Source organism: Haliotis cracherodii, unplaced genomic scaffold, assembly GCF_022045235.1.
Source record: "Haliotis cracherodii isolate W230 unplaced genomic scaffold, xgHalCrac1.p SCAF_10, whole genome shotgun sequence".
Lineage (NCBI taxonomy): Eukaryota > Metazoa > Mollusca > Gastropoda > Lepetellida > Haliotidae > Haliotis > Haliotis cracherodii.
This window is the reverse complement of record NW_027266265.1, coordinates 6,346,146-6,418,234: the sequence shown is the minus strand read 5'-3', so window position 1 is coordinate 6,418,234 and position 72,089 is coordinate 6,346,146. Positions and strand designations below refer to the sequence as shown.

At 43.7% G+C, this 72,089-nt stretch overlaps 1 pseudogene; it reads right to left on the bottom strand.

Moving 5' to 3' along the window:
• Window positions 1–11,971: 11,971 nt before the first annotated feature.
• Window positions 11,972–63,364, bottom strand: LOC139454000 (uncharacterized; annotated as a pseudogene).
• Between the last annotated feature and the right edge of the window lie 8,725 nt (window positions 63,365–72,089).

The following is a 72,089-nucleotide window of genomic DNA, read 5'->3' as shown; positions in this document are numbered from 1 at the left end:
GTTATATCACGGGGTGTCAGCTTAATGTGGGAGGAAAGCCCGAAGTGATGCAGGTCTCAGACGTTTACCACTTCGGTGAAACCCACGAGCACGGGTATGGTGCTGACAAACCTAGAAACATAATCGGGGCGAACCCACAATCATAGGTTTCTGTCGTGCCCAAGGGACACAACTCTGCACAGCGAATCGCGGCGCCTTAGACGACTGGGCCACCCGTGCCCCCTCCTATGAAAGGAAATATTTTATGTTATATTAATGATCCATATGTTAATCATACATTGCTACAAATATTGCATAAGTTAACATGGTTTGCATTTATTTATTTTTATTCTTTTTATCTGTGAGAAGTTCACAGAGATCGAGAATACCCAATATCTAATAGTATATGCAATGTAGGTAAAGAATATCCACGCCCCTCTTTTGATATTAATAAAAAACATTGTATATAATGTTATGTATTAAGTAATCTCCTTTCCCATGCATGGGAAATATATGCTGCATTTGCTCAGTTCACATTGCACAGCAGATCTGTCACTCAGTTGTTGTATTTGAATTCTTCGTCAAAATATAATACAAAACACACAGAGTATGTCTCAAATAAATTAGAAAACTAAGTTCATGCTAGAAATTAATCCTCTTCTGGACACCACAGAAATGAAATTCCAATGCGTTTATATATACATATAATTATACAACAACGTACGATAACGACGTTAATCCTCCCCCACACCCATACTTTAATGACAATTGTACGATAAACCCTGTACCAACCCTGACAAGGATAGGTTCTAGTCATTTAACGCCTTTGACACTAAACTTATAAGGTTATTATAATTTACGTAAAAAGTTATTAAATTTTACCGCAAGTTGAGATTATTACAATCTACGTCAATTTTGATTACAATTTGCGTATTGCAATTTACGTCAAATTTTCAATGTCACCTATTGCCTAACGCCATAATCGCTTTACCCACCCTGAATGTATAACGCCGACGCGTTCAAAGAACGAACGAATGAATATTGTGCATCAGCAATTTTCCAGCTATTCACGGCGACGTTCAAATAAAAGGTCATCCATACGAATATTTCATTGTTATTAAGTGTGATCAACTGCCCCCCCCCCCCCTCCCCGCGCCCCCGTTTCCCCCACCACCCCCCCTCTCCATACAGAGACACCCTCGTGGCAAACCATGCTCAACGGAAGTGCATGGTCAGGCTGGCTAACTTGGTTGATTCGTGTCATCGTGTCCCAATTTCGCAGATCAATACTCATCATGTCAACCATTGGATTGGCTGTTTCTCTAAACCAGCAGCAACAACCAACAAGGATTGGTTCAAACAATGGACACAAGTGGGAATCGAACCCGGGTCAACGGCATGGTGAGTGAACACCTCAACCACTAGGCTGCCTGCCCCTGTGAACATCTGACGTGGTCTGCATGCGGTAATAATCTAAATACAACCAAGTCAGTCATAAGACAAGTGATTCACAATATGCCCCGATCAATAAAACACGACATCGACCGAGAACTAAGTTTTAAAAATAAACATTATTTTCCAATCCGATTACCTTTCTTCAGTGATCCCGTTATGCGTTAAACATGAACTCTCTGTGTGAGTGTACCGGTTATATAATTGTTGTTGACAAAGCAACACAACGCGTTGTTAGGCGTCTGTCTTGGAATACAATCACCCCATAGACTGGTCTGATGGTCACATGCCACCAGGGCGATTGTTTCTCGAGGACAGCATAGTGCACCGCATGCAAGAGTGCACCAACACCCTCCTCCCTGTATCTCCCGCAATGAAAACAGAATCGACTGCTTGAAAGACAATGCAACTATTAAACTACCGATAGTACCGTTTGTGAATGCAGATTCACGCAAATTGTGCTCACTGCTTTTCACGTTTAGAACTCCATAACGCAAAAGACACTTTGGAGTCAATTCTTATAGTTAAATAAATAAATAAAAATATAGTAACTTTAAAGACTACTTATTTTATCATTACGACATCAAAATTAATAAAACACATCGTTGAGCCCAATAATACAACCCAAGTTCCACACGCCCTATTACCAGTCGACCAGGAAACACTAGTCCGTTAATGCGCGTTGGACCGCCTCCGTGGTCTAGTGGTAGAGCGTCTGCCCGGAGAGCGGAAGGTCCGTGGTTCGATCCCCGACCGCTTCATACCAAAAGACGTTAAAAGATGGTACGTGTTGTTACCCTGTCTGGCGCTCGGCATTAAGGGGCTAAAACAAGGACTGGTCGGCTGAGTCAGTATACTGTGTCTGAGTGGGGTATTCATGTTAAACTGCGGCATGGTATCTCAGTGAGCTAGCACTATAAGCACTATTCAAGCAATATCAAGGCGGGGGACACCAGAAATGGGCTTCACACATTGTACCTGTGTGGAATCGAACCCGGGTCTTCGGCGTGACGAGCGAACGCTTTAACCACTAGGCTACCCTAAGAATATTACATGTTATATAGTGGTGTAATACGTTTATTTGTAATATGTAATATGCCCGATCACCTCCAACGCCTTGTTTAAGTATATTCTATTCCCATGGTAAGGATTGGGCACAAGCTATCACAACTTCGAAAGCCCTCTCCCACAGATATGTCTATTCACAATTAATACGGTAAATAACAGAAAGGAAGAAAGCGAGACAGAGAATCATGTGTACATTAACATTGCTCACTCGAACCTTATTGTATTCTTCACATGTGTATGCACATTCCTAATGATGTTTTTGTTGACATGATAAGGTAAAGCTGCATTGCCAACTCGCATCAAGTCAATATTTGCATCACAATTGTCTTCCACAATTAATAGTAGTGACTGCATCAATTCGTGTAAAGCTAATTTAAAAAAAAACACACATTCAATGAAAACATTATATGAATTTCCACACGGGTTACAACCCATGCTTGTCATAAAAAGCGGCTATGCTTGGCGTATGAGGCGACTAACGGGATCGGGTGGTCAGGTTTGCTGACTTGGTTGATGCATGTCCTCGTATCATAATTGCGTGGGTCGATGCTCATGATGTCAATTACTGAATTGTCTGGTCCAGACTCGACTATTTACATATCGCCGTCATATAGCCGAACTATGTTTGCGTGATGCGTTAAACAGCACACAAATAAACAATTAAACTTGGGTTGCAGCATCGACATTTTGGATCCTCGTTTTACCCTTTTCTAAATAAACCTTTAACGGTTCCTAATGTGTGAATGAAGTGTTTCAATAAAGGAGAGGATAAATCACAGGATTGTCTGGTCCAGACATGATTATCTACAGGCCAAAACACTGCAAAATGGGTCGTTAAAACAGCGCACGCACGCACTCACCGACACTCACACAGGCTCAAACAACGCACGCACTCATGCACGCACGCACGCACAGACACTCACACAGCCTCAAACAACGCATGCATGCACGCACGCACTGACACTCATACAGCCTGTCTAAAAAAAGTATCCATAGTTCCCTTTAAGTCTTTTATTAATAATTTTGTCTCTTTTTAGGGACTGGTAATTTGCTAATGAAAAAGTTAAAAATGTTTATGAAATATTATCCCATAAATGTAACTATTACACTCTGTCAAATTCATTTCAGCGCCACGAAGATAAAGATATAATTATATGAGCATTATATGAGCAACCTTAATGCATTAACAATCTAGATTACGGGAGAGTTTACAAGAGTTTGTGTTTTAACAAAGGAAAATATTATCATAGATGAATATGATCATATCTACTTATCCTTGAATCACAAGCATATTCAAACATTTCTTCAGGACCTTCCTTGTGCCGACATCAAAGGCTCGTGTAGAGTCGAGGTGGCGGTAGACGGCCATGACACTAGAGTGACCCGGCAACTCTGCACTGAGACAGAACACGATCGCGGCAGTATGAACTAAATGAACTGGGGCTGAATAGGCGCGGTCGTAAGGCTTAAACTGACTAGAATATGTGGAATGCTGTTTAATGTACAACGCCCATTTTTATAACCCAAACCCCACCCACCCCCCTTCCCGTACTATACTAAGAGCTGCATTATATGTCGTCACATACGTGGTAAACCTCTTACCGTGGGGAATTCAGTGGTATATTTTCAACAATAGAATTAATTTATTTACCAATTATTACCATACATTCCTGCCTTTAAAACGTGTTTTGTCAGGTTTGGAAGTCGTTACTATGAACGTAATGCTGGAAGGTGGTGGTTGGTTGAAGGACATAGCAACTTTGATTAACTACCCCCGGGCTTAATCATAAAACAAAAGGCAGTATTATTTACGAGTTGTTCAATCCGGCGAAAGAAGCACCTGGATATAGCTCGTGGGAAAACATGTATAAAATACAATCTAAATGGCGGACTTCAAGGGAGGTCGGTCATGCAAAATTCATTTCACTGTGTTTTGAAGTCGGGATGTAAGTGAGTGAGTATGGTTTTACGCCACTTTTAGCAATATTCCAGCAATATCACGACAGGGGACACCCGAAATGGGCTTCACACATTGTATTGAAGATGGCTGCTCATGATATCAAGCATTGGTTTGTCTTGTCGTAACAGGTCTAACGCGTATTTACAAGCAGCCGCCCCGTGACGATCCGTGAGAATAGGTCTTCAGCAACCCATGCTTGCCGTAAAAGGCGACTATGCTTGTCGTAAGTGGCAACTAACGGGATCGGGTGGTCAGGCTCGCTGACTTGGTTGAAGCATGTCATCGATCCCAATTGTGTGGATCGATGCTAATGATATCAATCAATGGATTGTCTGGTCCAGACTCGATTATTCACAGACTGCCGTCATATAGCTGGAATATTTCTGAGCGCGGCGTAAAACAACAAACCAAAAATACAGGCTGCCGCGAAATATACTGAGTCAAATTAAAAACTTCACATTTTTAAAAGTAATCCCATATTTGATATACAACGGACAAATGTATCAGAGAAGGTAATTTTTAATCATTGATGTCCAAAGAAGGATTTTAATTAATGGTGGTAACCATAATTTGTTCCAAGCACCTACGGTATTCGGTAATAACATCAACAGATTAAATCATAAGTCCCAAGCACGAGAATCTGATGGCACACAAGTTCAGTAGCGTGTATGGCCACAATGTACGTTGACAACTGCCACACAACGCCTCCGCATGGACCCTGTGATGCTTGTGAACACATTGTTGTTGCAAAATGGTGCCAATACTAGAAGACCAACCTGTAGGTCCCGTGACCAAATCATGGAAACAAAGGTTTGAAAGTGTTTTTGAGTTTCCTGATGTATACTGAACAATTTTGACTTGGGATGCCCGGTTGAAAATCCCGGGCATTTTGGGGAAGGGTCAACAAAGGTCAAACAGGGGTCAAAATTCAAAATTGTGTCGATATGCATATCAAATTACTCGTCAGTTTGTTATACTTCCGACCTTAAATGGGGGAGCTATGGCCAAAAACGTTGAAAGGTCAACGCACTTTTGGCAGTCGGTGAAATTCACAAACACAGTTAACATTGTCCGATAGTCATGATTTTAGTGTCTAATAATATGTTTTCTGACATGACAAATTCAACCAAGCAGCTCGTCTGCATGTGACGTCACACGTGGTCGACGTGGCCGAGAGCGATCAGCGGTGGTACCTGTTTGCTGTAGACGCGTCTGTAAATCATAAACAGTCCGCCGTCTACAACCCATCGTCCTTGCGACTTCAGCTACGGACGTTCCCGTCTGCAACATGCCGATGACACGTTCACGTTGCACATTTCAAAGGCGTGGCATGCCAAATGGCCGTAAAGACTTTTGTTTTCTTGTGTTTTTCTTTTTTTGTTAATGACTGCTAACAAGTATGTCTGAAAACACGTGCGGTATTATGGCCACGCGACCAGTTGCACGTGAAAAAAACACTTTTGCCACTATACTGCTGTGCACATGATTTGGATCGATTCACCTGCACAAAAAACGGGTGTTATCTGAAGACAATACGTGGCCATTACTGTTTAAATACGCAATAGGGGCCCACAATGATAACTGGTCAAAATGTTAAAATTTTAGGATTGTGAAGTTTTTACTTTGGTTCAGTATAAAACACAGACTCCATCACTCATACACACACCACGTACATGTCGGTTACACTTACGACTCTAAATCTATGTTTCTAATGATCAGCTACATACACTCGCTATTCCGGAATCCCCTACTACAGGCAAAGGTACGTCCAACTCACTAACACACTAATGGTGATGATGAGAAGTTCATCAATTCCCCAAACCTTGTCATTATTCCCACTTGTCTTCAAACAATCACTTGTGAAAATGTGAAGATTTTAAAGACGCTTCAATCACTTCGTTGACCTAAGCTGTACTTTGTGAGGTGCGGTGAGGTGAAATGGGGTTTAACGTCTCGTTCAAAGATCGTTGGACTTATATAGAGATGCGCCCGCCCTAGTCCGAAATAATGCCGGTTTTATAAGACTTTCCCACTGAGCTACCATGCCGCAGTTTAACATGGATACCCCACTCACACACAGTATACCGACCGCGGCCCGATAAGTTCTTGTTTTAGCCCCTTTAATGACGAGCGCCAGGCAGGGTAACAACAAGTCCCATCTTTTCACGCCTTTTGGTATGACGAGGCCGGGGATCGAAACACTGACCCTCCTTTCTCCGGACAGACGCTCTATCCACAAGACCACGGAGGGGATCTCCGGGAAGACGCTCTATCCACAAGACCACGGAGGCGGTCTCCGGGAAGACGCTCCATCCACAAGACCACGGAGGGGGTCTCCGGGAAGACGCTCTATCCACAAGACCACGGAGGCGGTCTCCGGGAAGACGCTCCTTCCACAAGACCACGGAGGGGGTCTCCCGGAAGACGCTCTATCCACAAGACCACGGAGGCGGTCTCCGGGAAGACTCTCTATCCACAAGACCACGGAGGCGGTCTCCGGGAAGACGCTCCATCCACAAGACCACGGAGGCAATAGGAAGAATGAAGTATATTATCGATGTTCAGCTGTATCTGAGTATATTCCGGGTTCGATTCCAACATATGTACATATGTACACCATGTATGAATAAATACTTATTACCTTATACTGATGACTTTAAAAGTGTCAAAGGGACGTGTTTGTCATAAAAACGTTCACTCAACATACAACAACACAGTTTCTTTGTAGACCATTTATTTGTAAATATGTCATGTAAAATGACAAAATATTACTTGTGAAATATTTTGATTCTTTACAACACCTAGTCGTCACAACCACATGTAATCAGATAGCGCTACAACACCTCTCAGACACAGCCCCTGTCGGGTCTCACCTTTCAAACAATACCCCTTTGGGGTATCACATCAAACATCAAACATTCACCACAGAAGTCAGATACAAGGTCGAACAAAAGAGAGCTTGATGACACAGTGACTAATCACGGCTACAATTCAGAGACATATTTTCGGAAGACACCGAACTGTGAAAATCTGATATGAACCTCGGTTCATAATAATTTAAAATGCTCTAACAAGTTGCTTTTAAGGTTGCGACCAATGACACCAAATCTCTGGCACAAGAAGGCCTGAAGGGTTAACGTATTGTGCTGTGGGCGTCGTGACACTTTCAATTACTGAGTTAGGCAGGGAATATGTTACAGTATCAATTGTGTTATTGCATCCCCTTTTTCTGAAAACAACCACCAAGCAATAAAAAGAATGCTGTTGTAACCTTTAACAAAGGGAGCAAACTCGTCTAGGTAGAACCCAAAGGACCCAGTATCGCTGAGCCGTGAAGCATGTCATCGATCCCAATTGTGTGGATCGATGCTAATGATATCAATCAATGGATTGTCTGGTCCAGACTCGATTATTCACAGACTGCCGTCATATAGCTGGAATATTTCTGAGCGCGGCGTAAAACAACAAACCAAAAATACAGGCTGCCGCGAAATATACTGAGTCAAATTAAAAACTTCACATTTTTAAAAGTAATCCCATATTTGATATACAACGGACAAATGTATCAGAGAAGGTAATTTTTAATCATTGATGTCCAAAGAAGGATTTTAATTAATGGTGGTAACCATAATTTGTTCCAAGCACCTACGGTATTCGGTAATAACATCAACAGATTAAATCATAAGTCCCAAGCACGAGAATCTGATGGCACACAAGTTCAGTAGCGTGTATGGCCACAATGTACGTTGACAACTGCCACACAACGCCTCCGCATGGACCCTGTGATGCTTGTGAACACATTGTTGTTGCAAAATGGTGCCAATACTAGAAGACCTACCTGTAGGTCCCGTGACCAAATCATGGAAACAAAGGTTTGAAAGTGTTTTTGAGTTTCCTGATGTATACTGAACAATTTTGACTTGGGATGCCCGGTTGAAAATCCCGGGCATTTTGGGGAAGGGTCAACAAAGGTCAAACAGGGGTCAAAATTCAAAATTGTGTCGATATGCATATCAAATTACTCGTCAGTTTGTTATACTTCCGACCTTAAATGGGGGAGCTATGGCCAAAAACGTTGAAAGGTCAACGCACTTTTGGCAGTCGGTGAAATTCACAAACACAGTTAACATTGTCCGATAGTCATGATTTTAGTGTCTAATAATATGTTTTCTGACATGACAAATTCAACCAAGCAGCTCGTCTGCATGTGACGTCACACGTGGTCGACGTGGCCGAGAGCGATCAGCGGTGGTACCTGTTTGCTGTAGACGCGTCTGTAAATCATAAACAGTCCGCCGTCTACAACCCATCGTCCTTGCGACTTCAGCTACGGACGTTCCCGTCTGCAACATGCCGATGACACGTTCACGTTGCACATTTCAAAGGCGTGGCATGCCAAATGGCCGTAAAGACTTTTGTTTTCTTGTGTTTTTCTTTTTTTGTTAATGACTGCTAACAAGTATGTCTGAAAACACGTGCGGTATTATGGCCACGCGACCAGTTGCACGTGAAAAAAACACTTTTGCCACTATACTGCTGTGCACATGATTTGGATCGATTCACCTGCACAAAAAACGGGTGTTATCTGAAGACAATACGTGGCCATTACTGTTTAAATACGCAATAGGGGCCCACAATGATAACTGGTCAAAATGTTAAAATTTTAGGATTGTGAAGTTTTTACTTTGGTTCAGTATAAAACACAGACTCCATCACTCATACACACACCACGTACATGTCGGTTACACTTACGACTCTAAATCTATGTTTCTAATGATCAGCTACATACACTCGCTATTCCGGAATCCCCTACTACAGGCAAAGGTACGTCCAACTCACTAACACACTAATGGTGATGATGAGAAGTTCATCAATTCCCCAAACCTTGTCATTATTCCCACTTGTCTTCAAACAATCACTTGTGAAAATGTGAAGATTTTAAAGACGCTTCAATCACTTCGTTGACCTAAGCTGTACTTTGTGAGGTGCGGTGAGGTGAAATGGGGTTTAACGTCTCGTTCAAAGATCGTTGGACTTATATAGAGATGCGCCCGCCCTAGTCCGAAATAATGCCGGTTTTATAAGACTTTCCCACTGAGCTACCATGCCGCAGTTTAACATGGATACCCCACTCACACACAGTATACCGACCGCGGCCCGATAAGTTCTTGTTTTAGCCCCTTTAATGACGAGCGCCAGGCAGGGTAACAACAAGTCCCATCTTTTCACGCCTTTTGGTATGACGAGGCCGGGGATCGAAACACTGACCCTCCTTTCTCCGGACAGACGCTCTATCCACAAGACCACGGAGGGGATCTCCGGGAAGACGCTCTATCCACAAGACCACGGAGGCGGTCTCCGGGAAGACGCTCCATCCACAAGACCACGGAGGGGGTCTCCGGGAAGACGCTCTATCCACAAGACCACGGAGGCGGTCTCCGGGAAGACGCTCCTTCCACAAGACCACGGAGGGGGTCTCCCGGAAGACGCTCTATCCACAAGACCACGGAGGCGGTCTCCGGGAAGACTCTCTATCCACAAGACCACGGAGGCGGTCTCCGGGAAGACGCTCCATCCACAAGACCACGGAGGCAATAGGAAGAATGAAGTATATTATCGATGTTCAGCTGTATCTGAGTATATTCCGGGTTCGATTCCAACATATGTACATATGTACACCATGTATGAATAAATACTTATTACCTTATACTGATGACTTTAAAAGTGTCAAAGGGACGTGTTTGTCATAAAAACGTTCACTCAACATACAACAACACAGTTTCTTTGTAGACCATTTATTTGTAAATATGTCATGTAAAATGACAAAATATTACTTGTGAAATATTTTGATTCTTTACAACACCTAGTCGTCACAACCACATGTAATCAGATAGCGCTACAACACCTCTCAGACACAGCCCCTGTCGGGTCTCACCTTTCAAACAATACCCCTTTGGGGTATCACATCAAACATCAAACATTCACCACAGAAGTCAGATACAAGGTCGAACAAAAGAGAGCTTGATGACACAGTGACTAATCACGGCTACAATTCAGAGACATATTTTCGGAAGACACCGAACTGTGAAAATCTGATATGAACCTCGGTTCATAATAATTTAAAATGCTCTAACAAGTTGCTTTTAAGGTTGCGACCAATGACACCAAATCTCTGGCACAAGAAGGCCTGAAGGGTTAACGTATTGTGCTGTGGGCGTCGTGACACTTTCAATTACTGAGTTAGGCAGGGAATATGTTACAGTATCAATTGTGTTATTGCATCCCCTTTTTCTGAAAACAACCACCAAGCAATAAAAAGAATGCTGTTGTAACCTTTAACAAAGGGAGCAAACTCGTCTAGGTAGAACCCAAAGGACCCAGTATCGCTGAGCCGTGATTATTTAGGGATCGGTTAAGTTTCACCACTATATTGCCTTTCACACTCAATGGAATCTGTTTCGACAGACAATGAAGACTGATTGTTCTCTGGCGTTGACGTTTTCTGTTATAGGATAGCAGCCGAATAGTGCATTTACACTTGTATACATTTTTGTATTACGATAAGTTTAATCCTTCAACCAAAATGAAACCTGGTGTCAAGTCAACTTGAAGACGATGTTATTTCAGAGTTGTGAACAACCAACTAGTGATATGTGACAACCAACTAGTGAGATGTGACAACCAACTAGTGAGACGTGACAACCAACTAGTGAGATGTGACCAACCACGTGTGTTTAAATTAACGTCTTAACAGTGTGTTCTCCATTACATTCTTCCAGCGTCATGTTCGAAATCTATTCATGGTAAATATACCACGCGAAAGTTAATAAATAACCATAAAACTGAAAGAAAATAAACCGTTAAGATTATTCATTGGATGATGGTAAAATCATACTTAAAAAAGACATGGGATTCATTTAATGTCCCTCCTCGTTAAACCTTACAAATGAGCACGTGCGTTAGAATGTTGACATGACAAGTTTCTGTTGTCATGACAACATATCAAATATAAACAGCCTCACGAACAATGCGTTGCTTTGAGACAATAACATGGAATATCTTCACATATCTAACGTACCCTTGAAATGATCAACAACAATGAAATAAACACATCAACAATAATACAATAAATGTTTCGTTCACCCGAATCGCAGTTGGGCCAATCCACGGATTTGCAATTATAACATAAATTATCATAAATTAAACCTAATGCAAACAGAGTTTTAAGTACTGTGTGTGGAACATAAGAATGACATAAGAATTCACCTCACTAGAGAGGTCAGCCGGAAGTAATTCCAGGTCAAGGTCAGTGTTTATACGCTCAAAGCGTCGTCAGAACAGTCAGACAGGATTTGTTCACAAATGAGTCAGAATTATGTCGGTTGTTCTTGGAATTCTCATCACAGAAATACACAGATTTTCAAGAAACATCCACATTCTGAAGCGGGTCCTTGGTTGTTCGATAATATTTTTCATAAATACAACGATCACTATATGGTTCGACACCTCTCTCACCGACACATACACGTCTGATGATAACCGACCTTTACCTCTAGGTCAATTTACACACTTGTCTGATGGATTCTGACCTTCATGGTAGGTCGTGAATATATACGGCTGATGATCGTTGACCTTCACCTGACTGTCAGGTCACACAGATACACTTATGATGATTTCCCACCTTCAGCTTACTGTCAGGTAACTCACGTACACTTTCGATGGTCTTTGACCTTCACCTTACTGTCTGGTCACACATACACTTTTGATGGTCTTTGACCTTCATCTTGCTGTCAGGTCACACATACACTTTTGATGGTCTTTGACCTTCACCTTGCTGTCAGGTCACACATACACTCGTGATGGTCCTTGACCTTCACCTCAATGTTAAGTGACGTACTGTTTGTAACATATCTTCAAATCAATTGCAGCACTGAGTTCATTCATATGCATCCATGCTTCACAAGTGTCTTTTGTCACTTATTAAATATCAGTTTTGATGACAGATGTGATAATGAATATATTTCATCCAAGGAATCATATTTCCATGAACGAAACAGCACCTTGATGCAACATCGTGGGCTTCACAACAGCCATTGCACCTGGGGAGTTGTGTCTGCCGTAGCCAGGCGAATTGGTTTTGCCGTATCGGTCGAACACAGAACTGTTTTTGGCCACCTTCCTGAGCTGGTCGGTGTAAGCCTCGTTGCGTTCTCCCGGCGCGTGGTGTGGCGTGTGGGCAGGTTTGGGAGGGGGCTCAGACGCCGGGGTGTGGTAGGTGGAGTATTGAGACACAGGAGTTGAGTGGTAGTGTGCGTTGTTGTGGGTGTGGTAGGGGGTGACTGAAGCCTGGGCGGGAGAAGGGTGATCGCTGTACCTCCCCCCCCCGGTCAGGGCGACTGGGGGTCGGGGCCTGGGGGTCCTCATACAGACCTAGATTCTTCCTCCGCGAGACAGGAGTTGACATGGACACCGGCTTGCCTTGAAGCTCCGTGGACCGACCCATGGTTGTCTGCCAGGCGTTGTCCTGCAACTGATGAGACAAACCTCCCTCGTCGCCAGGCTTCTTCTCAAACCTTTCGATGAGCGATGTGATGGACGGTGCATGAGCGGGGCCTCTTTGGTCACGTGGGTCAAGACGTTTGTCTGATGAAGGATAAGTAGGGTGGGGCGGGTCAGCTTGCTGGTGGGCGTGGTCGTGATGTTGCCTCTCGGGGAGGTTTCCAGCACTGACACTCCTCCTTGAGTCCTTGTGAGATCGGCTGGGTCGGGGAGGATCCGGGGTCATCTGTTTCTGCATGTTCTGGGTGGTGCCGTATCCCGGGGACACGTACATCTCACTCTTCCTCTGTAGGATGTGGCGGTAGTCGTCAGATGTCGTCGACTCCTGGTGATGGTGAGACAGGACAACCGGCTCAGCTTGACCTCGGACCCCCGGGCCGTCAAATCGTGGGTCAAGTTTCGTCTGATTCTCGTAATTAGGAATCAGCTTGGCCTTATACACGGGCACAGCCGTAGCTTTCACCCACTTGGAATCGACGTTGCTCAAATGTCCCACAGACGCATCAGTGGCGTCCGGAGGACCCGGAGGAGCGAGATCGTCGTGAGCCCGGGTATACGCATCGGAAATACTGATGTTGCTCCCTAGAGCGATGGGTGCTCTGTCCCTGGTTCTGTAGGAGGAGCCGCTCTGGGGGGACACCTTGGCAGTGTTCTTGTTATTGTTCTCGTCACTAGCACCGGGGTGGCCAGAGAAGGCGGACACGGGTTGCACGTGCCTCTGCCCTGACCCATGTCTGTCTCGGGCTGCACGTGCGACCTCATACTTGGACGGAGACTGGTCCCTGCTGCGAATACTGCTGAGAGTTGATGGTACCGACTGGTTTCCGGAGTGTGTGGAAGTCCTCGACACTGGGGACTCGTAGTTGAGGTTCTGATAGTCTCTGGACAGCTTGTCCTGGAAAACCTGTATGGGATCGGCAGGCGCATGGCCGGAGTGACCTCCATGAACTCCATGACCTCTTAGTTCTTTGTCCCTCTTCTCCGCCTCGTGTCTCTTCTTCTCCTCATCCCTCCGCGACCTCCTCCCATCCCTGTGCTTCCTCTCCGTGGATTCCTGATCCGACTGGGCCCACCTGTCGCGAGACACTTCCCGCTCCCTCCTACCACCCTCGTTCTCGGGGGATTTCTTAGCACTATTACTGTTAGAAAATTTCTGCACGACAGTATTACGTAGCTTTCCAAAAGGATTTCCTGAAGTGGTTGGTTTAGGCTGTTGAGCTGGAGTACTGTTCTGAACCGAACTTTGTATCTGTTCGTCATCACTGCGCTGATCTCTTTTCAACCACGATTTGAGAGAAAACGGCCCATTTTTCTTATGTTCCTGGGCGTGTGTACCAGGCGTAGCGGCAGTACTGGGAACACTTCTAACATTGTTCATCCTAGCCTTATTCAGAGATTCATAAGCCTGTTCCTGATTCTCATAATTAGCAACATAACGAGGCTGGTTCTCATAGTTAGCAGTTCGTTCTGCAGGAACAGGCTTGACAACCGGCTCCACTGTTTCAGGGCTAGTCTTGTTGATGGCAAGCGGCTTGTGGACGTTAGGAGGGGTGGAGGTCATGGGCTTGGGGGAAGGGGAGTGACTCCTCTGCTGCTGGGACGTGTACCTGGCCACCTCCTTATTGTCCTCACCCTCACGTGGCAGAGGGGGGCGCTCGGGCTTCATCTCCTGGGTGTACTTCCCCACGGACTCGATCCAGTTGTTGATGTGCTTCAGATGCTGTGCTCGGTTAGCCTTCATGTCCTTGTCATCGTTCAGCACAGAGAGATGCTTCAGCATCTTGGACTTGACGCTGCTGAATCCCTGGCCTGAGGATGACGACTGCAACAAACAACGGGAAATAATGAGTTTGTGAATGTTGTTAAACGCCAAAGAAAGCATTTTTCATCGATATATGTCGGCCTGTAATTATGTCTGGACTAGCCAAACCAGTGTTAGCATTGATCCACGCTGTCGGGGAATGATTACGAAAACAGAAACATTATAAAAGTCTTCTTTTTTTTAAAAACATCACCGTTGCTTCCCCGTTGACCTGTCAAGGGCACTTAGTCTTGTATCCTAGATGAATCCTAGATGAATCCTATGAATTATGTTTATGCTGTGTATCAGGTGTTAACTAGTTATAGGTCCCATGGTTTCCATGTCACGCCCAGTAAGCAGAGATGTGCCACTCACCAGCTGACTCTTGGACCTAAACTCCAGTTCAAACTTGTTCCTGGCCAGGTTCCGATGCGCCAGCTTCCAGTAGTACTTGCAGTCATGCAGGAACGTCGCCCAGATCTGGAAGAACTCGTGCGGCGTGCACTGAAACACCAACAGCATGTTGTAGCCAAAATATCCATCGTCAATTTGTCATTCAGTAGTTCTAAAGAGCAAGTATATGGTATATCTTTTACAGCTCGAAACACCAGGTGTGAATCTTCTCTTACCTTCCGGTTGTCATGGAGGAAGTAGGAGGTTGTCTTCAGAAACCTGTTCCTGCTGTCCTCCAGCACTCGCTCCTGCTCGAACACCACCTCCAGGGCTGAAACAAGGGAGGGAACTAGTGAAGATTGGGGAACTCCAAGATAGAACTCGGCACAAACTGACCTTCTGACCTGAGTCTTTCCCTATTCATCGACAAAATGTTACATGTTTCATCCTATGGAGTATTTTTTTTTTAAAATAGTCCAGAGACCGCCTCCGTGGTCTAGTGGTAGAGCGTCCGTCCGGAGAGCGGAAGGTCCGGGATTTGATTCCGGCCGCGTCATACCAAAAGACGGTAAAAGATGGTACTTGTTGTTACCCTGTCTGGCTCTCGGCATTAAGGGGCTCAAACATGGACCGGTTGGCTCGGAGTCATGTACTGTGTCTGAGTGGGGAATTCATGTTAAACTGCGGCATGGTATCTCAGTGAGCTAGCGCTATATATCGGCATCAGTCCGGACTAGTACAAGCAGCCACACAAACACAAACACGTACATGCACGACGCTATAAAAGTGCAATAATCTTGGACGCGACGTTAAACCCCATTTCACCTCACCTCAAATAGTCCAGTAGTTTAAAGCACATGTTTAAGAACCATGTCATCACATACTTGACTTTACATACTGTATTACACAACACCTACCACAGGTGGCGAAGTTGTCGCTGTTGACTCGAAGCGTCTGGGTGAGGTTACTGCTCTCCCTCTTCGACAACGACTCGATCTGAGAAGAAAGGAAGATTTTATCAACGTCGTATGCATGGTGTATAAACTTGTCCTTAAAGGAAGATGGCAGGGAGCCAGTAGTATTAGATCCTGCAGTTGGAGTTGTGTCTCTTGATCGCGCCACAAACGTCGCCCTGGTGGGGTTCCAAGGTATAGCAGCACCAGACAGTTTACATGCACGGCTTACTTACCCTCTCTCTGATGGCGTTCACCTCCCCTCTCAGGTCGCCCAGCACCCGGTGTATGTCATCAAACGACACCTGCAACACCAGCATTAACATACAACATCTTATACGGTGGCAGTTGTGACCGTGAAATATATTTTATTTTATGGTCTCTGATCACAGTTGAGATTTGTACAGTAAACTACGGTTATAACGAACTCAATGGGACTACTAATTTTAGTTCGTTACAACCGTAATTCGTTATAATCATATATACAGCATAACAACAACATATAGTCGGGACTGAAAAGTTACTTCGTTATATCAGTTAGTTCGTTATAAGCGTGTTCGTTATAACCGTAGTTTACTGTACTATGAAATCATGTCAATAACTAGACACCTATCAAGGTGAACGATTTACAAATGGTTCATATTAACAGTGGATGAAATTCTCCTTTGGGTATAAACCAAGTGGTATACAATGACGGATATCTGCTGTGAATAGGGTGGGATCATAGGAGCAGCAGTATCGGTAGGCTGTTCAGATACACTGGATACGTGTGACGTGAGCTGAGAGAAAAGGGCGACTGTTCATAGAGAAAGGTAATATGACGGAGGTAAACCTTTAACTATCGTTACAGTTATTGTGCTGAATCTGGTTGCCATGGTTACCTGTGCAGCGTGCCTCATGTTGGAGGGTTCGGGTAACCGGAACCTGGTCGGACATCCGAGGTCAAGGTCGTTCTCATACTGCTGTACGTAGGTCTTCATGACGAACTCCAGCAAGTTGCCGCGCCGCGTCTGAACAGTCAACACACAATCAGAACATGCATACTTTACACACGGCGGTAATTATTAGAAATCTGGCAAAAATATATTCTGTATATTAGAGCAATACCTTATTCAAACTGAAGTATTTACTGCCAAACTTCCCACTATCATTAGCAATTCACAAAACTCCCAATCCTACGACAATATGGCCATGTTCCCCGAAGGTGGTTTGGGGCGTTGGGCTAGACAAGTTGTTCAAGTGTTCGCTCGTCACTTCGAAGACCAGGGTTCGATTCCCCACATGAGTACAATGTTTAAAGCCCAATCTGGTGTCCCCCGCCTTAATATTGCTGGAATATTGCTAAATCGGCGTAAAACTGAAACTCACTGAAACTGGTGACACTCTACTGCCACTAGGGGCCAACCATTAAAAAAATACATTGTTGGCTGCAATAAGCTCTTAAAAACTATGTGGCGAAAATAACTATGTTCGTCCTTCCTCTTACAGAAACAATTGCATGTTTTAAAGCAGAGACTGACAAAATATTCTGTCTCTAACTCCCTGGCTCTAAATAGAAATTTATGAAATGGTCCATTGTTTGAGATGACTGTGTACGAAAAGGTGGGCACTGGGTCCCTGTAGTTCTACCCTATCAGTGGAGTCCTTCAACTTGGTGAGGATGTCCAGCGTGAAGCCGTCCGCCTGACCCCGCTCCGCGCTGCCACCGTTCAGGTAGTTGCCGATTGCCAGCAGCGTCTCCAGGAGGTTCTTCAGGGCAACGCTGTAAGGGGGAGAAAACGATACGTTGTTTGTAACAAAGCGTACACAAATATGTTAAAATAACAGCTATACGGCCGTAATTTACCTGTGATTCGTCATAAACATCGTTTGCTGTTAAAGTCCATTAAATCAAGAATATCTGTTATTACATTTTTACAAATTATTTTACTTATCATTAGTGATGAAAATTAAAAGTAACGGTGATAGTTACCTGCTTGTAATCTCTTCACATGCAGTGTTGAGTTCTCGCAGCTGTTGATCTGAAACAGGAAGTAGCCAATATCACAACCTGCTGCATCTCGCTCTTCAGAAAACGTGGAAAGACAAGTACAGCTGCTACATTCGTCACCACTCGCATGTTTCCGTAACCTACAACAAGTCTACATTCGGCTTGTCCCGGAATGGGGCGAGTTGGTCAGGGCAGCCAGTGAGGCAAGTGCAGCGGTGCACCACTTGTCCCATATATAGATCGATATGTTTTAACATTCAGTCAACTTATGATAAAACAACAACCAGGGAACCTTTAAAACCAAGGACCAGGGCAATTCGTTGTGCAGAGTTGCGTCCCTTGGAAGTGACAGGAAACTATGATGGCGACTCCAACATTTGCACTATGTTTCACTGTACATCGGAACTACGCACCTGGTCGCGGGTTTCAAGAAAGTGTAAGACCTGGAACCCTCTCCCCAAAGCGATATTAGCGCTACGACTGTCGCAATCCTGAATCAAGTATGACACAAACACACGCGCACGCACGCAGGCATGTCACTATAAAAGGGCAATAATGTTGAAGGAGGCGTTAAATTCCATTTTAACTCTCCTCACTCATTCATTTCAACACCAGGGCTCGGCTGGTGACATTTTTTCCATGTTATCGGGCATATAGCAACGAGGTAAGTCAGCACATACCAATCTCGAATAAGTTGACCTGGAGTCTGTGTTTGAATCTCAGGAAGTCGATCCGCTCACGGAAATGGTCCACCTTCGACAGCTCAAACACCAGGTACTCCGGACAATCAAGGTTACCTACAAATTAATACAGAAATCAGCGAATGCATAGAGGCGACAAATGCTTGTTGTAGCTAGTTTCCCATACATGTTAATTGACACAAATGGTATTAACCAAACCAATCGTGCAGCAATTCGTTCTCTACATCAATCGGTAAGTCAAGGTAGTGACCACCCGCTTATCCTAATTGGGGCGGTCGGGTAGCCTAGTGGTAATCAAGGTTACCTACAAATTAATACAGAAATCAGCGAATACATAGAGGCGACAAATGCTTGTTGTAGCTAATTTCCCCATGCATGGTAATTGACCCAAATGGTATTAACCAATCCAATCGTGCAGCAATTCGTTCTCTACATCAATCGGTAAGTCAAGGTAGTGACCACCCGCTTATCCTAATTGGGGCGGTCGGGTAGCCTAGTGGTAATCAAGGTTACCTACAATTTAATACAGAAATCAGCGAATGCATAGAGGCGACAAATGCTTGTTGTAGCTAATTTCCCCATGCATGGTAATTGACCCAAATGGTATTAACCAATCCAATCGTGCAGAAATTCGTTCTCTACATCAATCGGTAAGTCAAGGTAGTGACCACCCACTTATCCTAATTGGGGCGGTCGGGTAGCCTAGTGGTAATCAAGGTTACCTACAAATTAATACAGAAATCAGCGAATGCATAGAGGCGACAAATGCTTGTTGTAGCTAATTTCCCCATGCATGGTAATTGACCCAAATGTTATTAACCAATCCAATCGTGCAGAAATTCGTTCTCCACATCAATCGGTAAGTCAAGGTAGTGACCACCCACTTATCCTAATTGGGGCGGTCGGGTAGCCTAGTGGTTAAAGCGTTCGCTTGTCATGCCGAAGACCCGGGTTCGATTCCCGACATGGGTACAATGTGTGAAGCCCATTTCTGGTGTCCCCCACCGTCATATAGCTGGAATATTGCTGAGTGCGGCGTTAAACAACAAACAAACAAACAAACAAACAAACTTATCCTAATTATGTTATTACAATAGTACCTTTGACCTAAAACCTGAGAGCACCACCTGTGACATTGCATAGGATAGATGTATTTAGGCGAACATCCTTGTAACTTACTCGCTCCCTTGCGCTTGATGTGGTGGAGGATCTTGTCCAGTTCGCGAGGCGCGTGAATCAACTCAAGCAGATCAGCCATTCTGCGGAGAGAAACAATATGAAGCTCTCATAAAATCCCGCTAACGAATACGTTTATTCATTATAACGTACAAAGAATTATTTGTCTCAAAACATAGTCAATGTAAACATTTCTTTAAAATAATTAAAAATATATAACCCTTCCTTTTATTTACTTGTTTTAGTTAGATCTAGACTTGCTTTGGCTTTAGTGAAAAATTATTAAATAAATATACATTCCACAGTCATTGTGCGGGATTATACTGTTCTGTTAAAGGCTGGTTTGTAGATTTATTTTAGGATAAACTTAAATAATGGATTTACCCGTCTTTGTGAAGCGATGACATGTCAAGGGCTGACATCGACTGTATTACGTCATTGAGTGTGTGACGTAGTTTTTTCATCTCTAACGTCACGCGCTGGGATTTATCACTATCGAATATACCCACAGGCTGAAACACAAATGAACAATTTAATGTATTTTTAATAAATGCAGACGTGTGCTTTTTAAGAAAACCATCACTGGGATCAAGGCTGTCGAGTCCAACATTAATTCAGACCTACATTACTTGAAACGTAGAACATATGTGCACCTGGTATTCAACCCTCACCAACTTGCTAACCTATACAACGCACCTGCTGTTTGGGGCGACCTCTCCGGAAGTAAATATCGTCGTACAGTGTGACGTCATCAGATGCCGAAGGATCGCCGGTCTTGGAAAATAATCTGATAACACATAAAAAGCAGTATAACTAAGCAATTTCATTATATTACCATCTGCTGAAGATTTTTCACAAATATAACGCACAGGGGCTAACTATTTTTTGATTATATACTAAGATGTCAATGCTAACTGTACAAGCGGGGATTTTTCTGATAAAGTCTTTTCACAGTTCCCATTTGACGTCACAATCACTGAGTGTGACGTCATCATCTCATGTGACGGCACTGTTGTTTATGTCTGCATTACATCAAACATCTTCAGAGCAGCGTTTGTTCTGTATGAGTTTGTATTTACATGTACAATTAAAACCTCGCTGACCAGGGCCCAAACTCGGAAATTGGTTGAACGGCCGATATAACTGGAAACGATTAGGGGGTTACTGTGCTCGTGTTACCATGCTGATGACAAAATGTTCGTTATACCTCTCAATGTCCTCTGTATCCAGTTTGGGTTCCAGCATGCTGTGCCACACAGTGCCTGACTCGGATCCTGCAGACAAACAACGTGTTGACAATTACAGATAAATCCTATACTGATGATCAGAAGTTGTAATAAGGTTTCAGCACCATGCATTTTGCCTTCACAGAGTAACCTGCTCATGCCGATTGTAGAGGCGTTATACGACTGACTGAATCATCTCATAACTGACTGCTCAGATTAAAACACGAATTTCTCTAAAACTGAAAGGATTCTAAACTGCCAGGTGAAGGAGAAAATATACACTTGAAACATTGGATTTGATTGCAAACGTTATCAAAATTTACTGTGCCAAAATATACAAACTTAAGGTAAAAAACACAACTATGATACCCGTATCCATTACAACACTATTAAATATTTATATATTTAGTCATCAACAAACACGGCTATGTTTTTTCCCAACAGGCTATAAGACAGCTGGTAGGTGTGCATGGACTAGACTACCATTAAACATTTTCATTTTTTATGAGGTGAGGTGAAATGGGTTTAACGTCGCGTAGACGATTATTGTACTTATATAGCGACGTGCATGCACGTGTGTGTGTGTGTGTGTGTGTGCGTGTGTCTGCTTGTACTAGTCCGGACTGATACCGATTTATAGTGATAGCTCACTGAGATACCATGCCGCAGTTTAACATGGATACCCCACTCAGACACAGTATACTGACTCCGAACCGACCAGTCCTTGTTATAGCCCCTTAATATATGGCGCCAGACAGTGTACCATCTTTTAACGTCTTTTGGTATGACGCGGCCGGGGATCGAACTCCGGACTTTCCGCTCTCCGGGCTCTACCACTAGACCACGGAGGCGGTCCATTATTTATCATTATTTTATATATTATATATTAGAAAGGAGCCCGAGCAAAAGAGGAAATCTAGACTTGCCAAAGTACTATGGACCTACTCGGGAGTATTCTTATATTTTTGTTTTAGAATCTTTTGAGAGTTGGAGCATTGGCGTCATAACGATTCTAACAGATATGTGCGTGTTAGTGTGGAGTGTGTGGAGGAGGGGAGGGAGGGGGGGGGGGGGAGAAAGACTGGGTACTCACCAACATCTGTCAGTATGATGCGGTGCCAGTGCAGTGGCTTCATCTTGACTTGAGGATGGATGATGGGTTTGTTGGGGTACACTTTGTTTCCCCGACTCGGCCTGGGGGGTAGGGGAGGAGGGATCTCCCCATCCTGCAGCAACGCCACGGCCTGTTTCCTCTCCTCCTCCAACTTCGTCCCTGCAACATCGGCAACAACACGTGGTACAGAAACAACGTCAAAACACGAAAAACAACTCCACACAGATCATCACAGCTGCCACGACCCTGAACAACAGGTGCAGGACGAACAGACAGACAGTATTTGATTCATTAACTCAATCAAAACATGACAATATTAATACATACACGGCTACAATAACCTACCAAAAACGAGTCTGTGTCACAGAACTCTCGGAAAATCTCGTCACGACGACATACTAACTCAAACTACCCCATAAACAAATCCAAAAAGAGATGCGCAGTGTTGTCAAATCCCTGTCATTCCAACCCGTTGATTACTAACAATGTCGGCCACATCGTCTGCACCATGTACGACTGCCGTCCAGATGTTGCGCGGGGTCAAACAAGGACGCCAGCTGCTCTCCTCACTCTTTCATAATATGCACAGCATGTACCAACATACACACACATCATTCACGTACACTGTCCTGGGACCAAATGCTACGTATCGTCTTTTACATGATTTCCCATTACCATTCATATCGATTCTAAAGAACACGTGTCAATGTATGTATTAATGTACTAATGTACAAATATCCACGATACAGCAGAACGCGTGCGATAAAATAGATACTATGATTTGCAGTCTCGAAACATATATCGATCTCATTAACATAACTAAATAGCTTTACGCATGAAGGCGAACTCTCATTAATCAGGACGTCTATATTAGGTTATAATGTATACTACTCAAAACAAAGAACACCTACAATTGAATGATGTGACATGACAGAGAAGCTATAGTCATAGGAAAAAATCGAGTTTTCTTTAACTTCTCTTGAGTAGTATACGCCCTACATTTATATGATATTCAAATATTCATAACTATACTGGATGAGAGATACGTCTATGAAAAACTACATACCATGTGTTGAGTTCATCGTATTATTAGAACTGATGCAAGTCAGCATACTGACCTTAGGCCTTGAGGCAATTCCTTAAAATATTTTCCCTTCGCAAAGTCTTTAGTGTGTCAGTTTAGACAGCATGACGTCACCGCTACAATCACCTCTACCATACGCTAGTCCTTGCTGCCTCCGCCACACGCGAGGCTACCAGTAAGGAAATGACACAAAAAAACGTCCGTCTATAACAGCGTATACGTTAACGACAAGACAAAGCGATTAGCCTGCCACCTCACCCTCTCATCTCCCCCTGGGCCAGGTATCTGGGTGAGGGCCCGACCCTGTCAGGGGTTGGGAGCGTGATGAATGGGAGAAGATAGGCGATCCAGCATCTCTGATAAACACCGCTTACCCAATGTAACATTACCGTCCCACTGGGCGTGGTGAACACATCGCCGTACCTTCAAACCACCGCAGGAGATGACTGTTCGGCTGACCCCGAAATAACGTTAGAATAAATTTTACTGCACTTTTTACAGGTTGATGTATGCCCTTTGACATTCTCAACCTAGGACGGTACAGATGTAAAATTCGGGTCGACCTCTGCGTGTCTCTTTGGGCATCTGGACGACTCTGTCTGGGCAATTAATGTTGTGTCAGAACCTTTGACGTTACTCGGCTGAACATATCCTTCCTACTCTGGAAGCTTGTCAGGGTTCTTGTCATGCGCCACCAGACGAAGCTATCACCGGTCGCTGAGTAGTTTTAGTCCCCGTGGAACTGTCAATACGATTGGATGCTTCGGTTGTTGAAATTAATTTCAAGAAACCTATTCTGTTAGGAATCGAAGTTCCAGCAAGTTATGGAACAGTATTAGCTGATTGTCAGTTTCTAAAGCAATTGGAGCTGCTTGGATCTACTCGTGTGCTGTGAATATCACAACAATAGGGATAAAGACACCATCCAGCATGCAATGCATTTCCCGATGTCAAGCTCTGCGAAATTTACTAGGACAGACTCTCTCCTTGCCTAATTTACAAACTTTCAGATGTGGAGTAGCTTCTATGAACAGCAGGCATTGAAAAACAACGAGGACTTTCTCTCCGTGCCTGTGTCAAATTGTCCCAGAGCAGTCCAACAGTGAGCTAGCTACCAACTGACCGATTTATGCATTACATGGCTGATCTAACTAGAGCATCAGAGTATCAGAGACCCCCATCTCCCCAGGGTCACGAACACGTCTACTCCAAATAATTTAAACCGAGATAGAGTTACGTTGTGTTACGTACGAATCGTGTTTAAGTACTAACTCCCATCAATTACGCGCCCGCTACCTCTTATGCATTAAACGAAATCAGTGATATGAGTTTGTCGATCACCAAGCACTGAATGTCTCAGTTGAGGCGACAGCCACACTTCAAAGGCCTCCCATACATACAACACAAGAAACAACCCGCTGTCAAACAATCCAAGCCCAGTATTAAGCTTGCGAATCACAAAGGTGGTCTTATGGTCTCCATTGAGAGACACTGGCGTAATCTCAGCGTTATGATAATGGCGGTATATTACACGGGGGCTGGTAAAAGTAACACCCGCCTGCTACCTGGCCATGCACGTAGACCGGCGTTTCCTGCACGGATCAGATGGAGCTATTTCCTGTGGGGGTCTCAGTTTCATGAAGACATTAGGGTTGGATTTCGCTGGACAGTAATGGGTGTATTAAAAGACGATGGAGGATATGGTAATAGGCACTTGGGCTTATGGATATGTTGCCCCAAGTTTGCAGGGGCATGAAGTTTGAATTGGAAATTCAATATTGTTTCAGGCGGTCAAAATACAATCTATAGGAGCGATTTGCAAATAAACTAATCTCGTAATAATATGATATTACTTTTTATTGTATTTCGACCATTAGTGAGATGTATCGTCTGCAGACTATACGCCGACAGAGTAACGTACGGGCAATGGGACCCAGTTATGGGTTATGGGTATATTTTATATAGAGGTAAATGCATATCAGTTGCCATTCTACTCGACTTAGAACTATGTGACTGACACCGTATATTCACAACCACTGTAATTGTGCGAAATGTCAAGATGGCCTTCAACGATGGGAGGTAACTCCGTTGGGGTTCCGCTATGTTCGTTGGGCAGAATGGGATTTACGTGCCCCGTGCTTGTCGTGAGAGCGGACTTAAGTCTGGATTTGGTGGCTACAATGTGTGACCTGGCTAAATGTGTTCAACTAAATTTATTGTTGTTCACGCTATCAACCACTAGTTTGGTGTGTTTATTTACAACCCCTCGTGGAATAGCTGTGATGCTCATGACGATGATGCAGAACTTACTCACTTAAACTTCTAATTGAATTCGACCGTGGAAATCCGGTAAGAATAGGTCTTCATCAACCCATGCTTTCCGTAAGAGGCATCTATGCTTGTCGTAAGAAGCGACTGATGGGATCGGGTTGTCAGGCTCGCTGACTTGGTTGTTGCATGTCATCGTATTCCTATTGCATGGATCGATGTTCATATTATCAATCACTGGATTGTGTGGTCCAGACTCGAATATTTATAGACCGCCGCCATACAGCTGGAATATTGCTGGAATACATGCAAAAAAATCAAAAATCTAATTGGACCCTGGAGGTACTTACAGGATTGGAACTTCAATATAGATAACACCTACCACTGATAGATGTAGAACAGTCCTGAGTCGGCCTGGGCCCACTTGTACAAAGCGATCTTAGCGCTAAGATTATCTTAACGCCCATACTTTAACATAGGCTTACAATAGTCTTAGCGCTAAGATCGCTTTGTGCAAGTGGGCCCTGGTCAGTCCATTAGGGTGAGACAGTCAATACAAATCCTAGACTTACCGATGATGTTGAGCAGACTGGCCTTGGCCGGGAGGATCCCATAGGGAGATGACTTTGTGCTGGAGTTCTCCAGCATCTCTGCAATGGACCGCAATTCGTGCATCTTGGCCATCAGCTTATTGATTCTCTCCTCGTACGTCCGCAGGATATGCTGATGCTCCTTCTTCATCCTCTTCATCTCCTCGATCAGCTGCTTCTCATTGTCCGAGTACGAGTAGCTGGGCTCCACCCAGCGTCTCTGAGAATCGCCACTCTCCACAGTGCCACCCGAGGATGTGTGGCTATTTATAGTCCCGGGGATTCCCGGGGTCATCTCATAGTCTATTGCCGCCATTTCGTTTTTTTCTAGAACTCGTTCTTCCGGAATGGCGGAGTGCTCCCTTGTCGACGCCATTGGGTGGACGTACTTGAAAGCGTTCCTGTCTCGCAGTCTGAAGTACGTCTGGGTATCAACCGAACTATCAGTGGAACACGTGCTCTCCCGCTTCACCCCGGTATCCCAGGTACTGGGAGGGTACCGCTGAATCTCGTGTTTCTTTCCGTGACTAGCTTCCGGGAAGTCTCGTTCCAGCTCCCTTATAAAGTTATTGAAAGACGACACGATATTGTAATCATCAACCCGATTCAGCACTTTGTTTTTAACGTCTTCCACAAGTTTATAGTCCAACCTATCTCGTGGTTCTTTCTGAACGACGCTGTATCCTGGCGTGTGATTGGCCGGATAGGATGACGTCATTATAGTAGCATGCTGCCGCTTGATGACCTCATCATCTTGCCACATGAACAATTGAGGAGAATCCTCGAAAGTCCTCGCGCCAAAGATGCTTCTGATGAGTCCGTCTTTGAACAGGCGTTTGGAGAACTTGACGGCCACAGCCCTTGTCCTGAAGCGTCTGGGGTACTGTTCCAGAAGGGTGGACACTAGCACACACCCCTTAAACACGTTCCTGTCCCTGCCCACACGGGGCCGACCCCAGTCCATCTGAAACAAATAACAAAATCAGCAATAGGTAGACGATGGAAATTAAATCTTACCACTCAACGAACAGAATGACCTGAAAAGAACAATGACTTGTTGTATTTCACCTTTTTAACATCACTTTTGAATATGTCCCAATTTCAAATAATATATTCACAGAGCGCGTCCATACAGCCAAGACAATGTTCGTACCTCGAGAACAGAACGCTAATTTTACCGGAAGCACCATGACATCACCGCGTCCGCATGTTCCCCTATGTCAGACAATGGCTTCTGCTCAACTTGTCCCGACGATAGGCCTTCACATAGTGAGCAAAACCCATCGCCAAACTACCCCCTCTAGGCATACTCAGCAGGGTGGATATGGACGTCTATTCTGTTCCACCGACAGGCCTCGTGAGTGGATGTACTGCAGGAATCAGCGCACTTGCTCCTATCTACAGTCTGTAAGACGGTCGAATCAATGAAAGGTCGTGTAGCAGTATAGGATTTCTTTAATTGCCTTAGATCGGTCGATTTACAGAAAATTACTTCGTTAGTCTCATGGTAGGTCAAGCCAGGCAAATTTTGATTGGAGGGTGGGGTTTATAAGATCGGGTTAAAGGACTAGTCTTACAAAGATAAAAATGAAGACAACCTCAATATGTTTTTTTTCTAACCCTTGACGACACTGTCTGGTTGCATGAGATGTGTCTGGATGGGGTAAAGATATTTCCTTTAGTACTATAACAGTGTAGGGCGAGTATATTGATCATGGGTGAATGTAATGGCACACAACTGCTACCTTTAACAGACTGTGTAGACTCGGAAATACATCTTTGGGTATGTCATCGACGTCTGTATGGAGCATGTAGGTTTGGTAGCTAGGGATGAAGATTATGTTAGCGGGTATTCTTTTATGCGGCGTTCATTATTATTTCAGCCGCGGGTTAACCAAACAGCGGATTTTGAGAAACATACGGTTATATCACGGTTGATGCAAGTGCCAACCAGGCATCAGAAAGGTCCCAGTCGCGTCCCAAAACGGTATCAGTCGGATCGAAATGAGACAACAGCCAGGTCTAGGTTATAGAGAAGTCGGTTTCAGTCCGCATCCTTGAAGATTGCTACTAAAAGCTGAACACACAGTTTCACCAATACTAGAACACGGCTGGATCAGTGGGAATTAAACCCAGGTCTTATTTGAGGCGAGCGAACACACTAACCACTGCGCTATCAAACGTACCACAAGTATACATTTCGTTGTAGAAGACTGTCATACTGTTATTAATATCTTCTCGATTTTCATGTCCATGGTCTATCGTAATTATGTTAATGGCGGTTGCGGTGCACGTCTGTCAGAATTGCCACTACCGTAAGCAGACGCCAAACGTATAATCTCCGCCATTGTGTTCTGGTTATTAACTATGATCAATGACTCGTTCCCTGCAGTGTAGGATAATGGAAAGCAAACAGTCTCATATACAGTTCCCTGGGTGCCGCACAGCATCTGACTCCCCGGAGATAACTAAATGCATCGTGCAACGCATATCAACCATACCCTTCCCACAGCACCTGGGTCGGGGTCATTACGTGAAATCTGATCTAACTCTCGATCATCCAGTCACAACGAGCGGATTAGCGGGGTGATTGACACTGAGGCGACACCTAGCGGTCGAGTGCTAAACTCGCGACTCCGTGACAGTCGATCAGACAATGACAGGTGCCTCGCTTTGAGGAATTAGACACGGCTGCCTGTATGTAGATCGCTGCCAACATGTTTTCCTTCAGTTAATCTAGTGTTTGTTTTCACTCCATGGGTTGGCATGTTACTTAACATTACGAAACACGTCATTGTTGGGTTAAAAGTTGTTTGTGTGTAGCCCTTGAACACATTCAAAGATTTGGTACATTCTCAAAAAGCTAAAAACTGGTGAAGATCCGGGGTAGAATTGGTCTTCAGCAACCCATGCTTGACGTAAAAAGCGATTATCTTTGTCGTTAGGGGCGACTGACGGGATCGGGTGGTCTGGCTCGCTCACTTTGTTGATGCTCGTCAACGCATCCCAATTTCGTGGATCGATGCTCATGATGTCAATTACTGGATTGTCTGGTCAAGACTCGATTATTTACAGACCGCAGCCAAATAGCTAGAATATTGCTGAGTGCGGCGTTAAACAACAAACACAAAATACCGAAAAGCTTCCCACTGAAACGATCCATAGTTATATGATCTCTCCTCTCATATTAAGCTGGTATACCGTTATATAACTGAAATGCAGTTTAAAGCGGTGTCAAACTCTCCTGACTCACTCGTGTTCCGTTGCCTCTACTAACAGAAACAAGAGAGTATATACTATATATATTATCACTGCTGATAAAAACGTGTGTCAACAGGATATCAAATTCGAATTTATTTCTCCATCTTTTAAATATAATCACGTTTTTCTTATCTTTTTTAAGACATTCGACGTGTAATTTTTCATAGTTCAAGCCCGCTATATATATTTCATGCCGTTGACATAGAAATAGTAAATAAATCGAGATAAACGCAAACATATCATTATACAATCTGGTGAGATGGATCTTATATTATTCATGTTGAAAATGCAATGCGCCTTCAGTAAGTTGAAATGACCTGAACCAAACACACCGCCCCAAGATCACGACCGGGTCGTGTTTGTTTGTGATGGTACACACGAGACGTGGATGACATTCCGCCAGAACAAAGGTATTTCTAACAAGGAAAGATAAAATGTTTATTCACACGGTTCTAGTGAGATGGGGAATGCACAACGCGATAGCTAAGGAAACATACCGCGTAAGGGACCACGACACCGCCACTGATGGAGCAAACTAAGCGGGAAATTGATATGACACGATTACGAAATGCCCATTCATATTTGTAAGTTTTCAAGAAGTTCAACAAGTAAAATGTCACTGTGTCATTACCTGCTACAACGAGACCACGCGTCGATGTACAGTAACATCCTCTAGGAAATCTTGTCTTACACATTGTATTTTTCTAGAAACACATTATTTTCCCGATGCTGATTTCATAGAGCTGGTAAAACGTACTTTTGTATACATTTCTAGATTGGTTTTGTTTTCCTAAAATACATATATTCACGGTTCAGAACTCGGTGGAGAGTTATAAGGTCTGTAAGTGAAATTTTAAACTTAGAATGTTTTGAATTTATACAAGTTCTTGGTTTGTGTGGCGCTGACTTGATTACTTAAAGGCTCGGTAATAGCTGTTTCTACGTTTGTTAGCATCAGCCAGCTCATGGGTTTCCACTATGCTTGTCGTAAAAGTCGACTAAAGGGATCGGGTGGTCAAGCCGCTGACTTGGTTGATGCATGTCATCGTATCCCAATTGCGTGGATCGATCCTCACAATATCAATCACTCGATTGACTGGTCTACAGTCGATAATTTACAGACCGCCGTCATATCGTTGAGATATTGCTGAGTGCGGCGTTTAACAACGAATAAATCCTATAAACCCCACAAGACTGTTGCATGTATCCATTTATCACGCAACTATTTATACCATATTCATATATCATTCGATGTGACGTTACCATTATACAGTAATCATTTATCAGAATGTTGCTAAGGGTAAGGATGGGTTTGGGAGTCGACCACCCAAAGGCCTAGCCCGTCAATGACAACTACTGACATAAATCCCTCAGGACATAAACGATCGTGCTAATTGGTGTTATGTGCACGCATCGCCACGGGGCCTAGAACATGATGTAGATATCAATTATGCCACTTTTGATGTTCTCAAGACTGCCTCCGCCATCTTTCATCTTCTGGCTCCTTCAATTATAGCATTAAGATCTAGAATACACCGACAGAGCCATAACACGTTGTTGCTCAAATCTCTGATGGTTCTTAATGACGTCGGAAGACATTGATGTGCATGTATTCATCTTTCATGGGCCGTGTCGGGTGGCAATTATAGCGTGTTAGCGTCATATCTAACCTACATTGTCCCACCAAGTTGCCCTTGGGTTGAGTCACAACCTACATTTTCTGTACCCATGGACCATCAATAAGCTTTGCTGTAAAATTACTTTACTCGTCGAAGTATTGTGTGCGTGCGCATACCATGACTCGGGTTGAATGATGCAGCTCCACTCGCGCTGATAGGGAAACAACGGGGTAATATCTGCCAGGTTCAAACCAATCACGTGATATCTTAACACGATGGCAGACGACAATTACTTCAGCGCAGACGACACGTAGGTGAGAGATAATGTGTGCGGTAAATCTGAGGAGAAGAAGACTACAGGATTAGAGGAAGTGGACGTGGCAAGTCTAAGAAGCAGACGACATATAGATGCGAAGGAATGTATGCGATACGTCCGAGAAGGGGTTTGGGATAAGGGTGATAAGATAAGAGTGAGACGCCAGTGTGAGATCCATGTATCTCTTGTCAAGCCGGGGTAACCAGCCTCCGGGGTTATGCCAAGATGCGAAAGATAATATGTGACACCATTTCATTCCCCAAGAGATGATGTCCGTTACCATGAATGTCAGAAGTGGGTTGACACCCTATCAGATAGCGCAGGTAATATCAAACATCAGTAGACACCCTGTAACATCCGACAGGGTTAAAATAGACCCCTTAACATCAGACACAGCTGAAGTAGACCCCTGTAACATCAGACACAGCTGAAGTAGACCCATGTAACATCAGACACAGCTGAAGTAGACCCATGTAACATCAGACACAGCTAAAGTAGACCCCTGTAACATCAGACACAGCTAAAGTAGACCCCTGTAACATCAGACACAACTAAAGTAGACCCCTGTAACATCAGACACAGCTGAAGTAGGCCCCTGTAACATCAGACACAGCTAAAGTAGACCCCTGTAACATCAGACACAGCTGAAGTAGGCCCCTGTAACATTAGACTCAGCTAAAGTAGGCCCCTGTAACATCGGACGCAGCTAAAGTCGACTTCTGTAACATCAGACACAGCTAAAGTAGACCCCTGTAACATCAGATACATCGAAAACAGATCAAACTACAAAGAAACTGTTTCGATTTGTTAATGAAAAACCCCTAGGATTGATAAGACAACTTAGAGAAACAATTTCTGGAAAATGAAAGTTGTATTGGCGTCTTTGTTTATAATTAGTCAGGTTTTCCCAGGTGTACATATTAAACTGGGATTTTCACGTTACTCTTGTCACAAAGCTGCGGCCTTTCACAGGAGATATTAAATCCATAACTACCCGTCCAAACACTAACACCTCGCCATTATATAGGTCGACATAGACAAACACATTGATCGCCAGCAGTGATGGGCCGCTTCCGTCAAACAACAAACACATCAACACTCAGATGGAGTATTACATGGAACAAAAGCAGTTAGCAAACAGCGTAATTATCTTGGTCCAGTCCTCCGATAACAATGGCTCAATTAACACCTGACAGTAATTAGTTAAAGTGACACACAAGTCACCACCTGGGGTGTCATTGCGAGGCGAGAGAAACATTTCGCACGTGCAAGGAAAGGGGAGATAATGCTTCTAAAAGCCGTTTGTATTGACGTTCTAAAAAAAGAAAAATACTTGACGCGCCTGACCACAAAATCTCATTAGGATAACTTCGATATTGTGAACTTAAATTGGGTCGGGCATCTCTTCTTAACAAATACACTACTCAAAAAAAGTTAAGGACCATCCAGTTCTTTCATATTAAAATAGATAATCTGTCATGCCATGACAAACATCATACATGCTCAAAAAAAGTTAAGGACTACCGATTCTTTTAGACTACTATTGTTAATCCGTCATGACATATCAACTACATCGTAATATGAAAGAATCGGATGGTCCTTAACATTCTTTAAGCAGCATATTACAGAAATAGTTTTTTTTTAATTTATCTGTTTTGCGCAGATTCTTTATTTATAAACCATTTTACGAAAACAAAGGTTATATATATTATCAAAACAGACAGAGGCGTATACGCACCTTCCTGTCGTAAATAAACTATGTATTTTAACGATTCGGGAGATCTACCAAATAAAACTGCAAGAATATCACAGCAATCAACGAGTACAAAACGAAATACAAACAGGAGCGATATTCATCACGTCGTTCCTACACATCAACTCAAATGAAAATAAAAGTTTATTATGATTTTATAATTATAAATGTATTGAATGCGCAGGTGTCTCTCAGACAGAACGGGGCACCTGCCAGCTCGAAAGGCTGGGATCAGGAACACATTATACATATTTGTAAAAAATGGCTTTGGTCAAGGGGTGGTCAAGAGAAACTCTACACCATCAGACGCCCCCTGACCATCTCGCAAACACACCGCGGGATATGTCTTCTGTTTGGACATAGAAAATATTAAAAAACGTTTATGGAACTAATTGATATGACTATCCCCGGGCACAATGAGGCGTGTCCATAAATCTTTATTAAAAGGCTGCTGACAGCTTGAATTCATCTTGATAAATTGTTGACCGTCCAAACCAACACATGCGGGCAATATGAGCATATCAGTATGGACGATATCAAGTTTAGCATCCGTCACGTGCAATGGTCATGTAAATCCGTACTTCCTTCTGCACTGATCACAATGGTCACTACATCTAATTGATGACCATTTATTGGAGAAATACTACAGGTCGACGACTGCGGCCAATTGAGATGGACATGTAGTGTGAAATATGACCATTTCGGCGATAGCAACATTTGTCTTAATTATAGGAAAAGCCAGGATGATTAATAGTTGGTCAAGGGCTATTTCCTTTGTACTGTCTACTACCAAAAGGCTATCATTTACAGTTTTGTCATTTTATAACCCAAAATCTTAATTATTCTTTTACATGACTGTTTGCATATTTAGATTCAATATTTGGTACCTTACATAATGCATTCATATAATTTTTTTTAGAAAGTTTCGCTTTCAGCTCAAATATAAAAACTAGTTCTTCAGCATTATTACAGAAGAAGAAGAAGACGAAGAGGAGTATTTGAATAAGGTTTTACGCCTCTTTAAAAATATTTCAGCAATAGCACGTCAGGGGACACCAGAAATGGGCTTTAAGAAGAAGAGTAAGTGAGTATGGTTTTACGCCGCTTTTAGTAATAGTAATATTCCAGCTATATCACGGCGGGGGACACCAGAAATGGGCTCCACACATAGTACCCATGTCGAGAATCGAATCCGGGTCTTCGGCGTGACAGCGAACGCTTTAACCACTAGGCTACCCGACCGCCCCTTAAGAAGAAGAAGAAGAAGAAGAAGAAGAGGTAGTAGTAGTAGCAGTGCTAGGTAAGTCATAGTCGAAATAATACTGCTGTTACTAAGAAACCCCTGGTATATGCTGGCTACACATCACTTACGCAAGCCTCATCATCTCTGATATATCGTTAATGGGAAGCACACATTCCCCAACTGAAGCTACCCCTCCCCTAGACGTCCGACTCCTGGACGGAGCACCACGTAGATGCCCAGTGCTTATGTAACGACCAGCGGGGAAGGTGGCAAGACTGCGGTTGAACTGATCGCCAGGCATCATGTGCATGTCTCACATTCACTTCAAGGCAGATCAACCCCTGGGTTTAATTTCCTGCCCACAGCATGTGTGATTTATTGCTGAGTGAGCCGGTTCTCGATCCAGATGCCCGCGGAGCGACCAGCACCACTCCCACCTCCTGCCTACCTCCCTGCTCTTCGCCTATCTTCATACATGGGTCCTGCTGTTCGCCGCTCTTCCGGACCCCCGACAGTAATTACTGGATGCTACAATCCCCACTTCTGTGATGACATCATACCAATTCCCAAGACCCAGCGGAATAATCACTTTTCCATCATATGTAAATGTTCGGTGTACGGTACATATATTAACCAATTTACGTTTTTATGCCCTGTCAAACATCTTAATATTTCTACTGCCCTGTTAAAACTGCGTAGTGTGTCATAAACCTGTTGAAGAATTGACTTGTCATATGAATTAGGTACATTATATGTCATGTGAAAAATATGACGTGTTCAGAGATAAGATTCCTCTCCATCTTACTCTAACACATAACCAGACTTCCTTCTTCAAACCATAAGAGTAGGTCTCTGTACATCTCCAGCACAGCATCCGGCGGTACCACCCCAGCGTTATTCTCACCCCACCCCCACCCCCAGTAGTCTTGTATTACCCCTACTCTGCCCTCAACCATTGCCCCCAACCTCGTTGCTCACCTTCCCATAACGTTGTTACGTTCTACCCCTAAACTGACCTCTGCAGTATCTTCCCCAACTCCACACTAAAACTGCTGTAATCACCCCTTACCTGACCCCCTACAGAACACCCCCACCCTACCCCCGACTGCAATAATTCGGCTCTAGCCTGACCCCCACAAATCCCCAGTATCTTCCCCAACCCCACACTCAAACTGCTGTAATCACCCCTAACCTGACCCCCCGCACAACATCTCCCCACCCCCGATTGCTGTAATTCCCCCCTAACCTGACCCCCAAATATCCCCAGTATCTTCCCCAACCCCACACTCAAACTGCTGTAATCACCCCTAACCTGACCCCCCGCACAACATCTCCCCACCCCCGACTGCTATAATTCCCCTCTAACCTGACCCCCCACCCCCGACTGCTGTAATTCCCCCCTAACCTGACTCCCACATATCCCCAGTATCACCCCCAGATGGCGGTCAGGCGATCTGTATCGAATGTCCACAATGCTTCCTTTCATTGATGGAACTGACCGCTAAGGTTGAACTGACCCGACAGCTACAGATCGCTCGCCTTTGTAAGAGCAACTGTGTCCAGCCCCGAACAAGCCCTGATTGACAACACGCGTCAAGGAACATGTTAGTGCAGTCTGCGACTACCGTTCGAGATTACGCCACTATTTGAGCAATGTTAAACCAGTACAATGTCATCACAACCGCCATGAAGGCAGTAGACTGATTTATAACAATGACTCAAATAAACCGTTTTCATAATACCAAATAAATATTATCAGCTCCGTGTTAGTTTGGCACAGGCAGTTCAATAACATATTATATGAAGGGAGCTATTTGGGCGATCCGTGTCCACAATTATCTCAATTTCATGCCTTAAACCATTTTCCTGGACGTATTCCGTCTGCTGCAAAGTGATTTATGCCAGGCACTTAAGTGCATTACGCTCACATTACCTACTTGAGTTGATAGGAGCTACCCAAACACACACTATTACGTAATTGAGTCGGGAGAGGGTGGTCAAGTAGTTGTGGTGGCTGATGGATAGATACCGGCAAGTGATTGAAAAAATAGAAAAAAATGGGAAATTGATATTTGATGGTATTCACAGCGGTTGTTAGTAATCAGTTTTCAGGACCACACTTCAGCCGGTGTGCGTTGTCACCCCGAGGGAGACACATCCAGAGAAGACGAAGTGAATTGCTTACATCATCAGTTGTCACGAACACATTACCAGTATATATCTAAGTATGAGAACAGCTATCAATTAACGGTGTTGGCATATAACATCTTCAAACTTAACAACACTCTACACAGAAGCAATGACAGTCCATAAAAGTTTACAACCTGACCCTCCGTCACTGAGCACAGCTGCAAATGTGACAATCACTTTATGACAGTACGAACCTGTTCTCTGTCGACCCATGCTGATGTCGTGCCTAGTACCGAGGAGTTGCTTCAGGAACAGAACGTTACATACACAGCCGTCCCCGTGACGCTCCTGGCCTGATGGTCTGAGACGATGTTTAGGATGCACCTGTGTTAAGGTTCTCGAGTATCCAGCACACACTTGCCCCTCCACGCAGACCGACCTCCCTCTGCCACTGACTGCCGGCCAGCCTACCTTAGTATCTCCCCTAATGCTGTTATTGTGCTTGACCATCAACCGTGACCCCTGACCCCTGACCTGGTCGGCATTGAATGGCGGGGTGACTTGAATAACACACGTGAGATGGGTTGTCGAGGGCAGCGGGTACTGTTAGAGAGCACTGACTACAGTGATAGATAGAGACACGGTGCGTTCAGACAGGGCGATAATGGGAACAGCGAGATTTTGTAATATCTGAAATGAAATCTAGGTCTCCGCGTGATTGAAAGAATCTCGGAGAATAAGTGACAACATGAATTATAGGACTGAAATTACATGCTAGAAAGTGTACATTGTAGCAGACATTAGACCCGCCGTCATGGCGCAGAACCTTTGCCGACTACAGGTGATATCCTACTCAATCACGTCTACAGTTGAACAATATGACTTCGTGTGAAATCGGCCCACAAAGCCGGGTGTCTAACAAGGAACGTATTTGTGAGTGAGTATGGTTTTACGCCGCTTTTAGCAATATTTCAGTAATACCACGGCGGGGGACACCAGAAATGGGCTTCACACATTGTACCCATGTCGGGAATCGAACCCGGGTCTTCGGCGTGACGAGCGAACACTTTAACCACTAAGCTACACCTCCCCACGAATTTGTTGACGATAGTTTTGTTTTGAAGAGATTTGCGTCCTTTCGTAATGCGAGCACATTTAAAACAATATATTATAATGGTACAGTAATGGCTTTGAAGCGTCGAGACAAGCAATATGGAGTTGTCTTCCATGGAAAGGTTCATGTCGTAATGTTCAACTAACTTCAAAGTGCCAATCACAGACATCCATTCTACATTGCAGGAATTACCAAAGAGGCACTGTTCTTATGAAACCCAATAAACCCACAAGCGAAAATATTTCAAATGGTACAACACATTCCTTTTGTTCAATATCCTTAACAGTCCATTTGCAATACTAGTCCCATCGTGTTAAGGTTGACTTCGACCTATTCTATAAACAAAAATAAGGTTACCTTTAAACTACAAGCAAACGAAACATGTCGTTGGCGAAGGGAGATAACTGCGAATTGACCGAAACAAGAAACAGTCAATTAACGGGCCGCTGATAGGTCGAATCTATTGGTGCTCGGAAACAGCCCAAGGCTTCTGTGGGTCCTTACAGCTCCCTTGGTCATCTCGACAAGGGATTACTGCCGGACACTCGGGTAGATGGGATTACACGCCGAATTATCCCCTAACCGAACCCGTCCGTTGGAGATAACACTAAATATGTATGTCCAACTAATCACAGACATTGTTATCGGATGTCAACATGGAGGGTGTAATTAAATCTTCACAGGTTTGTCAGTTTGTGAAAGAGCTTGCTGTAGGGGTGTAGTTAATTTAGCGCTGAAGGTATTAGATAACAAAGGCCTATTTCTAGCGAGACAACACACAACTATCAGCGGTACATAATCTGGACCAAATGCGTGACGTTTATGGATTTAACTAACCATGAAACTGGGCCAAGTATTTGTTAAAGACGTGTGATTATTGGGGCACAACAATAGCGTGCATGTAACTTTATGCCGTTATAGGTTTAAATTACCGTTGTGATTCATTTTCGCGCCGTCGCCCAACAAATCGTAGTTTTACTGTCGACTGAATTAAGACAGTGTTACTTTCACTGCTTTGACTAAAACACTGAACCAACCAAGAAAAAAACTCTCTTTGACAAAAACAACAGTTACGTCGCTTTAATATGATGCCGTCTGTTATTAGGCCTCGATTCACAAATCGGTTACGATTATCGCAAGCCTATGGTAGGTAAAGTATGGTAGTAGGGACAGTTGTAATGCTGTCTCTGAAATTATACATTTTTGATAGAAATAAACTCCATTAAAATTTAAAAGGAGCCCCGGTGAGATCGGAGACCTGTGATTTGTTTCATTTGGGGCTATAGCATTACAGTAAGGGCTGGGCTGAAGGGAAAATAATAGGGTTTAGGGACTGTGAGACAGAATATGCCAGTTGTAGCGCCATGCGTTACACGTTACGACATTTCACAGTGAGTGAGTTGGGTTTAACGCCTTTGATCAATATTTTCTTTATACCTCTGCACATCAGCTTTACGTGGAAGGAAAGCCCTACCATTAACAGAGCGAATTTGATATTCATACCACCGGATGCTGGAAGCGTAAAGACGTAACTGTGCACATGTCGAACTGACGCCGTGCACCTCTCTGTCAATCTATTTAGTATTAAACACGTAACTCTTTTATGAAAATTGAACCCATTTGTTAAACATGAATTCTTCAAGGAAACATGTGTCGCGTCCAGAGACTGTCAGGATCACGTAGGAAGCAACACTCCGCTCCCCCATGATGAGATATCAAGTGTGTATTGTGAGGCAAGTGTGGCACAGCAAAGCAATACAACATGGATCAATACTTCAGTTATTTAACCATAAACACCCAGTACGTAATTGAGCCGCTACTGAAATATTGAACCCCTCAAACATTTTATTTAATTAATATAGTTATTATGTGGATATCGAATCAAAACGTCAATATCAAACATATGTTACAGGTCGTAAATGTTTTATCAATATAATGTAAAACCACAAAAGTTATTAAAATGTAATAAATCGATATGACATTGTCTACCTATAAAAATAATCATTACATGCATGTTCGGGGCTTCATCTAATAAAGATTCATTTTCATTGTGCAAGCTTTTTGTCGTTGCCTGTGCGTTCTTACGCTCAAATAGAAATGACATCAACGAGGTACCTTATGTACTGCTTGCCAAAATATATTTTTACGTATTCTAACCTATTAAAGATGATTCTCACAAAAAAGTATGTTAAGTGATAATTCACACATTGAGTTCAAATAAAACAGATTAATACGTATTACAGTGGTCAGTTTTTGTTGATGCATGTCATCGTATCCCAATTGCGTGGACCGATGCTCATGATATCGACCACTTGATTGTCTGGTCCAGACTCGATTATTTACAGACCGCCATTATACAGCTGGGTGCAGCGTTATATAACAAACAAACAAACAAAACATATTACATACTGTATCCATCAAGGCCCATACATTTTGGCTGTTCTATCATGGCAATATTTCGAAATATAATCCTGTATATCCAGATATTGGAAATATTAAGATGCCACAGTACAAATACTCCTACTTAACGTTAAACGTGTCTTCATGAATGTCGTTGTAGTCTTGCTCCATCACGACAAGACAACTACATAGATACATAGGGCTCTCATAAAACGACCCGTGACGATTCCGGGTTAGAATAGGTCTTCAGCAACCCATACTTGCCGTAAAAGGCGACTATGCTTGTCGTAAAGGGCGACTAACGGGATCGGGTGATCAGGGTTGCTGACTTGGTTGATACATGTCATTGATTCCAATTGCGTGGATCGATGCTCATGATGTCAATCACTGGATTGTATGGTCCAGATTCGATTACTTTACAGACCGCCGTCATATAGCTGGAATATTGCTGAGTACGGAGTTAAACAACAAACAAAACAAAAACAAAAAAACACAAAACATACACCCTGATTCGTTAAGGGAGGTAAACGCTACATACCAGTCTGTCCCACCGTCCCTGACACTTAGGTCCCCTTCCGCTCATCTATCTCACACCCAGCTGCTTTGGTTGTAACAAAGGACGTGAGACACACACGACGTCCAAATGATGTAAACGAACTTCAGAAAGTCATGGGTGTGTTAATAAAGAATCAAATACAAGCTCCACCCAACCTAATGGGGCTCATCTAGATGGGGTCGATCTCGCCCACAGCAGCTGGGACACCGTCCGTCTGCATCACACAGAATCATCTGTCATTGTGCGAAGCAAGGGGGAGCCATCTTGTGTGTGTTTATCTCCTCGCCTGTATTGATTCATGGTCCGATAATGAGCAGTCGTACATTTGTAAGAAGCTGTGATTGGGACGCAAATATGACTTTAATGAATGTCCAATCTATGGATGTTCGGAACAGCAGGGAGAGATCGAGATATTAGATTAATACTTCACGAAACAAAGACCGTGTACGTCGAAACCTCCTTAATCCGGATCCCGCTTATCCGGACATTCCGCCTTTGGGCGATAGGTGATAATATTAGCAGAAAACCCTTTCCTTAATCGTGCGAAATCTCCTCTTAAAGTAGAGTCCCTTGTACAACTCCGACAATATTTAGATCTGATTGATTCATGTGTTTGTGAATAACTATCAAATACTGATGGTACCAGGTGCTCGCGAAAAAGTGACAGATGTAGACACCATCGTATATATCCAACTAGTCCGGAGTTCATTTCGGATTGGTGGTTTAAGGCAAAATATCTAGATTTTAGAAGGAAACAACTAGTCCCTCTGGTCTGTCACGAGTCTCGTACTAGCAGACGAGTGGTTTTGTCTAACCCTAGCTGTGCGTACCCTGCCCCACCGGTGGCACACGTCACAAACACATGCAAAGGCAAGTCAAGCGTTCTCTTCAACAAACACGGGATCATTTGGTATGTTTCGATAATCAGGAAATTCATAACTACAGATGGGTGTTACTTTGCCATGTCGTGATTAACGCCGTTTTCACTGCATACAGGAAGTTACGCATACAAATCATACACCAACAAGGCGTCATATTCCTGGATATAACTAAGACCCGTGAAGATCCGGGAAAGAATAGGTCTTCAGCAACCCATTCTTGCCGTAAAAGGCGACTATGCTTGTCGTAAAAGGCGACTAACCGGATCGGGTGGTCAGGCTCGCTGAATTTGTTGATGCATGTCATCGATCCATACTGTGTGGATCGATGCTCATGATATCAATCACTGGAATAGGAATCTATTATCGTGACCTCCAACACAGTCCTGACCACAATCTACCAGCGCCGTGGGACCATTATAATCCAGGATGCGTTCTCCACATCAACGGGGTGGTCGGGTAGCCTAATGGTTAAAGCGTCCGCACGTCACGCCGAAGACCCGGGTTCGATTCCTGACATGGATACAATGTGTGAATCCCATTTCCGGTGTCCCCCGCAGTGATATTGCTGGAATATTGCTAAAGGCGGCGTAAAACAATACCCACTAACGTTCCACATCAACAGCAATGTTTGAACTCCTACCAGTGTCTGAGAGCAATGAAAGAGTGAGTGAGTGATTTGGTTTAACGCCGCTTTGAAAAGTATCTCGTTGATATCTAGCGATGCAGATTTTACATGCGAACAGCGGTATGGTGCTGACAAACCTAGAAACATAATCAGGACTGATCTGAGACTCGTACTCATGATTAAAGGATTATGAAACACCTCTGGGACGTACTCTATAAAGAACGAAGCAACGCTCTTTTTCATGTGTCACTTCACCCCAAGATGGATACAATCACCACACTATGTTCTGATAGTACAATGTTATATGTCAACGCCAGAGCAAAACCTGTCACATCGTATAAGTTTGGTTCCTGTTTGAGTTGTTTTCCTGTTTCAGGCATGTGGCATATTTATGTTTGTTTGTTTGTTGGTTGTTTAACGCCGCATTCAGCAATATTCCAGCTACATGACGGCGGTCTGTAAATAATCGAGTCTGGACCAGACAATCCAGTGATCGGCATCATGATTGATTGGTTTGTTGTTTAACGACACAGTCAGCAATATTCAAGCGATATGGCGGCGGTCTGTTTAATAATCGAGTATGGACCAGAGACAATCCAGTGATTGAGATCATGAGCATCGATCCACGCAGTTGGGATACGACATGCATCAACTAAGTCAGGAAGCCTGACCACCCAATCCCGTTAGTCGCCTCAACCGGCAAGCATGGGTTGCTGAAGTCCAGTTCTAACCCGGATCTTCACGGTTCACATTTATGTAGTCGGCCTATCACATTAGTGGCTTTCTGTTGTGATTGAGGCACTGGTAAGTGGGATCTCACATGTGGATTTACTATACAGTTATTAAACCTCTAACTGTGTGACCTGAAATTCCCTGACCTGAAACAATCCCGCCTCAGGGGAAGCTTTTTCTTACCCGAGGGCTAATCCTTTCCCCTCTCACCGACAGGATTATCTCCCCTTGGTGTGCAGTTAATGGCCCAATCGCATTGTGAGCCGCAGGGTCAGACATGCCAATCTAATTAAATTGCAGATTGGATCGCAGATATTTGATGTGCATTTGTGATTTCATTACTACCCAGCTCTCGGAGTATTAGGGCGTTATTTGAAATGTGATGGGAATTTGTTTGTCCCGATAACAGTCTTTGTGAGAAGGATTAATTCTGTAACAATAGTACTTCACGTGCACGCTCACAGTGTGGATAAAATATGCCTGCGATATAAAGTACTGATTAATAACAAATGCAGTACTTAGTCGTCAACGATTTAAGCTGATTTGGTATCGGCAAATTAGCAAGTTTAAGTTTGAATGTATGGATAATTATGTATTTGATGGCCAGATATGAAGAGTACACGAACAAGACACAAAAATACGCGATCAACATTATACGAACATTATACGAACACTACGCGAATTTTACATGAACAATACAGTAACAGTGCGCGAGCAGTACGCGAACATATATTAACAGGAATAGCATTCACGTCAGGCGTTCAGTCGACATTTTCTCGCCTGTTGGGCAAGGATGTGAGACCTACCGTGGCATAAGTGTGGTCAGAACATTCGCTGAAGGAAGGGCTCCAGGCTGATGGACTGATGTCGTCGTCAATGTCGCTCAGATCCCCCATATTAGCCAGCGCAGCGAGGTACTCGTCGTCGTCGCGAGCGTCCACGTACTCCATGACGTCCATGCTGCGGCTGCAGAGTCCGGTGGGACGCCAATGGCGGAGTGTTTATAGGTTGCTGAATGCCTTGACAAGAGTCGTTGATTTTTAAATAAAAGACTTTCAACGATGGAAGCAGGAAGGACACTTTCAAAGTACGTGTGACGCTATCCGATGTTACACTCTGGGTAGATACGCTGATCCAGTAAATGCACTGACAACCAGACTGTGTGCCTGCGGTTCCGTGTGTCTTGCTACTGCAGCCATTGATAGAACACCTTCCACACTGTTGTAATATCTGTCCTGGTGATCTGAAGCTACCCTGCCTGTGATCACAGAACGATCTTGGATATTATCGGTAACACGTCACTGCAGCAGCTCTGCCTAAACACTCGATAATCACCGAAACGTCGAAACAGCGAGTGATCAGGAGAGGGGTACCGTGTCCCAACGTCCATAGATGGTAAGTCGTCCTTCACAGAAGTCAAGTTGCGGGATAACGTCATTCAGCACAACCGCCTGCACAAGTCCACGACAAGTCTCTGCCAACCGAAGCACGATCAATGCTGCACCTACCTACCTACCTCGCTAATACTCCCATTGTTCCCAAGGCAATCAGATGAAAATATAATTACGTCAAATCGATAATCCTACTTAAACAACCAATTCAGGTAAATCCGATGGTTCAGGAGACTTATGGAATATATGAACATAATCCGTCATGACTGTTTTCAAGTCCCGTTTGCTCAATGAGGCGTGGTCCTCCTGTCAGGCGCCCGAACAAAGTCATGTATATTCTCTGTTAGTATAACCTACGTCTCCGATCACCTGGAAAACCGTTATAGTTCGTTTGTGACAGATGTAACCAGGCGGAAATAACGCCACTATACGTCCGCCAGGCAAACTCTTATCTGCGCTGAAGGCGAATCTCCAAACACTTCACGTGTGTTGCATTTAGCAGTCTTCAATCAATGGAAAGTAATCATAGTATTTTGTCGCAAGCATTGACAGCAGGGAGTCCGTTATACCTGCACTTTCTCAGCTATGTCGATGTCCTCTTGAATTCTTCTTGTGACTCGGACACACATAAATCAGTGACGTATTTCACACTCATCCGCAGCTGAGAACATGTCATTGAAGTAAATGTCTTATGTTCGAGAAAAACCGAACCGTAGTCAAAGAGCAACGTAAAAAAACATCACATCCTTTTCACATTCTCCATCCTCCAAGAGAGCATCACTGTGTCGTCAAGCCGGTCGCTGTCTTCATCGTTGCTTCTACCATGTAGATCAGCTTCTCAAAATATATTGCCTAACGACGCCGTAATGAAACTGAGGGAGAAAAAAAACAAGACTCCTTCACCTACGATACCCCCGCGTTCTGTCCCGTGTGTGTTTTTCCCCGGCGACTCAACTCGACAGCAGCCCCCGCACAGTTTACACAGGATGCGGAACTAAAACAAAAAACTTGCTGATCCAATTAGCACATGGGGACATCCAGCCATCGATCGCCCAACTATTTGGCAGGCGTCTCGCCTCACTCCCAATATCCTCCCGAACGAACGAACGCTGAACCAGGCAATATGACCCAATATCCCACTATCAACGCCACACTCAACCAGGCAATAAGACCCAATACCCCAATAACAACACGATGCGTACTATCATATTATGACCTGGATATAATATCATTAATACTTCAAATCAATACAACCTATATACCGTATCAATATGACTGTGTGCCATGTAGGGGGTGGTGAAGTGTTACGTCGTTACGGGCGTCCCAGATGTGCAACAGCTGTGACGAGGAACAATAACGTCGCTAATCGCTCCTACCTTTGATCATGAAATGTTCAAAGTATTTAAAAATAACATCAACATTAATTGCCTAATTGCACTTAGAGGCCCCAGGCATTCTATTGTTTAATGTTTGTTTTAGCTACTGTTTATGCAACGTCCTCCTATAATGTATCGGCGTCGTTTAATGCAATTAATAATTGACGCGCGTCTACCACACAAAGACCCGTCAACGTATGTCCGATGTATTGGTATTCGATATTTGTTGTATATGCTGAGTGTCAGTATATCTGTGTTTAACTCAGCTGCGAAATGTTTGACACCTCGTGACTTAAGATATTGTAACTGATCTATCATTGCATTATATATTATGATTCCCTTTGTACTGACAGACCCATATTGTCTACGGGAGGCTAAATATATGCGTCATATCAACACTAAGACCAACTGGAAATAAATTCATGTTACTTTTATCTCAATCAGCTATTTGTGTTTAGTCTTGTTTGTAATGTTTCATTTTATTTCAGTTTTAACACACTGACATATACTGACTAGAATATGTCTCTGTAAACTTACCAATCTTTTAAATTATACATAGCATATTACTCATTCACCTTCTTCTTTGAACATAAACCCATACTCGTTAATAGTTTTCTCAAATGTTCAAAGGAGTCGATTATTCCTTGAAATGGAAGGGACTAAATAAACAACAAAATACCCATAAAATGGTATTATACGATACAGATCCATTAATATTTATTCCCACGTCACTACATTCTCGAGAGGGCAACATCCTCTTTACTACATAAAACGTCTGTAGATTCATTTTGTTTATGAAATACCATGGAAACCGGGAAATTGGGGGGATTTATTTGATTAAAGGCTGTTAAGTAACTGCTAAATCAAACCCAGCCTCTCATGGTCATCCGAGGACAGCAAGTTGTGGTTAATAGTTAATAGTGGGAGGTAACTCTCGGCCCAGCAGGTGCAAACGCAGTAGGCTCCGGGGGTGCAAACTCTGAGGCACAGCAGGTGCAAATTCGGGGCACAGGAGGTGCAAAAGGATGGCCACTGCAGAAACTCATTCAATTCTACCGAAAGAGCACTATGAATCAAGTATTTAGATATAGGTTTGAAAATTACGAAGATAACTTAATAGATGAGAAATCATGACATTATACACTTAGACATCATGCACGTTGATCAAAACATACTTCTATGGATAAATCAAATGACATATTTAGAATATTTCGTCGTGGTAGTTGTTAATATCAACTCATAGAATACCATTCAGACATTTTTAAATCCATATTTTGTTTTCTTTCCACCGCCGTAACTGTATAGTTGGCCCAAGCACACAAAGCAATGAGGGTAATCATGTAGCTAAATGTAATCTGATAATCTTTACGGACATGATTGGACGTGAAGGTTGCTATTACGACCGGACAAATACCCTATCTATCATGACCTCATACGGAAAGAAAAACATCAAACATCGGCCATGGTTAAATTGAGTAGGTTTGTTAACCAAAGACAGAAAACTGATCAGAACAAATTAATTTAACAATTATGTACTTTGGAATATAGAATACTTAGAACCAGAGGGGCAAGATAAATTATGTTCGAAGTAAACTAACTTAGCGACATTATAACTGTTTGTTTGTTGTTTAATACCGCACTCAACAATATCCAGCTATATGACGGCGGTCTGTAAATAATCTAGTCTGGACCAGACAATCCAGTGATTGACATCATGAGCATCGATCCACGCAATTCGATGACATCAACCAAGTCAGCGAGCCTGACCACCCGATCCCGTTAGTCGTCTCTTACGACAAGCATAGTGGCCTTTTACACCCCGCATATGTATAAATAAACTTTGACATTAAAACAAAGTTTATTTCACTTGTACAATTACTGTTATGATGCGTGTCATTCTGTACACACCTGTGTATTTAATGAAATCTACCACCCAAATGTTGACAAACGTTCAGGTAGAACAGATAAACGCAGCTAAACATAACCAAAGAGACTTCCAAACCAAATCACTTCCCTTCCAGGATACGCGGAATGCGCTCGAGTGTATCATCTGTTACAGCGCACGTAATGCTTCCACACAATCAGCTGTCACCTTGATTAAACAATGAATAATTACGCTGAAACCTACGCGAAATCTTCACAGTACGTGGGAACGGCCCCACATCAGGTAACCGAGCCTTCACCTTAATTAACCACTGGCCACCTTCTCCTTGACCCACACTGGTCAAACATACGAGGTCATGGGAGGTGTAATTACGGCCACCATCTAAGCTCAGGTGTCAGGTTATCATCCTCATTGGTCAACACTCTCAGGCCGGTTCAGGTCCCGTACTCCAAACTAGTTGTCCAGGAAGTACCATCATGTTTGCAGACATGACAAGAAGGTATTATCTCTTTATCCCAGTCATGACCAACGTATGCTCGACAACAAGAACGTGTCAAACGTAATATATAGTCACTAGTTACAGCCACCATCAAAACAAGAGAATTGTACCATACTACACCGTGACCATAACTAGTTGTCAAAGTACTCTCGTGTTTACAGAAGGCACTGCCTGGCGTGAACATCGTAAACTCCACTACAAGAACGTGTCCAACGTCATTGCCTTAACTGAAATCAACATCACCAAACCAAGAGAGATATTCCACTCTCACACCGCTCCCGTAACTAGTTGTCTAGGAAGTACTTTCATCCATACAGAAGGCACTACCTGGCGTGAAGATCGAAAACTCCACTACAAGAACGTGTCCAACGTCATTGCCTTCATTGAAAACAAAACCAAGAGAAATATTCCATTCTCACACCGTACCTATAACTAGTTGTCTAGGAAGTACTTTCATATATACAGAAGGCATAATCTCCTGTCATGAAGATTGAAAACTCCACTCCAAGAACGCATGCAACGTCATTGCTTTCATTGAAAACAACATCACCAAACCAAGAGAGATATTCCACTCTCACACCGCTCCCGTAACTAGTTGTCTAGGAAGTACTTTCATCTATACAGAAGGCATAATCCCCTGCCACGAAGATCGAAAACTCCACTACAAGAACGTGTCCAACTTCATTGCCTTCATTGGTAACAACATCACCAAACCAAGATACACACCAATATTAACTGACCGACATAATAAACTATACGCACATGTTAAATGTTGGCAAAAAAAGAACAAACAAGAATGATTATTAAAAGGTGATGTGATGGTTTTGTTTTAGACCTTAAGTATGAAGTGTTTCTTTTCCGGCGACTGTTTCCAGCCCTGTAACGTTTTGTTAATTTTATTAGGCGGTTGAGGTCCTCTGTTATCGTCATTTATAAAATTATCATATCCTACCGATAATTGAAGTGTAACAGGTCTTAAAGGTCACATTTTTATTTTTGGCAATTACCTGAACATGTATATGATATTTGAAAATTTAAATCAATGGATGAGCTGGGCTTCCTGGATCCTGGACTTAAATGCTTCAACTATAACTAGTCATACATCCTTTCACGAAGGATGATGCAGGTATTCAGAGGTCTTCTGTGTTACGTCGAGGAGGTCATGAGGTCCCCAAGGCTCGGCTTCTAATCTGTGACGACCCTGTACAAGGCCTGGACGTATTGACACGGGCCTATGGCACCGGACACTCTAAATACATTACACAACTGACCCCATCACACACTGAACAACAACAAACACAAGGCAAAACCAAAGTAATTGTATGTTACTTGAGTGTTTATGAATCGAACTTACCGTCATCATCACCACCAGCAGCAGTAAGACAGAACCGTTCAAAATCATGTTCATGAATTATCAGAAGGTATTATCATTATTATCGAAATCATCATCATCCTCATCATCATCATCAACGTTAACGTTAACGCTCATACCAAATATTCTGGCACAATGTCATTTTAGTCCCCTGAAGGGCCGCGCACACCAAGCAATCTTTCTACGATCTACGAGTCCATCAATGTTACAGTTAGATCTCTTTGTGCACATGGTCTCAGATTGGGGACTTTACACCCTTTAAACAATATTTCTGCAATATCACAGCGGTGGACATGGGCTTCACACATTGAACACTTGTGGAGAATCGAACCCGGGACTTCGGCGAGACGAGTTGACGCTTTAACCACTCGGCTACCCCCACCGCCCCAAACAAACGAAATAAAAAGCTAAAACCCCAACGAAAACATATTTGGCCATGAAGACTGAGTTTCTTTGACATGTTTACAGACACCAAAATAATCTTGAAGACGATTCTGTGACAACACCACTAAAATCAGTGCATCCACGACGATGACGTCTCCATCAGTCACGTGATCATCGCCCTGGGATGCTGTAGAGTACAAAATGGCCTTTTGAGGCAGGATTTGGAAACTAAGATTGATCCTCGCCGTTATTGACAAACAAACCGAAGCCGATTGTTTGTGTGTGGGACTTTATTGCAGAATGATGCTTCAACCAACACAGGGATTACCTGACCAAATATTGCCAAAGTTTCCGCATAACCCGACCATAAGCGTGTATCTGGGCTGGATGACGGGAGGGTCATATTCATATCGAATAAATATCTGATGTTTACGCTCTCTGTTTTGTGTGAGATTATCACATTATATGCCATCATCAATGTATTACCACTTACATGTTTAATATCAATATTCATGACAAGACATTCGTGACAAACGCAAGGCTTCGTGTCGAGCGGAGACCTATGAAGCGAGGTCGCATTTAAGAGGAAGCGGACTTCTTGATTATCGAATAACGGTATTAACCACTTCCATGTCATGAATATGATTTTAAATTAATGAATTTAAGCATAGGGTCCGTCGTACGAGTTTGAATAATAAATGCTCATTAATAATGTTCTAATTTATTTTTGAGTTGAGAAAAGAACAAATTGAACAATGCTATTTGTGTTATTGATAATAACCTTCACTGGCATAGCTTTACAATATACACAAAATCATGCATAGATAATAAACGGCCGACCAGTATTGTTGAAATATCTGCAAAGGACGAGCTATTTAATATTATGGCGACTTGGGGAGAGAGAGAGGGGGCGTCGGGGGTATGTCTTGTTGATTAGTTTTCCAGAATTTTTTGAATTTTTTAAAATACATGACAAAAATAGTTTGCTTCATTTAGGGTTTACAAAACATAAATTTGTTCCCCGGCCATGGTGGGTACTTCCTACCAGACTTGATTGTCTTATTCGTTATTTCGACTTAGCCGACTTTGTGTAACGTGGGGTAATACAGTGATACAGAGGAACGGTACTGATGCGAACATGAAGTAACTTCGTCTTAAACGACACATCGAGTTACCGTTGTTCGAATTACTGTAATCAAGGGTGGATAATGAACCCTTACTCAGGAGACCAGTGTACACATGAAAAAGCCCCACCTCCTCACCAAAAAACGCCACACAGGTACAGTGGCAACTGTCTAAACCGGACTAGTGTGGGATTGAAAAAAGTCCGGTTTAGAAAAACGTCCATATAAGTGAGATTATAGCAGGATATAGAGATGACGTATTGATAAAAATATTACTTATATCGAAGTCAATTCGGGACCGTCCGGTATTCACAGTAATCCGGAGTAGTCAGCGTTCGGATATGATGGATTCCTCAGTAATTAATTGGCGGTGAACACGGCGAACACAAGGCTGTACTACCCCAGTATATACTATAGCCTGTCTGTCGGTACCTATCTGTCCGCCCATACACGGACCACAGATCGTGTCGCTTCACAGGCATACGCTGCACTTGACCCAGACATTGGGTCGGGACAAAACTCGGTGGACGCCGGTACTTGTTAGTTTTACTAATTACAGATGCGCGGGACAGGTGAGAAGAATGTCGTACACGGAGCCGATGACGTGTTACGTATAGCAACGTCGTCGATGGAGATGCATGCAAGGTCAGACAGCCAATTACGCCCAGTATAGGCACGGGTTGCTTGAGACATAATCTGCATTCTTGCTTATCGCAAGTATCAAACTAAAGGGTGAGCCTTCCTGTGTCAGGGGTAGAACTTAAACAAAGGCATGTCCTCTAATAAGATGGCCCTGAGCAAATACTTGACCATTTGATCTGTGATTGCGAGTTAGAAGGGCACAATATTAACGGAAAGCAGTATATATGTGTGCGTGGGGAGGGTGGGCGTCGGGGAGTAAGATTCATTGCTTGAGATGTCATTTTCAAAGCGTTACATAAACTATTGGACATAAACTATTGCAATAACATATATACAGAAATGTAAAACCGTTCACAGATATACAATTACATCATTTATCAATATATAAATATCAGATATAAAAATCAACGAACCCACATATGAATTCCCCTGAACAAATCACCTACCATGACTTGGAAATCACAGAACACACACGCCTCCTCGATGTAAGGCATGATGACGTTTCAGTCGTCACAGTCACCGTCTAATTAAAGAAGCGTCCCCTCCCAGTCGATCACCAGGTCACCTCTCGCCCACCATGACTGGAGAGCTGTCTGGGGTCACAGCACAGTGCCCTGCAGACTGTCACTTGATGCCACATCAGCTATTACACAACGCGAGGCCCCACGTGTCCTAAAACACCGACGGTCGAAGCCCAACTGGTGGCCGTGCTGCCCTCGCCACAGCGCAACAAGCCCAGTCTAACCGATCCCTTTATCCCCGAACATACACACAAATATTGGTTACAGTCACATGGCACGGCTAAATATCTGCCAACGCAGTTCAATCACATCTCTTGTCTGACTTTTTGTCCCCGCTTCGTGGCTAAGCTGGTTGTAGCGTGGAGGTAAAGGACATGGTTGGGTCTGTAACTGGTACACTATCAAATCCTGAAGCAGCCACGGCTTCTGGAACAACACGTACCCAATCCGAGGAGCGTGTTGATCTGTAGGTAATGGTGTAAGCCTGTGTGGGGGTGTACACTGCTACCTATCTATGGCATTGTGGGCATATAAGACCTGTTAATTACCATCACCCATTCAAGATCCGTCACCAGCTCGTCACCCCATGTCTTCCGGTACTGTCGTCACCAGCTAGTCACTCATGTATTCCAACACTGTCGTCACCAGTTCGTCACCCCATGTCTTCCTGTACTGTCATCACAAGCTCGTCACCCTATGTGTTCACGTACTGTCGTCACCATCTCGTCACCATATCGTCCAACACAGTCTTCACAAGCTCGTCACCCTATGTCTTCCAACACTGTCGTCACCCTATGTCTTCCTGTACTGTCGTCACCAGCTCGTCAACCTATGTCTTCCAACACTGTCGTCACCAGTTCGTCACCCTATGTCTTCCAACACTGTCGTCACCCTATGTCTTCCAACAGTGTCGTCACCAGCTCGTCACCCTATGTCTTCCTGTACTGTCGTCACCAGCTCGTCACCATGTCTTCCAACACTGTCGTCACCAGCTCGTCACCATATCTTCCAAAACTGTCGTCACCAGCTCGTCACCCATGTCTTCCCGTAATGTCACTACAACAGCTATTGTCACGACCTTGTCACCCCATGTCTTTCCGAACCGACACTACAACCTTGTCACCCAATGTCCTCTTCTACTGTCGTTACAACCTTGTCACCCCATGTCTACTCGTACTGTCGCTACAACATAACTGTCGCTACAACCTCGTCACCCCATGTCTACTCGTACTGTCGCTACAACATAACTGTCGCTACAACCTCGTCACCCCATGTCTTCTCGTAGCGTCGCAACAACATAACTGTCGCTACAACATCGTCACCCCATGTCCTCTCCTACTGTCGCTACAACCCCTATCATCTCGGGGCCAAACATGCACAGTGAGACTACAACATTGAAACCTGCCCGTCCGTCTGAAATAACGGCTATACAGCATTTGCAACATCCCAATGGGACGTGGCGACATGGCAAAATAATTGGCTTCCAGCGCTGGAAGAGCGCAAATCGCCTTACAAAAAATGCGTGGAAAATAACTTCGCTCGTGACGGTTGAAGCATGTATTTCCAAATGAAATACCAGGTAACGGACAGGTGAGAGATGAGGGGTGGACGATGTAAAAGCCGAGGGGCGGGCAGGCCTCAGTGATGGTGCAGGAATGGCGACTTGGTCACGTCTTTAATTAGCCTAATACTCTCTGAAGCCTTGCGGTGACTTCAGCCATCACGGTTTACTTGACGAACATGGGTCTCGACGCGTCTCAAACACATGTCGAAGTGACAAGTTTGCTGAAACAACGCGACAGGAACGTTATTCCGATCCAGAACTGAATTGATAATCTTCCGTCTGGGTATCGTGTTGTTATGGGGATGAGGATTAGAGGGAACCTATACCAGGTTTAATTCCGTCCCTGTACTCAAACGTCTTAATCCATGTTGCTCAAACTGCACCGAGCAATGATGGCGGCATGCCCTCAGGGGCACATTCCGTTGTTCCAGACACACAACACACAACAAAGGCAACGCTATCCTATGTAAACTTTGTCAAATATTGAATTGAGATTGAAGCCACGCGTGCGGGTTAACTCTCTGCGTCCGTTACTAAAGTCCCCTCGGCGACATCGTCGACGACGATCTGACGTATAAAATATGGGCGCCAATATCTACACCGGCTGGATGAAAAACCCTGGGAGGAGGCTTGGAAATATTACAGTTAATACAACGCAAATCACCGCTCCTCTCTGAACAAATGCTCCTTCATGCAGGCACTCAGATACAGTGACATGTAACTTAAACATTGAAAATAAACATTTGGATACAATAGCCCAGGTCACATCCCAATCCTAGCGTTATATTTTTCATAACATGCTAAAATAAATGGTCTCCTTAAGAATTATATTATATTAAATGTCACGGTGGTCGTGTCATTGGATTTGTTTGTTTGTTGTTTAACGCGCACTCAGCAATATTCCAGATATTTGTCGGCGGTCTGTAAATAATCGAGTCTGGACCAGACAATCCAGTGATTGATATCATGAGCATCGATCCACGCAATTGGGATACGATGACATGCATCAGTCAAGTTAGCGAGCCTGACCACCCGATCCCGTTAGTCGCCTCTTACGACAAGCATGGGTTGCTGAAGATCTATTCATCCCCGGATCTTCACGGGTCTCGTTGTCATTGGAACAATGACAGATGCTTAAAGATAATCAACATACGTATGAGTGAGTTAAATATTAGATTCAGTGCCCTTTTCGGATTAAACTAAGATCAAATCTCAAAATAATATAACCAGAGAGAAAAATTGAAAATATTAAGGGGGCAGTTCGTGATGAAGTGAGTGAGTTGGGTCTGACGCCGCTTTTAACAGTATTCCAGTTATATCACGGCGTGTCAGCTTTCTGTGGGAGGAAAGCCCGGAGTGATGCAGGTCTCAGACGCTTACCACGTTGTTGAAACCACGAGCACGGGTATGGTGCTGACAAACCTAGAAACATAATTAGGGGCGAACCGGGATTCGAACCCACAATCATAGGTTTCCGGCGTGTCTAATTGACGCAACTCTGCACAGTGAATTTCGGCGCCTGAGACAACTGCGCCACCCGTGCCCCTAATAATAAAACCAACCTTTAACACTGCTGCAATACACTGGAATAGGTGATAGCGACATAAATAGTTCAAGAATATGGTACATGTACATTGATCTTTCCCAACTCATCAAGTAATTATGATTACTGTGTTGCAATCCGAAACAGGTAATTAACTTCAAAGGAGCCGACGCCAGGTAACAGATGCTAGCCAGGTGCCGAAACTCAACACCTGTAAAGTGAGGCTGAGATTGTGAATGGGGTTACACGGCCCATACTGAACTATGGTAGTCGAATATGTGCCACACAAACCAGTGGTTGATAGCGAGAGTGAGATAGTATCACGATGACGCATACTGAATACCTTTTGTTCTGCAGGTAACTTTCTAGTGCCACACATACAGAACACCCATTTTGTTCATATGATACACAGCTTAGTCGCTTCTTACGGCAAACGGGACGAGGGTCGATTCCTAGAATCCTTCATGGACATGTTCATTACCAACAAGTCAACAATTTAGCTTAAAATAGCCTCGTTTAAAATCTTCTAGCTCGTAACTTCATGCTTATCACACCCGTGAACATTCGGGCTAGAATAGGTCTTCGGCAACCCATGCTTGTCGTAAGAGGCGACTAGGCTTGCCGAAAGAGGTGACTAACGGGATCAGGTGCTCAGGCTCGCTGAGTTGGTTGATTCATGTCATCGTATCCAAATGTGTAGATCGATGCTCATGGTGCCAATCACTGGATTGTCTGGTCGAGATAATTACGGATCGTCATATATTTGGAATATTGCTTATTGCGGCGTTAAACAACAAACAAACAAATCCATGCTGATGTAAGAGAGCGTATGTTGTTTAAAGTCGTAGAAAGCAATGTTCCAGTGGCTGAAAAGAATCCCCTTTGGACCAGGTAAACCAGTGGCTGACTGCATGAACAACACAGACATTGTAACCAACCTCAGTAGAGAGGACCTAATTCAAAAGAATTGTCAGCTAAACATTCAACAGAATTGTCACCGGAATATTCAACAGAATTGTCACTGGAATATTCAAAAGAATTGCCAATAAATATAACAATCAATTGAATTGTCAGAGGAACAGTCAACAGAATTGTCACCGGAATATATTTAAAGGAATTGCCAATCAATATAACATTCAACATAATTGTCAGAGGAACAGTCAACAGAATTGTCAGTGGAACAGTCAACAGAATTGTCAGAGAAGCATTCAACAGAATTGTCAGCGGATCAGTCTACAGAATTGTCAGCGGAACATTCAACAGAACTGTCAGCGGAACATTCATCAGAACTGTCAGCGGAACATTCAACAGAACTGCCATTTGATATAAGCAACAGAATGATCAAACCCCAAATTAAACAAGTAACAAGTGACGAGCTGCTCAAGAAATATTCATGACGAACAGAACTCGAGCAAATCATTTCTACTCACCCTAGACTGTAACGAATATTAAGTCATGTCATGGCGCTATATCTGTAACATTAGAGTCGGTGAAGACCTTTCACTATATGAGTCTTTACACATCCACTCTGTACAAATATGCTGAGTCATCAATCTGCGTGAGCTTGTCTCAACCAGCAGATATGGTCTTTTCACCTTATCACAATCGTGAGGCGTGAAGTTGCTGTATACAGAGATTAATGTATTTAACAGAGAAATAAACAGGCCCCTATCGCTATCTGTCAAGTTAACGTAGCTCAGAGTGCGATTGGAATACGCGTTATCGTTGCGTCAACTATGGATATCACGATGTAGTTTTACATATCCATATTGTGGGCCGTATCGTGAGATAGTCAAGCCCATACTGTGTAAATAATTAACACACAGCTGCACTACCTTCGCATCTAACCATCGGTAGCCGCTGTTCACATGGGGTACACCTCGTTTCACTCACTCACTCTGTTGTTAGGCAGAATTTCAAAATCACAATCTTTTTTCTTTTTTTATCTGCTTTTTGTTTTTGTTGTAGATTTCGGTGTTTTGATCAGCTGTGTTTAAGAAAGAGGGTAAAACTAGGACATCAAGTGTACCCATGATTTAAGACAAATGTTTGTTTTCCGGAAGCCACCCCTGTGTTTAGGCGTCGGGGTGAAACTCTATGTAATCTAGCCTAATTAGTGAGTGTTGGGTTGTATTCACAGGGGCTTTACTCAGAGGCGCTATGGGGCCATGTAAACATGGCATACTAGAAATGTGATGGTTACAATCTTGTAGGATTAAAACGTGTTGCCTAAAGACGTGCAGGATTTCTGCAGATCATCCCCGAGAGGACTGTACAGGGGGTTCGGGGTATGATGGGACCAAAAGACTTTTAATCACTTCGCTGCATACGTACCTATTCACATGAAACAGGCAGGTGTGACGTTATTGTTGAAAACAATATTCTTAACAACTGAAGTATAATAGGTCTTCAGCATCCCATGCTTGCCGTAAAAGTTGACTATGCTTGTTGTAAGAGGCGACTAACGGGATCGGGTGGTCAGGCTCGCTGACTTGGTTGATGCATGTCATCGTATTCCAATTGCGTGGATCGATGTTCATGATGATAATTACTGGATTGTCTGGTCCAGACTCGATTATTTATAGACCGCCGACATATAGCTGGAATATTGCTGAGTGCGGCGTTAAACAACAAACAAACCAACGAACCATATAGCTGGAATATTAGTTGCCTCTTACGACAAGCATAGTCTCCTCTTACAGCAAGCATGGGTTGCTGAAGACCTATTCTCCACCCGGATCTTCAGGGATCCTATGTTAAGAAAGACAGTCACAACGTTCGTATCGCTGAGATCGCTTATTGAAACGGTTATTGGACATCAACTCAAGATGTTTTCAGAAGAAGCATGTATGGATGTCAAGAGCGATGTAAACACACTGACCAGAACCTGAATTTGATCTGTCCAGACATAAAACCCCAAACATTGTCCTCCACGATCGACCGCCAATCGGACGTCCATATCAATATTTACGAATAGGTCGCTACTAAATCAAGTGTAAACATTCATTTCAGCGGGTATATGTCCATAAAATGTCGCCTCGTGAACAGTTGGTAGTTTTATGAGCCATTATTGATAGTATTTGCCTTGACTGGCCACTGTGACAAGCAGATGTTCCACCTGAACTGACAGGCTAATGACAGGGTCGCACACACGGCCCTCGCCATGCTAACTCGGAGAGGGACATTAACAGCATAAATACACACATAAGTTCCCAGGCTCACACGCAAGCAGATACTGCACGCATGGCCTGCTGTGTGATTACTGAACGAGGCACGACACGAGGCAGCTCAGGTGTAACGTCAACGTCAACTGGTTGTGATCCTAGCGTTTGTTTGTTTGTTTGTTTGTTTGGTGTTTAACGCGCACTCAGCAATATTCCAGCGATATGACGGCGGTCTGTATATAATCGAGTCTGGACCAGACAATCCAATGATTGATATCACGAGCATTGATCTACGCATTGATAGGTGGCCTTGATTGGAGGGGGTGTTACAGGGGTGTCGAGCTTGAATTCTAGATTAGGAATTATCATGGATTTGCTAACGATATCGGATAGCGTATGGTTCGGAGGACGCCAGTCTACAGCTTGCTAATGTTTCAATAAAGTTGATTAACTATGCCCACATTGGAACGTTATAATGTACAACTTGGGTATAATATTTTTAGCAGTCGGTACACCTGTTTGTATCCCCGAAAACATGGTACATCCGTTTGTATCACCGAATACCCGATTCACCTTGTGTATCCCCGAATTGCCGACACACTCATTGGTATCCCAGAATACCTGATACACCCCTGCGTATTACCGAATACCCGGTTTTATTTCTTTGTTTGTTGTTTAACGCTGCATTCAGCAATAGTCCAGCTATATGACGGTGGTCTGTAAATAAATCGAATCTCGACCAGACAATCCAGTGATAAACATCATCAGCATCGATCTACGCAATTGGAATACAATGACATGCAACAACCAAGTCAGCGAGCCTGACCAACCGATCCCGTTTATCGCCTCTTACGACAAGCGTAGTCGCCTCTTACAACAAGCATGGGTTGCAGAAGACTTCAAGAATATCCGGCACGTCCGTATGCATCATATTGGAAAGATGTGTGCATACCCGAATACCGGGTACACCCATGTGCAGTAGTGTGTAGCTAGTAACAGTAGACAACTACCGGATCGTAGTTCATCCCCTGTAATCTCATCAGCTGGTTCATTGTGACAGTGATGTCTTCTGTCAGCGGTGCGTCCTGATCGCGCCACGTTGATGGTACAACACAATCACTCCACACTGACAAAATAGACAGCGAAGTAGCAGTGGGGGAACTCGCTATACAGATGTACACTAACATCAACTGATGCACTGTGGATAAACACACTCACATCAAGGGTGTGTGTGGGGGGGGGGGGGGGGGGGGGGAGCGGCAGTCTACTCTAGTGCGGTTAGTTGGGGTTCAAGACATTCGATGCAACTGTTACCATCTGCTACAACTTTAAATACATGTACTTAGTTATACAATGTCTCAAATACAAACGCGTGCATGTACGCGTAACGTGTGTGTGTTGTATGTGTGTGTTGTGTATGTGTGTGTTGTGCGTGTGCGTGCGTTGTGTATGTGTGTTGTCTGTGTTTCGTGTGTTGTGTTGTGTGTGTGTCTGTGGTGAGTGTGTGTCTGTTGTGTGTGTGCGTGTGTGTGTGTGTTGTGTTGTGTGTCTGTGATGAGTGTGTGCGTGTCTGTGGTGAGTGTGTGTCTGTTGTGTGTGTGCGTGTCTGTGGTGAGTGTGTCTGTGTGTGTTGTGTTGTGTCTGTGGTGAGTGTGTGTGTGCGTGTGTCTGTGGTGAGTGTGTGTGTCTGTTGTCTGTTGTGTATGTGTGTGTTGTGCGTGTGCGTGCGTTGTGTATGTGTGTTGTGTCTGTGGTGAGTGTGTTGTGTTGTGTGTGTGTCTGTGGTGAGTGTGTGTCTGTTGTGTGTGTGCGTGTGTCTGTGGTGAGTGTGTGTCTGTGTGTGTTGTGTTGTGTCTGTGGTGAGTGTGTGTGTGCGTGTGTCTGTGGTGAGTGTGTGTGTCTGTTGTCTGTTGTGTGTGTGTGTGTGTGTGTGTGTGTGTGTTGGCTTGAGGCTGGGGACGTGTCGGACTAGGTCGTGATAGGGCGTCGATGTATACACATTAACGCCTCATTCATCTTTCCAACAGGAAACGCACAGCAATTTAATGTGAAAAGCAATAGTTTCTTATCACCAATGAGTTGATTAAACATCCCTCTGTCACATGCCAACAGCCCAACAGATAAACAACCCTTGCAAAACATATCGCCCTTCCACTGACAGAACTCATAGCATTATTTCCATTCAGGTGAGTGAATGAGTATGGTTTTTACGCCGTTTTTAGCAATAGCCCTGCAATATCACGACGGGGTGTACAGTCGACTTTTTATGTAGCGAATTCTGCTTGATACATGATGCGATCACTGACCTGCATCATGCAAACCCGAGATTTGCTCCAGTGGTCGATTAAAAACGAAACTGATTTCTTACAATACCAATCTCTCGTAACTGATTATATAAGTGCTATAAATAGACAGGTCAATCAATTTCGAAACATTAGTATCGTTTGATTATTTTTAATTTGAATTACTACATGCATATTCTGTTATAGCGGCGACCCTCAATATAAAGCTATCTACGTATACGTAACGCCGACAGGAAATACCTGTCAGGGTCACTTTTGATCTCGGCTTAATTAAGCACAGGTAAACTCAGGTAAGTGACCACTTGAACCCTGTGTAGACTGTGGGAGGTGTATCTTGCCGAGTACATCCCGCACACAAATGAATCCGAGTGAATCACTGTCCCCATAACGCCCCACGCAAACCTCGCCCAGCCATAGTCCCTGGTCAGCTGGTGTTTGTATAAAGTCACCATTAGCTTGGAATAGTCCAAAGCTTCCAATACAAATGAATTCATGTTAAAATAGAAAAGGCGCTCCATCAGTCAGCCGAAGACAGCAATTACATGCCTGGAGAACGGCCTGATGATGAAGATGGGACTTGTTGAGACAGAACTATGGCTCATCTCTGTCTCATTAAGTCGCCATGTCGCAGTAAATGAAGTTCCGTAAGATTGATGTCTGTGTGTGACGAGAGCCTCTCCACCCAATGACTCGCTTGGCTCGGTAGCTAGACTTGCACAAGTCTCTAAGGCAATAATTATTAGTTCAAATCATAATTTCTGGATTATATCAATAAGAACAAGTTGTCCCTATAAGAGACTGGAGTCCGTGTACTGCCCGATTATCTAGACTTATATTAAAAGGATAGAGTTACTATACACCCATGGACTTATCAGTCAGTACAGACTTGGAGCAAGGCTACTCGATAGCCAGTGATTTTCGAAGACGCCGGCGTTTGCTTTACAATACAAGCATTGAGAAGGCCATTTTGATGAATGTTCATCTTAACATCTTTGTCCGACTGTCATTTGCATCTGTCTCCAGAGGTGACAATGACCACGAGTTTTGAATAGCGGTGACACGCGAGAAAATCTTTTTCCTACAGGTAGATTCACTTCGGATGTGACGAAATTGTGAAATTCGAATGTGCTGGTATTACGAAGTGAATCATACTGACGTGATTATTTACGCCACTATCACATGATGTTCGGATATAACGAAGACGGTTGTATATGGAATAATCGGTTCTTACGAAGATGCTATTCCCCAAGTCCCGATGACTGAAGATACTGCTGGTGTTAATTCCAGATGTAACGAAGTTGGTGGTATTCGAAGTAATCGGTTATTACAAGGATAATGTTATTCCCCTAGCTGTAAACGCTTCATATAAATTTCGGATTCATCGAAGTAAATTTAAAAGTCTATGAGTTATGTTACATCCTAAGTTTAAAAAATAATTTTCATTACAATAGGTGAAATTAAATACAAGGTTCACCTTCGAAATGAAGGTTTTGTTTGTCTATCAATGGTTGGAGTTAGTGAGTGTGATTTTACGCCTCTTTTAGCAATATTCCAGCAATATCACAAATGGGCTTCACACATTGTACTCATGTGGAGAATCGAACCCGGGTCTTCGGCTTGACGAGCGAACGCTTTAACCACTACGCTACCCTACCGCCCATCAATGGTTGGAGGATATGGGTGCACAGACTAGTCAATTTCACCAGCTTTAACAATGACGTGTTCTATGAATTGTGTACACTGTTTAGAGAAGTGTTGCACTTCCTACTCTGCCAGTATCTAACTGGGTGTGTGACAAACACGTAAAACGCCAATGAAAGCCGCTTCCTGGTAATGCATTGGATGACATGATCCTCTGTAAGCCGAGGACTGCTGCATAAACATAACAACAAGTTGTAAGGCAAACCGTACCGCCGTACGTATATTAAATACGTATGTAGGCCAATCAATACGCGTAATTCAAATGAATTAAACATAGTCACCTTAAGCGCACGTAATAACTTAATTGCTTGTATTTAAAGTATTAGTGTTCACGACAAGTCGTTAAAACTAAATGCTATTCTTCTCATGCATTAATCAGTGTGGCGTATGATACAGTTGGTAGTATATTCACTGTCTTATATAAAGAGATGTTCATCGGTGTACACGTATGTCCTGGAATGCTGACAACGTGATAGTCTACCCGAGTCCAGGGTATCGCATAATTGTCACATCACTGTCAAACGGGTGACTGCATCACCTGTGTCTTTCACGGTTATTTCCTGGACGGACGAATTGTTAGAATGAACGTCATATGACACAAGTCTGTGATCAGTCCTGTAATACATATAACAAATTTAGGAAACTGACACAGGGATTATGAATCTAAGCATATTAAGACCACTGGTACTGATCCCAATTCAATTGGTACTGACATCACACGTTGTGCAATTTTCACGTGCATATGAATACGTCAGAGGTTGTGATAATTGTCCTTACCTTCCTGTTGACAAAACTTCCAACTCCTGACCGACGTATTACAGAAACGGAGAGACTGTTCCCGGGTCTTGAAGGCTGACCCCCAAGTCCACTGGCTCTACCCCCGGGCACGGCCATCATCGTCCATTCCCGTAGACTTCTTACCCCCGAAACAGACACCGTCTCCACTCCCATCGAGATCCAGCTGGCTCAGGACATACTCAAGAAAGTTGGAACAGCTGGTCTCGAGATTCTGAACACAGATCTACAGCCTCGCCGCATCCAACAGCCGCCCACATTGGGGGAATCAACAGGCAAAGAAGTTCCCTTCTCACGTGAGCCGACATTCATTCAGAATTGTCAACATGACGACATACAGGCAGAAGTGACTGCACGGGAGCATGAATGAAAGTATTGATGTCCTCTGTGGAGTGCTCAAGCTCGGAACTCCCCGAGTTTGTGTTTTAGGAAGACAATTACACAGGGTGTGTCGAGTAAAAGATTAAAGGTTTAGTTCAGGTTCGAGAGAGGAAACTATCCGTTCTGTTAGCATGGAGAGTCGTCTGCTTCGCAAGGGACGGATGCTACTCCGTGCAGCGACTCGACTGAGATAATCACCAGTTTGAGTTGGCACGAGCCAAGACACACCTGGTTTGTCGTCTGCTCCTCGCGTGGGGCAAGATCGGCGTTTAAGATCGATACTGACCGTTTGATTGCATTCACTGGCCCGCCATTTACCTGGATGTAATAGGTAAAAGGGTAAGAGGTAAAGACAAAACAATAAAACCGCTAAACCAGCGGAGCGGAGAGATTTCGGAAGAGACGGAGTGTCAGCGGGATAAGGTCACACTGTGAATCTAGGCGTAAACACAACACTGTTCTCCACATTCACCGCCAGCTCTGGGATACAGCTAATCCCGCTAGGGGCATTCCTGAATCTCAATGATGCCACAACGCTTCCCTTGACATCACCAGGGATGATCTACATGAGTAAGATCCGGGCCAGGCGAGGATGATTTGAAACTTGCAGCCGTTGGAGTAGATTCGAGGCAGGCACTGTTATGAAATAATCATCTGCATGACAACAGTCCTGGGGTATGTGACAACATTGCCGGAAAACCACTGGAGTTAAAAGTGTGTTTATATACTACATGTACTAAAATGCTATGCACCACCCGATTTGATCATATTACTATAGTTACTCTATCATACCATGACATATTAACTATAGTAATATGAACAAGACGGGTGGGATTGTTAATCTTGCCATGACAGAAAAATACAGCAATATGAAAAAAATAGATGGTCCTTAATATTTTTAGAATATATACAATAACCCCGTTAATCCATTAACCTCGTTAATCCGGACGATAAGGTCTCATTGAAATTGTCCGATTTTGATAAACTGGATTAAGGAATCATTGGTATGAATGTCATTGTATGTTTGTGTTCCCAAAGTTCCTTCGTCCGTATAAGCGACATTTCATAGTATCGTGTTCTCATACTGATGAAGACTGGCGTTTGTGATACCACCATGCGATAAATCACCGACGTTACAGATCCCGAGGTATATTAGGACAGACCGTTCTGGTAACCCGATAAAAGCCAGCACAGATACACAGAATGATACACCTGTATCACTTACACTAATGAAGACGGATATACTGTATGATGAATGAGTCTACTTCTGCCCGTAAGTGAGACAATAATGATAGGGTCTGATGTCCCCTTGTACCAGGGATAATTGCCGGAATGTAGATAACGTTATGTCGGGATACCTGACGCGGCCTATAGGTACTTAATACGTATCTACACCGGCAGCGTTATAAAGCGACGGCTGACCGGCGTATAGACAGGTATATCAACAGTTAACAGACCGGAAAGTTGCTTATTTACCAGAGCTGTACAGTCGAAGATGATCCTTGTTCACATGCGGCATATTACAGAATAGCAGTGTCAGCAGGTGGGATTGCAATGTGCAGATTTGAAGTGCCCTTTAGAGAGCCACAATTCCCTTCACAAAGTCACATATACGGCGCTCAATGAAGGTGCACATGGCTACATATACGGTGTCTGTGGCCAAAGAAGGGGCACAAGGCTACATCTACGGTGTCTGTGGCCAATGAAGGGCCACAAGGCTATATATACGGTGTCCGTTTCAATGAAGGGGCACAAGACTATATGTACAGTGTCAAGATTCAAGATTCAAGATTCTTTATTCAGTATTTTTGGCCATGTGGCATAGAGTACAAGTACAATTACAATAATTGCTGCGTCACGTGGTGTCAGGAAAATAAATACAGGTAGTCTTATTTCACATTAAATACATGATTTAAGTATACGGTGTCTGTGCCCAATGAAGGGGCACAAGGCTACATATACGGTGTCCGTGTTCAATGAAGGGGCACATGGCTACATATACGGTGTCCGTGTTCAATGAAGGGGCACAAGGCTACATATACGGTGTCCGTGTTCAATGAAGGGGCACAAGGCTACATATACGGTGTCCGTGTTCAATGAAGGGGCACATGGCTACATATACGGTGTCCGTGTTCAATGAAGGGGCACAAGGCTACATATACGGTGTCCGTGTTCAATGAAGGGGCACAAGGCTACATATACGGTGTCCGTGTTCAATGAAGGGGCACATGGCTACATATACGGTGTCCGTGTTCAATGAAGGGGCACCAGGCTACATATACGGTGTCCGTGTTCAATGAAGGGGCACAAGACTACATATACGGTATCTGTGTTCAATGAAGGGGCACAAGGCTACATATACGGTGTCTGTGTTCAATGAAGGGGCACAAGGCTACATATACGGTGTCCGTGTTCAATGAAGGGGCACAAGACTACATATACGGTATCTGTGTTCAATGAAGGGGCACAAGGCTACATATACGGTGTCTGTGTTCAATGAAGGGGCACAAGGCTACATATACGGTATCTGTGTTCAATGAAGGGGCACAAGGCTACATATACGGTGTCCGTGTTCAATGAAGGGGCACATGGCTACATATACGGTATCTGTGTTCAATGAAGGGGCACAAGGCTACATATACGGTGTCTGTGTTCAATGAAGGGGCACAAGGCTACATATACGGTGTCCGTGTTCAATGAAGGGGCACATGGCTACATATACGGTATCTGTGTTCAATGAAGGGGCACAAGGCTACATATACGGTATCTGTGTTCAATGAAGGGGCACAAGGCTACATATACGGTGTCTGTGTTCAATGAAGGGGCACAAGACTACTATACGGTGTCTGTGTTCAATGAAGGGGCACAAGGCTACATATACGGTGTCCGTGTTCAATGAAGGGGCACAAGGCTACATATACGGTGTCCGTGTTCAATGAAGGGACACATGGCTACATTACATATACGGTGTCTGTGCCCAATGAAGGGACACATGGCTACATATACGGTGTCAGTGACCAAAGAAGGGGCACATGGCTACATATACAGTGTGTGTGTTCAATGAAGGGGCACATGACTCTTTACAAGGTGCCTGTGCCCAATGAAGGGGCACAAGGCCACATATACGGTGTATGTGCTCAATGAAGGGGCACATGGCTACATAAACGGTGTCTCTGTCCAATGAAGGGGCACATGGCTACATATACGGTGTCTGTGCTCAATGAAGGGGCACCGGGTAGATGTGCCCCATATGGATGCAATGCATGATGCAAGGTTTATATACACAAGGCCATATACAGAGTTACAGAGACACATTGGGCACATGAATGGCCAAGGCCCATTGCTCACACATACAGAGGGGCACCGCCCTAAATTCTTTCCTTAATTGTAATCACAGGGTGATCATGACGTCCACTTGATATGACACACATATATCCCCCGTCTAATCAAAAGTTCTCTCCACTTCGTAGCTCTGTTTACCTAACTAAACCCCTGCCCCCGCACAATGACGCAGGCCGGCTTCGTGTCCCCAGCAGGGCAGGGCCGCTGTGAGGCAACCCCTGTCCTGTTACACTGGGTCAGCGTTAAGGTCGCTTTCAATCCCAGCGCAGGAAGTACATTGTGTGACAGTCATAATACACCGCTTCGCTATCATCAGCTGTGTCCGTACATACGTGAACATGGAATCGGTGCTCAAGTGAGACTAATAACACACACTAGGAAGATACATCTGCCTTACTAGCGAGCAATGTATTCGAGACAGGGTCCCGAGTATATATGCCGATTCATCAGCAGGTTATCTTCATACAGGTTATTAAAACGGAGAGAACTTCATAACCTTCATATTGATCTTACTCAAACGTACTTGCAACCAGAGACACTAATCTAGGTCTATCCGCATCCCGTTCACATGTGTATGTATCATATGGTATGAGTCGCTGACAGCAACAACTACCCCGTCGGGTGTCTGCACCGACTGTCACATAACAGAACACCCGTCGCCATGTGTCACTATTACATAACCCAATAATCACTCAGATTTATAGGAATGACAGGCCTCTGTCCACCTGTAGCGTTAGAGTATTGATTACAGGTGAAGCACACTGAAAGCTATAGACTACTGACAACTCAACAAGATGTGACCCGGGTGTAAATTATGAGATTACAAAGATGAAGGCACGTTTAGCCTACCTTGTCGTCTGCTTGTATCCGCTCCACCCGCTGTCGTCTGCTACGCTTGCTACCTGCACGCGATTGTCGCGCGATATTTAGGTCAGGTTAAAAGCGATATAGTAGCTGAAGGGTCATATCCGTGGCACGAGATCTGTGAATACACTGACTGGTTGTCCTTAAAAGCGCACAATGTTTGCATTATATTTATCAGAACTGGCTTTCCCTGCGTATACAGTAGGAGAGAGGACGAAGGTCAGTGAGCGCTGAACAGGACTAGATTGGACAGTAAACACGGATTAAGGCATGAAGCATAATATTATATTTTGAGCTCTTACAGTTTGGTTAGTCCTCGAACTGTTGCCAAACTCGAAGTTAAATCCTGGCTTCACCGTTTTAGGTATAATTGTATTAGTTCATCTGTGACGACTTTGCCCACACGTGGGTGTCCTTGTTGATCTCAAGGATTTAATGTGCGTCTTAAGATACGGATAAAATGGAAATGGTGGAGTCATGTCTGAATTGAGCCCCGTACCATGATGACATTGATCATTGCTCATTATATCAACCATTGTTTTGTCTAGTCAATACATTCATTTACAGGCCGTCGTGAGAAAGGTGGACGTTTTGGCGTTTTTTTTATCATGGAGAAATTGCAACTGTTTTACTTAAAAGCTAACCGTGAAGATCCGGGGTAGAATAGGTATTCAACAAACCATGCCTGCTCTAAAAGGTGACTATGCTTGTCTAAAAGGCGACTAACGGGATCGGGTGGTCAGGCTCGCTGATTTGGTTGATTAATGTCATCGATCCAAATTGTGTGGATCGATACTCCTGATGTCAATCACTGGATTGTCTGGTCCAGACTAGATTATTTACAGACCGCCGTCATATCGCCGGAATATTGCTGAGTGCAGCGTTAAACAACAAACAAACAAACAAACTTACAAACCTAAGAAAAGAGCACCTCGAATGAACATGCACCGTGTGTCTATTACGTACGCTCCACCAAGCTACGCCTTACACTTATACACAAGGCACTTTGGAAACTCGAACCACAAATAACATCTTTAACGACCAAAACATAACCCTACTTTCTTCCCCCCGCGTTCCCTGATTTGATTGATTAATGTCATCGATCCCAATTGCCTGGATCGATACTCCTGATGTCAATCAGTGGATTGTCTGGTCCAGACTCGATTATTTACAGACCGCCGTTATATAGCTGGAATATTGCTGAGTGCGGCGTTAAACAACAAAAAAACCAACAGACCGCCGTCATAAAGCTGGAATATTGCAAAACAACAAACAAACAGACTGAAAAGCACCTAGCTGGAATGTTGCTTTTCTCTCACTTACGAGAAGTGACACGACGAGAGCATATTATGGCCGACATTTTGAGTCAGGTTACATCACTATGGTGTTCTACTCCATGACGGGACATGGCGGTGTCGTGTCGCGTGATTATACATAATGGAAATGTAAGTATCTTGAATCAACACACTATATAGTTTCACACCCAGCTGAAGTTGGTCTGGGATAATTTGATAATCGGTATCGACATGGTGAGCTTGTGAATCCACGAAACGTTTCTTTTGATGTTTGTAAATCTGGTCTTCAGTGGCGAGGGGAATAGACGCTTTTTAACTACCCAACTGACCCTCGCGTACAATGTCTTCAAGTGGCATAATACAAAGTGGCATTATTCTGAGGAATATTACACAAAGTGGCATTATTCCGAGGGATATTACACCAAATGTTATTATTCCGGGAGGCATTAAACAAAGTGGCATTATTCTGAGGAAAATTACACAAAGTGACTTTATTCCGAGGGATAGTACACCAAATGTTATCATTCCGAGGGGCATTAAACAAAGTGGCATTAGTCTAGTGAAAATTACACAAAGTGGCATTACACCGAGGGATGTTACACCAAATGTTAATATTCGGAGGGGCATAACACAAAGTGGCATTATTCTGAGGAATATTACACAAAGTGGCACTATTCCGAGGGATAGTACACCAAATGTTATTATTCCGAGGGGCATTAAACAAAGTGGCATCATTCTGAGGAAAATTACACAAAGTGGCATTACTCCGAGGGATGTTACACCAAATGTTATTATTCGGAGGGGCATTAATCAAAGTGACATTATTCAGACAGCCATTACACAAAGTGGCATTATTCTGAGGAAAATTACACAAAGTGGCATTACTCCGAGGGATAGTACACCAAATGTTATTATTCCGAGGGGCATTAATCAAAGTGACATTATTCCGACAGGCATTACACAAAGTGGCATTATTCCGAGGGGCATTTCACAGGGTGGCATTATTCCAAGGGGCGTTGCTCCGTGTCCAGCCTTAAGTCGGCTGCTCATCCTAGGGACAGTTGATGAAGGTGTATACATACAAACACACGGGTACCTAAAGTACCCCCAATCAACGCAAGGCGTTCCATTCCTCACGTTCAACAATTCCATCAGGACAAGCCTACACCATGATCGGAGCGTAACAAACATTGACCCGTCCTCATAACGAGACCGCATTGAGTGTTTGAGTTGTGGAATCATGCTTGAAGCCTTGCGTCTAATTACACCCTGCACCGAGAAATATGTTTACCTGCGTGGGTACAGGTGAATCTGACGGTGTGACGTAACGTGGTCACACATACAGACACCCCAGGTCGGGGTAGTCAGGGGCTTAACTTTCTGTCAGAGTTACTCCAAAACACACTTCTCTTTGACTTTCATCACAAATCAACATTTGTAAATGTTTCGAGTTCATGTCTTAAATAAATACTCCACATAAATAAAATGTGTTTCCTGCAAACAGTTTGACAGAAAATACAAAGAATATCGACATAAGTAGCCATGTCGGTGAGTGAGTGAGTAAATATTGCTTTAAGCCGCTTTAGCAGTATTGAGCATCTCGGTGACCAGTCAATAATGACGTGTCGAGTTAAACTGCATATGGACGTGAGCGCTACCATCAAACAATGTCAGCTGTCAACCAGCTATTCAATAACTGCCGAGGCAGCGAGCGCACATCACACGACCTCTGACGTGTATTATAATACTGCTTGACACCTGAGACAGTTTGCAGATACATGTTTATGTATACATAATACACAAGAAGATTATGTGTGGATACATTACGCTAAAGGGCAGAGGCTGATAGACTTATTTGACATTTCAGTTCTCTTTTGTTGGTTTTTACTCTGTTTATAATGTTACATTTTTTATAAATATCACTGGTATTATATTTGGATTATCATATTGGCGTCACTGGCGCATAAAGTTTCTCCGTGGGAAAATAACGCGGAATAAACACCCAGAGGATTCAGTGTGGGTGAATATAGTTTTACGCCGCGTTAAGCAATATTCCAGCAATATCACGGCGGGAACAACTGAATGAGCTTCACACATTGTACCCATGTGGGGAATCGAACCTGGGCCTTCGGCGTAACGAGCTAACGCTTTGACCTCAAGGCTACCCCATCGCCTCCGAGATTCAAGGATGAGATGTGGATTATGTGGTCAAGACGACTACGCTGTATAGTGTGAATGCTGTTTTACGCCGCAGTCATAAGTATTCCAGCTGTATCACGTCTGCCCGAACGTGGTCGAGTGTGGATATGGTAAACCAGTGGCTGATAACATAAGCAACGACCCACACCGTCATGCTATAACGACCCAGATTCATCCAGGTCACATAGTAAGACCACCCGATCTTGATCAATCCTAATTAAATCGAAGAAAGTATATTCTACCACTGAAATTCGTCTGTTAATACATACTTAGTCTTGCACAACGACCGTGGAATATATTTATTTTATGAAAAAAAATAATCTAGAAACGCATTCAAAAGCAAGTCTAGCCATGAGTCAAGAAGGATATTGTGTAAGATTTCAGAGACTAAATGTAAGTCTAATACATACTACACAAAAGAAGTTAAGGACCACCTGATTCATATTTCCATAGTTAATGTGACATGACAGATTAACTACAGTAATATGAAAGAATCGGTGCTCCTTAACTTCTTTTGAGTAGTATATTACATTATGCCCGTGAAGTTCTGCTGAGATAGTCAACTTCGAGTTAGGCAACAGTTCGAGGTACGCTCGGAACAAACCAACTCCAAAGATTCAAGGTATTTTCAGGGGCGATCGGGAAGAACAATTTGGATGGTCTCACCTCGCATGTGGCCCGGATGTTCACAGAGTGAATATTGTTTTAGGGGTCTTAAGAATGCACCTGAACGTTTTACTAATCGAGTAACCCACCTCGAAATCATCCTCGATTATTAAACGCACACGCACACGCACGCA